The following is a 72,089-nucleotide window of genomic DNA, read 5'->3' as shown; positions in this document are numbered from 1 at the left end:
GGGTTGTGTGCAGGGAGGGTTGGGAGGGGTTGAAGTTAATGTTATGTGCTGGTTCGTGCTGTGTGCTGCTGTTTCGTTTTGTTCTATTCTCCACAGGAAGTATATCCATTCAGGACCTTGCTTACAGGAGGTTCCCCCAGACGTACTACACTCATATTCTATATGCGTAAATGTAGGGTAAGATAAAATTGTTATCATGGAATGTATGTGGTATGAATTCAAAGGTGAAAAGGTGAAAAGGTCTCTCATATTTGATTTTATAAAGAGATATAAACCGCATATTATACTATTGCAAGAAATGCATCTGCAGGGATCCAAAGTTATGGCATTAAAAAAAGCTAACGTTATGAGAGTACTGAATGCTGAATACTCTACTTATTCAAGGGGGTAGCCATCTTGCTCACTAAAAAGGCTGCGGCGAACATTTTACAGGTCAAACTAGACCCAAATGGCAGATATGCTATACTGGTGTGCCAAATGTTCAATGTATCTTTAACGTTGGTTTGTGTTTATGTTCCACCCCTGTTCTCCTTTCAAATACTGGATAACATTTTCAAGGAAGTGGTATTAATCGCTCAGGGCCCATTGCTGCTCCTGGGGGATTTTAATGCTGTGTCGGATGGTGCTCTAGATAGACATGGTAATATATCTGACTCCCGCCATACTCTGTGCCCCTGGTTGGAGAGCTATGCTCTCACAGATGTATGGAGACAGAGAAATCCTGGAGTCAGAGAATACTCATGTCACTCTGAGACCCACAAAACGCTCTCTAGAATAGATTTAGTTTTATCATCAGTAGATGGTCTCTCATATATATCAGATGTCAGATATCTCCCTGGAGCTATCTCAGATCACTCTCCGCTGGAGGTTATCTTAGATCTAAATGCTCCACGGGGAAGGAGACATTGGCGGATGAATACAAACTGGCTTCAGGAAGAATTCATTACTATAGCATGTAAAACAAGCATTGACCAGTATTGGAGGGAGAATGGGTTGTAAACACCGATCGCTAATCAATGGGACGCCTTCAAGGCGACTGTGAGAGGGGTTTTTGCCACAGAGACGAGAAATTTCTCCAGAGCTCTTAACTCAGACATGAAATATGCTGAAAACAAGGCCATTGATGCGGAAAGAGCACATGTACATGATCCGTCCTCTGGTAAATACCAATCTTGGCAAGACCATACACGTCAATACAAATTGCTTTTAACTGAATATACTGGTAAAAAACAATTACGCCAAAACAGATCTTTCTTTGAATTTGGTGACAAGAGTGGCCGCCTTCTCTCCTTTCTAGCGAAACCCCTTAATGCCCCGATTTCGGTAATGCAACTCAGAAACCTAACTGGTGGTAAAGGAACCTAGTCAGATTCTAAACAACTTTCTGCATTTTTATGAAACCCTGTACCAGACACAAACTCAACATAATACTCAGGAATTAGAAACTTATATAGACAACTTAAATCTTCCCTCACTAGAACCAGAAGATAGCGATATTCTACAGCAACCAATAACACTAGAGGAGATTAGTGGCGCAATCTCATCCTTTAAACCCGGTAAATCACCAGGCCTTGATGGGTTCCAGGCTGATTGGTACCAGTTGCATAAGGAGAGACTAGCGCCTTCTCTCCAAAAAGTCTTTATAGCAGCAGAAAAAGAAGGCATATTACCAGAATCTATGCGGGAGGCTTTAATTGTAGTCATCCCCAAACCTGGGAAGGACCTGCAAGAGTGCGAGTCCTACAGGCGGATCCCTCTGATTAACTCTGACGTCGAAATACTGGCCAAAGTGTTGGCCGGTAGATTGAAGTCAGTGATACTTAAACTAATAAATTCTGATCAGACAGGATTCATGTCCGGCCGTTCTACTCAAATGAACTTACGCAGATTGTATGTCAATCTACAGATCCAACATATAAATAAGGGCAAAAGGGTGATAGTGTCTTTAGACACCAAAAAGGCATTTGATTCTGTAGAATGGAACTATTTATTTTAACTATTAGGCAAATTAGGCTTTAGACCACAATTTATATCATGGGTCAAACTTCTATATACGGAACCTCAAGCGAGCGTTAGAGTAAATGGGCTCATATCTGACTCCTTCAAGATCCATGGGGGAACGAGACAGGGATGCCCCCTGTCCCCTCTTCTATTTGCTCTTGCCATTGAGCCATTGGCCGCCAAGCTCAGGACTCGTGACACTCTGCAAGGCTTGTTAGTGGAAGATCTGGAGGAATGCGTGTCATTATATGCAGACGACATGCTTTTATACCTCAGAGATCCTAATGCATCTTTAGAAGCGGCAGTCTCCTTGATCCGGGAGTTTGGGGATTTCGCTGGATTCCGGATCAATTGGACTAAATCATTTCTTTTCCCACTGGATCCACAGCCAGACTTGATTCTCCCACCTCTGTGTCCTCTAGCTATCATAAATAAATTTAAATACTTGGGGATAATGATTGAACTACCGGTAGATTCGTTCATTGCGGTCAATTTGGGGCCTATAATTAGAGACTTCAGTACGAGGATACAGAAGTGGAAGGATCGCCCACTCACACTCTATGGTAGAGACAATTTATTTAAAATTATTTTTCTTCCAAAATTCCTATATGTGCTCTCAAATGCCCCAACTTACATTCCAAAAAAAATTTTTTAATCACATTAACTCCTTACTGACGACTGTACTCTGGGGCAGTAAAGCAGGTAGAGTCTCTTTAGAAATCTTACAACTGCCAGTACAGAGATGGGGATTAGCGATTCCCGACCTACGCCTATACTATCTAGCATCCCAACTAGTATTTACCCACTGGCGAATGTTTCCACAGATAAACAATGCCACAGTTGCAGTTGAAGCAGCAGCAGTAACCTCCTATGAAACCTTACTAAACTTTTATTTTAGAGGAGAAGTACCCACTGAGGGGGATAGAAAGATGCTTAAATCTGCCAAAAAGATTGTGGGGATCTGTATAAAACGTATAAAGGATAACCCGCTTTACCTCTCCCCTAATGCTCCATTGTGGTTTAATCCATCCTTAAATGATTTTTTTCATTTGGAGGATGGATTCAAATGGGCCAAATTTGGTCTCATATACCTACATCAATTATATGATAATGGCGACCTAAAGACCTTTGTACAATTGTAAAGAGAACTAAATATTCCAGAAACATGGGAATACCAGTTTACTAGACTACAACATGCTGCCTATGCTCAATTTGGAATGGGTAAAGTGTCCCTTGAGAACTCTAAACTAGAAAAATTACTTGCTGATCCGGATCACACTAAAAGGATATCTACTTACTATACTGTATTAGCTGAAAGAGTAAACCCTAAGGAACAGAAGCATAAGGAAAAATGGTTGGAGATCATACCAGATATTACAGAGGAACAATGGGAGGGAGTCCTAATTTCATATCTACCTACGGTTATCTCTGCTAGAGACAAACTGATACAACTCAGATATCTACACCAAATGTATTATACCCTTCTAAGGTTATATAAAATGGGAAGGAAAGATGACCCCACCTGTTATAAATGTCTGATAGCAGAGGGTTAATTTATACATATGGTATGGGAATGCAATAGGGTAAGGCCGCTATGGTTGCAGGTAACCCAATTTATTGCTGACACGCTTGATATACCAAACATATGTAGCCCACTTCTAGGACTGTTAGGAGTTATAGAGGATGATGTTATGAATAATAATATGAGAACTCTATTGAGGATCCTGTTCTATTATGTAAGAAAACTCATCGTACTTAACTGGATCAGGAGAGATCATCTTACTTTAAACGCTTGGAAAAAGTTAGTTAACGCTAATGTTACCATGTATAAAATGACATATGAGTCTAGGGGTTCAACAAAAAAATTCAATAAAGTATGGGGAAAATGGGTAACTCTGAAAACACTATACAATCAGACGTGTAACTGTAACAAACAAATAAATGTATATCTGGAATGGAGACTCGAGGGTTTAAGATGGAGATAAACAGCAGCACACAGCACAAATGGTTAAGGGGAATTTTTCCCTCAGGATTTAATTGTTTTTGTTTGTTTGGAGTACACTGAAAGCAATCTATAAACTACATATGGAAATCCTGAAACTTTTATTGCTTTAGGCATTTAATGTGCTTCAAGTGTTCATAATCTAGGTTGATTCAAAAAACAAAAGGTAGCCGAATACATAAATGACAAGTTATTGAACTGTATAACAATCTTTATTAATATCACAAGTGATTGATAGTGGATGTGTCTTTGACTGTATCTTAATTGTATATCATACTTTGTCAATTAACATGTATGAATATTTGGCAAATAAAAACCTTTAAAAAAAAAAAATAAGGGCATTAGCCAATGCATCCCATTGGGTAATAAATTTAAAAGAGCAAACAAAAGTCCTGGATGGCTTAACTCCAATGTAAAAATGCATATAAAAGCAAAGGAGAAGGCCTTCAAAAAATACAAGGTTTAGGGATCATCATCAGCATTAAGACCTTATAAAGAATGCAACAAGAAATGTAAGGGTGCAATAAGGACGGCTAAGATAGAACAGGAAAGACACATAGCGGAGCAGAGAAAAACAAATCCCAAGAAATTCTTTAAGTATGTAAACAGTAAAAAAGGGAGGACAGACCATATTGGCCCCATAAAGAATGAGGAAGGACATCTGGTTACAAGTGATGGGGAGATGGCGAAGTCATTGAATTTATTCTTCTCCTCAGTCTTCACGAGGGAATCGCGGGGCTTCAGTAACCACAACCACAGTGTTTATCCTCATGACACATCACAGGAAGCACTTCCATGGTTAACAGAGGACAGAATTAAAAATAGACTTGGGAAATTTAACATTAATAAATCACCGGGACCAGATGATGGCTTGCACCCGAGGGTACTTAGGGAACTCAGTCATGTAATTACCAGACCATTGTTCCTAATTTTTACTGACAGCCTACTGACAGGAATGGTACCAGTTGATTGGAGAAAAGCCAGTGTAGCACCAATATTTAAAAAGGGCCCAAAATACATCCCTGGGAATTACAGACCAGTTAGCCTAACATCAATAGCATGTAAATTCTTGTAGGGGATGATAAGGGACTATATACAAGATTTTAGTAATGAGAACGGATCATTAGCAGTAATCAGCATGAATTCATGAAGAATCGTTCTTACCAAACCTTCTATGAGGAGGTGAGTTGTCATCTAGATAAAGGAAGGCCCGTAAACGTGGTGTATCTGGATTTTGCAAAAGCATTTGACACAGTTCCCCATAAACGTTTACTGTACAAAATAAGGTCCGTTGGCATGGACCATAGGGTGAGTACATGGATTGAAAACTGGCTACAAGGGCAAGTTCTGAGGGTGGTGATAAATGGTGGGTAGTGGGGTCCCCCAGGGTTCTGTGCTGGGACCAATCCTGTTTAATTTGTTCATAAACTACGCAAATCTGCCATACTATGCTACCCGGAGGACCTACAAGCCTTCTGCAACACAGTGGGAATATCCGTCCCCCGTCTCCCAGATTGGGACCTGGTCACCAATCCGCCTACACCACCCGCAACCTGGCAGAAGGTTTCCTCATCCAACAGATCCCGAAACAAAGATGCTTCACGCAAGAGTACCAAGCACGGAAATGGCTGACTTCGGATGGCGTAACAACACTTTAAAGATACTTACTGATGGCCTATTTGACCACCAGATACCACTGGTGAACTAGCCCTGGACACTATAGTTTACTTAGTCCCCCCCTCCTTGCGCCCCAAGTTTACATTCCAGTTAACAATATGGGCATGTCTTCGAGGACATCTGAGAGAGTAGGAGATATCACTTCTACCCACCCCCCTCCTGGTTAAATGATAGCAGTTGTAGCTATTTTACAGTTCATGTTTTGTATGACCAAATTAGGGCTCCCTTGCATCCACCCGACTGGTCCTTCTGGACCCCAGTTGGGAGGATCCCTGGAATCCCGTACCGACCTAGGCCTTTTTGCCTCTCAAGGTCGTTTGATAACAGTTGTTCGAATTTATACTTGTTTGATTTATACTAATCACCTGTTTCTCTCGCTCTTTCTTTCTCCCCTTTCCCCCTCCTTTTTACTCGTCTTCCCCCCCCTCGTCTACCCACCATCATGTGACCCAACGGGTAACCCGTGGAATCTACCTGGCTCCCCTCTCGAGGTATGTGCACAGCCAACCCACCGCCTTCCGAACATCCTCTCCACATCAGGTAAGACATCTATCCCATCCAAATTGACACCATGGCTAAGATCTTATCTTTAAACGTCCACGGCCTAAATTCCAATAAAAAGAGACATCTGGCGCTGAGGGAATTTAGACAATCTGGAGCAGATATTATTTTTGTCCAAGAGACACACTTTGATAAGGGGGGCTCATTTGCATTTGCTTCCAAACATTTCTCCCAAATATACCACTCTTCAGGTCCACATAAACGGGCAGGGGTCGCCATTCTCATTAAAAATGGATCTCCCTTTAAATGTACAGCACAATATAGCGACCCATATGGCCACTTTGTCATTCTTCAAGGACAATGGCAAAAACAGGCACTCACCCTTTGCACCCTCTATGCTCCCAACATTAAACAATATAACTTTCTGACTAGAGTATTTACTCGACTCTTTAAATCTGAACATGAGATATTAGTGGTGGGAGGCGATTTTAACCTAACTCATTCAACAACTGCGGATCGTCAGGTGGTGAGCCCCAGGGCAATACCGGCTCGTGCCCTGAGGGACTCGAAGCTTTTTCGCAGACTCTCTAGACGTTATGCTCTCTTCGATGCCTGGAGAGCTCTCCACCCTGGCGATCGGCAATACACGTTCTACTCAGCCCCCCACCAAATACACTCACGCATTGATTATTTCTTTGTAAATAATTTCACGCTTAGACATACAAGAAAGGCACGGATATTACCAATCTCATGGTCTGACCATGCACCTATTTCACTTAAATTGGAACTAGGTTCCGCCACACGTAGGCCATACAATTGGAAATTAAACACATTCCTCCTTCAGCACCTCCCATCGAAAACGGAATTAATATCCACTTTAACTCACTACTTTGCAGAAAACAATACCCCTGACATATCTCCATCCACATTATGGGAAGCCCACAAGGCCGTGATCCGAGGCAGATGCATGGCACTGTCATCTGCCATGAAAAAAGATGCCCTGGCCACAAAACTTCAAACCGAAAAAGAACTTAGAGCTTTAGAAATCCAATTACAACGGTCCCCTACCCTAACCCTCCTTAAAAAAGTCATACACCTGCGAACAACCCTGAGCGACTTAGCTATGGGGCCGGTAGAAAAAGCCATCCTCAGACTAAGACAACTGTACTATGATAAAGGCAACAAAGCACACTCCTTACTAGCGAAAAAACTACATGATAACTCCCACATATCCACACCACATCAAATTAAGAATAAACTAGGCTCCTTGCTATCCCACCCCAAGGACATTGCCGATACCTTTGCAGACTACTATCAGGACCTCTACAATAATCCTAATATCCCTAGTAATCCCGCCCCCCCAGACCTTCTCCACCGAATGCAATATTACCTTGCGGAGAGCGGAGTTCCGCAGCTCCAAACCTCTGATCTGGCAACTTTAAACATGCCGATTACCGAGGAGGAAATAGAACAGACTATAAAGACTCTCCCGTCTCACAAGGCCCCCGGTCCAGACGGATTACCCTACGAATATTACAAGGCCGTCCTCCCCATCCTCTTACCACATATGTGTAAACTATTTAATGCCTTTTACCGAGACTCCCCCATCCCGTCAGACATGCACCGCTCATTTATCACTCTGATTCCTAAACCAGATAAAGACCCTACCCTATGTGCTAACTATAGACCCATTGCCTTGCTGAACTCGGACCTAAAAATTTTTACTAAACTACTATCAATACGATTGAATATGATCCTCCCATCCCTTATTCACAAAGACCAGGTGGGCTTTGTCCCCCTTAGGCAGGCAGGTGATAATACCAGAAAGGTGATTGATCTGGTGGATGTGGCGAACAGGGAGAAAACGGTGTCTTTGCTACTTAGTCTGGATGCCGAAAAGGCCTTTGACCGACTTGGGTGGCCCTTCCTGTTCGCCACACTACAACACGCGGGATTTCGGGGACCATTCCTGAGAGCTATAAAGCACCTCTATACCAATCCCTCTTCACAGGTCAGGACTCCCTTTGCCATTTCCCCCACTTTCTCGATAACAAACGGCACCTGCCAGGGATGTCCACTGTCACCCCTATTATTCGCATTATGTGTCGAACCCTTGGCGGCCTCTATTCGAGGTAACCGGGACATTCGGTGAATCTCTGTCAGGGGTCGGGAGTTCAAGATCTCATTATTCGCGGATGACGTGATCCTCACCCTGACCCAACCCAGAATCTCCCTGCCAAATTTACATGCAGAACTGGACAAATATGGAGCCCTATCGGGCTATAAAATTAATACCTCTAAATCAGAGGCCCTCCCAATTAACATTTCGGATACGGAAACGACACACCTGAAGGCAAATTTCACATATCACTGGAAAACCACTTCCTTGAAATATCTAGGGGTACATATCACCACAAAATTCAACACTTTATACCAGGAAAATTTTCCTCCCATATACCGCTCTATCAGAGCCTTGCTTACATCTTGAAAAAAACACCACATCTCCCTGTTGGGTCGGATCGCGTCGATTAAGATGACAATCCTTCCGAAATTACTTTACCTTTTCCAAACACTACCCATCCCTGTCCCCCGCAATCACCTGAGTAAACTGCAATCTGACCTTTTTAAATTCACTTGGAACTACAAAAGACATAGAATTCCTCAATCGGTAATGATGGCGGCGCGCCTGGATGGAGGTCTCGCATTCCCCAACCTCATTAAATATTACCAAGCTACCCAACTACGTGCCATAGCCTCATGGTTCACTCAAAGGTCCTATAATAGGTGGACAGAGATTGAAAAACTATGGTTAGCCCCAACACACCCAAATAGCCTATTATGGAACGCGAGGGCGGAGGTCCCCCCTGAGCGTTTACTGGGAACCATGTCCCATCTTCGTCAATTGTGGAACAAACTATCCCACATACATGAGTTGTCCTCAGAAAATCGGTCCTAACGTCCTTTATCTGCAACCCCAAAATCCCAGACAGTCTCACTCACCAGATGTCCCATTCATGGTCGTCACGGAACCTTTTCCACTACGGACACATAGTAGACCCTAGAACCCGCAGGCTACTGCCCTACTCTGATCTTCAGACCAAATATGACCTTCCGCATCAAGCCTTCTACAGTTACCTGCAAATACGCCACTATGCCCTGTCCATATCGTCTGATCTACAGTTCTCCCTTCCAACGCCTTTTGAAAACCTAATCCTGGGGGGCACGGCCCAGAAGGGCCTAATTTCTGACATTTACAAAATAATAAATGCCCACCCAATAGAAACTAAAGGTAAACATGCTTACATGATCAAATGGGAAAAAGCCCTCGGTGAGGAACTTCCCATGGAGCAATGGCAGACGATATGGACCCAGGCGGCAAAATGCTCCCTTTGTACCCTATATAAGGAAAACACTTATAAAATCCTCCTGTACTGGTATATGACCCCGGATACCCTCCACGCCATATACCCCTCCAGCTCCGATCGCTGCTGGCGCTGTCAAAAAGAAAGAGGAACACTCCTCCATATATATTGGAGCTGCCCATTGATAACTCCTTACTGGGCTGCGGTCCACCAGTTGTTGACCGGTCTTTTAGAAGTACAGATCCCCATGATCCCCAAGTCCTTTCTTCTAGAAGTCTTACAACTAAAGATCCCTACACCATACAAAAAATTAATGCGCCACATTCTCACGGCGGCACGCTCTCTAATTGCCCTACAATGGAAAAAAACTTCTCCCCCCACTCCTGAAGCCCTATATGCCAGGATTAAAGATGTGGAGTTGATGGAGAAGATGACGGCCAGAATACAGGATAGGCTGGAAGCGCATAATAAAGTTTGGGAGCTGTGGCATCTTCGAGAGGATCCACCATGAACAAGTAAACAAGTTACTATAACAACCGCCCCCCCCCCCCCCCTCCTTCTCTTCCTTCATTCTTTTCTCCCTCTTCTTTCTTTCTCTATGCCTTGAATGTATTAACGACCTGTACAGTTTTGAACAGTGTTATGGGGAAAGATGTAGGGAACTGTTATACACATGTCTCTTATTACGTGCTCCCCTTCTTTCCTTTTTCCTTCCCTTTTTATTTTGTCGTTCTCTACATATTATGTACTCCTGTAATACAAATATTACAATAAAATGTTATTTGGAAAAAAAAAATTAGAAGAAAAGAGGTTTAAACTTAAGCTACGTAGAGGGTTCTTTACTGTAAGAGCGGCAAGGATGTGGAATTCCCTTCCACAGGCGGTGGTCTCAGCGGGGGGGGGGGGGGGCATCGATAGTTTCAAGAAACTATTAGATAAGCACCTGAACTACTGCAACATACAGGGATATACAATGTAATACTGACATATAATCACACAGATAGGTTGGACTTGAGTCTTTTTTCGACCTCACCAACTATGTAACTATTAATGAGCCAGTCCAAAAATTTAATGGATAACCCAACTAAAAAATATATATATATACACAGTGGGGACGGAACGTATTCAGACCCTCTTAAATTTTTCACTCTTTGTTATATTGCAGCCATTTGCGAAAATCATTTAAGTTAATTTTTTTTCCTCATTAATGTACACGCAGCACCCCATATTGACAGAAAAACACAGAATTGTTGACATTTTTGCAGATTTATTAAAAAAGAAAAACTGAAATATCACATGGTCCTAAGTATTCAGACCCTTTGCTCAGTATTTAGTAGAAGCACCCTTTTCTAATTTCTAATACAGCCATGAGTCTTTTTGGGAAAGATGCAACAAGTTTTTCACACCTGGATTTGGGGATCCTCTGCCATTCCTCCTTGCAGATCCTCTCCAGTTCTGTCAGGTTGGATGGTAAACGTTGGTGGACAGCCATTTTTAGGTCTCTCCAGAGATGCTCAATTGGGTTTAAGCCAGGGCTCTGGCTGGGCCATTCAAGAACAGTCACGGAGTTGTTGTGAAGCCACTCCTTCGTTATTTTAGCTGTGTGCTTAGGGTCATTGTCTTGTTGGAAGGTAAACCTTCAGACCAGTCTGAGGTCCTGAGCACTCTGAAGAAGGTTTTCATCCAGGATATCCCTGTACTTGGCCGCATTCATCATTCCCTCAATTGCAACCAGTCGTCCTTTCCCTGCAGCTGAAAAACACCCCCACAGCATGATGCTGCCACCACAATGCTTCACTGTTGGGACTGTATTGGACAGGTGATGAGCAGTGCCTGGTTTTCTCCACAAATACCGCTTAGAAATAAGGCCAAAAGGTTCTATCTTGGTCTCATCAGACCAAAGAATCTTATTTCTCATCATCTTGGAGTCCTTCAGGTGTTTTTTACCAAACTCCACGCGGGCTTTCATGTGTCTTGCACTGAGGAGAGGCTTCCGTCGGGCCACTGTGCCATAAAGCCCCGACTGGTGGAGGGCTGCAGTGATGGTTGACTTTCTACAACTTTCTCCCATCTCCGACTGCATCTCTGGAGCTCAGCCACAGTGATCTTTGGGTTCTTCTTTACCTCTCTCACCAAGGTTCTTCTCCCCCGATAGCTCAGTTTGGTCGGACAGCCAGCTCTAGGAAGGGTTCTGGTCATCCCAAACATCTTCCATTTAAGGATTATGGAGGCCACTGTGCTCTTAGGAACCTTAAGTGCAGCAGAAATGTTTTTGTAACCTTGGCCAGATCTGTGCCTTGCCACAATTCTGTCTCTGAGCTCTTCAGGCAGTTCCTTTGACCTCACGATTCTCATTTGCTCTGACATGCACTGTGAGCTGTAAGGTCTTATATAGACAGGTGCGTGACTTTCCTAATCAAGTCCAGTCAGTATAATCAAACACAGCTGGACTCAAATGAAGGTGTAGAACCATCTCAAGGATGATCAGAAGAAATGGACAGCACCTGAGTTAAAGAGGAGCTGCACCTTTAAAAAAAATATTAAAAGCCAGCAGCTACAAATACTGCAGCTGCTGACTTTTAATAAATGGACACTTACCTGTCCCAGGGTCCAGCGATGTCGGCAGCCGAAGCCGATCAATCGCTCGGCTCTGGGCTGCCCCCGCCGCCATCCTCAGTCAGGGAATCGGGAAGTGAAGCGCTGCGGCTTCACTGCCCGGTTCCCTACTGCGCATGCGTGAGTCGCGCTGCGCCTCTGCACTGGTCCCCGTTGTGTGCTGGGAACTGTGTGTTTCCCAGCACACAACAGGGGGGGGGGCTTCTGCGGATATTCTGCGGCTGTCTAAGCCCGGAAGTGGCTGCAGATACCTGTATTAGACAGGTATCTGCACCCCCTCCCCCCTGAAAGGTGCCAATTGTGGCACCGGAGGGGGGGAGGAATCCGATGAGCGGAAGTTCCACTTTAGGGTGGAACTCCGCTTTAAATATATGAGTGTCACAGCAAAGGGTCTAAATACTTAGGACCATGTGATATTTCAGTTTTTCTTTTTTAATAAATCTGTAAAAATGTCAACTATTCTGTTTTTCTGTCAATATGGGGTGCTGTGTGTACATTAATGAGGAAAAAAAATTAACTTAAATGATTTTAGCAAATGGCTGCAATATAACAAAGAGTGAAAAATTTAAGGGGATCTGAATACTTTCCGTCCCTACTGTGTGTATATATATATATATATATATATATCAATTTTTATGCAATTCTATGCACGTTTATGTTTTGTTGGCTATAACCTTTTTTGAATCTATTTAGTTTATTTAAAGTGAGCTGTGCACTGATTGATATTGATATCTAATTAGAGCGCATCAATAATTTATATTTTTTTATACATAATAAATAGCCTCGGGGGCATCTAATTATGAAAAATTGTATAATTCGTAAAATCAGTTTTAAAAAGACAATCAATCCACAATTAGTTAGAGTGGAGAATTAGTTGATTAATTGAAGTTCATATTAAAAATAATAATAATGAATGAAAAAATTAATTATTTAAAAATGATATTAAAATCTTAAAAATCATCAACAGCAACACTTATGGTCTATTATTTACTTTTGTTTCAGATACCACTTCCCTTGCCTTCCTGGATCTAGAGTTGGGCCACGATAGCGATACCATCTGTGCTAAAAATTATGTCAAACCCACTGCTGGCAACTCCTATTTACATTTATAGGAGTTGCTACTACCCAAAATAGATTCAGAACATACCAAAAGGGCATTTTTTTCAATGACAAAAATTGAACAAAAGAAAGTGATTATATGGAATTAAGCATGAATCTGAAAGACATTTCTAGACAAAGATTATTCTGAAGCTCTTGTGAATCAAGCCTATGAGACCTACTTGGAAGGTAAACACTCTAAATCCACCCCCCAAATCTGGTGACCATTCCACCAGATTTATCACAACATTCCATTCTCAACATAAAAAAATGGAGACACATATTATCTAATCATTAGAACATTCTGTTACAAGACCCGCACTTGAAAACTATCCTCCCTGTACACCCTAGGGTCACATATCAAAAAGCGCCAAATCTGAAAAATAAACTAGCCCCCAGTAAATTCAAATCTAACCCTACTTCACTATCTATGCCGGTACATATTCCATTTGTGGGCATGTAGTAATGTCGTAAGGCACTGTGCAAAACATGGAAATTTGTACAACATGGCCAGAAGTCCTTTTGTACTAAAGGTAAAACACATCATCTGAAAGACTTCCACAATTGTTCATCCGACTTTGTGGTTTATGGTCTCACCTGCCCCTGTGGCTTGATCTATGTGGGCCGAACCATCAGACCTGTGAGGCAGAGATTCGGTGAGCATAGGTGATTCATTGAGGTGGGTGAGGACCCACACAGTGTCCCACATCATTTTGTCAATGTCCATCATATGTCCACTAAGGGACTTCAAGTATGGGTCATTGAGCAGATCCCCAAATCCCTCCCTGCGGGGGAACGGTTCAAGAAATTATGTGCGAGAGAAACATTGCTGGATATATTGTCTGGATGTTCTCTCGCCAGGAGGTGTAAATGAAGGCATCGAGATTGCCACTGTTCTCTAACTTGGGAAATACCTAACATTTTCCCTAGAGGTATGCGTATGGACTTATGTCCATATGGGCCCATGCGTATTCTTGTATGTATCTGTATGTATGTATACGTGTATATTAGGTTTATATATATATATATATATATATATATACAGGTTGTGAACAAGCAAGCTATTGCTTGTGAAATGTCTACCATTGCCTGTATCTGTCTGACCCTTTTTTGACAATAAAGATGACATCGAGATAATTTGGAGTTCCGGTGTGCGACCAATTCCTTGTCTTGTTCATTCACTACCTTACATTGTAGCAAAGTGTCATTTCTTTAATGTTGTCACATGAAAAGATACAGTATAATAAAATATTTACAAAAATGTGAGTGGTGTATTCACTATTGTGAGATACTGTATATATATATATATATATATATATATATATATATATATATATATATATTCTTTTCCCCTATCCTGTGCCAAGGTATCTTTACCCCTCTCCATCCTCATCTACCTCATATACTCATCTGCTGAAGTAATGATAATGATAATATTACGTTTTTGTTTTTATGTTTATACTCTATGTTTGTGATTTTTTAAATGTGTATAAATCATGTTGTTTATCTGGAATGATAATGTAGTTAAACCTACTATTGCCTATCACCTATATATACAAGCCAGAGACCTTTGGCCATTTCTAAGTGCTTATAATACATAATTGGACTGGCCCCTCCCCCACGCACATTATATAAGGCTGCCCCTTGTAGTTCCATCATCCAGCTTGATAAAGGATCGAGGCTGTCATCCGCAGTGCGCATGCTAAGGAAACGTGTCACATGCCAATTACGGCATCCATCCTCGCCTCTACACCTCGAGCGTTCCAAGCCTCGTTTTGAACCCTTCTCCACCGCGGCCAGCTGTTTACATCAGCGGTGCAGAAGATAACGGCGAACTAGGAAACACAGCGCCCCCCATGCAGGATCGGACCGTCCATTGATGTTCTGATGGAACCCTCCCCCTCACTCTACTGAGACTTACCAGATGCCTTTTTTAAAACCGCTTAAATGTGAGCTGACTACTGTTTGTGCTCAATAAATTTGTTATTCTTCTACACCCAGAGGCACCTCTCCCTTTTTGTCTATTGCAGTGCACTGGAACACAGTTTCTGCTCCCCTATGATGGCAGCCCTGAGTTGTGGATCCTCCCAATGACAACCTACCTTATGGTCTGTGGATTTTTTCCTTTATATTATATTGGACAATTATATATATATATATATATATATATATATATATATATATATATATATATATATATATTGTTGTATATCTCTTGTACCTGCCCCTTCCCATGTCCCGTAATTGCCCCTGTTTTTATATACATTAGGACCTGAAGGAAATTTGGTCTCAGTCATTTGCGCCTGAACTTGTCTATACTGTTCTAAATAGAACCTGTCCTGTTAAACCGCTGTATGGTCTTGGCCACCATGCTGAAGCTTAGTTTCAGGGTCTTGGCAATCTTCTTATAGCCTAGGCCATCTTTATGTAGAACAACAATTCTTTTTTTCAGATCCTCAGAGAGTTCTTTGCTATGAGGTGCCATGTTGAACTTCCAGTGACCAGTATGAGAGAGTGAGAGTGATAACACCAAATTTAACACACCTGCTCCCCATTCACACATGAGACCTTGTAACACTAACGAGTCACATGGCACCGGGGAGGGAAAATGGATAATTGGGCCCAATTTGGACATTTTCACTTGGTGTACTCACTTTTGTCGCCAGCAGTTTAGACATTTAGACTGTGTGTTGAGTTATTTTGAGGGTACAGCAAACTTACACTGTTATAAAAGCTGTACACTCACTACTATACCTTGTAGCAAAGTGTCATTTCTTCAGTGTTGTCACATGAAAAGATAGACTAAAATATTTACAAAAATGTGAGGGGTGTACTTACTTTTGTAAGATATTGTATGTCCTTATAACTATCAATAACATTGTATGAACTTTAAATTTATAGATAGCTTCAGAGTCTAAGAAACTATTGTGACATACAGTACACTGTTATATCCTAATACTTGTGAATGTCAGTGCTTGATATTAGGACTGAACACCTAGTGACAGCTCAAGTTTCTAAATCTGTGATTCATCTCTTATGGTAATGACTAGGGACATTACTGCTAAATTCATCATCAAAGTATCTTTTTCCAACTCCATGTTTCACATATAAAATATTTTGGCTCTTCTCAGAGTCACAAATAAGATATTCCATAGAAGTGAGGGTTGCCAACCCATACTTTTAACAAGAGATGTTTATGGGATACACAGTGTCTACTGTATTCTCTGTTTTTGCACCCCTGGAGACTGAAAGTAACTGCTTGTTAAAATTCTGACAACCTTTTTCAATTACAACTTTATATGGCGTACGTAGAAGGGGTGGAATTAGGCTGCTGTGTTAATACCACCTCTATTTAATTTTTTTTCAAATTTACTATTTTACAAGTCCCAGGCCAAGTATTTTTCTTTCTGGTTCATTTTCAGACATATTGCATATTGCCATTAGTATACCTAGAGTAGAGCAAGGGTGTGGCCAACACGTGGCACAGCCAGCTAAAGAGTGCTCTGGAATTACAGGCACAGGGTTTTTTAGATAGTTGACAAGGTAGGGGAGGCACTTAGCAGTAGCATGAACACAACTGGAAGAAAGGTAACCAGATGTGGCTGTTATAAGGAGACTCTGAAAGTTAATATGAGGTGGCAGTGTGGTTGACATGTATGGTTGGTGTGTGTGCTTGATGTGTATGGCTGGTGTGTTTCTCTCACTTCTTACTTTTTGTCATCTGTGTCCCATTTGAGAGATTTCCCTTCACTTCCTGTCCTTAACCAAAACAGGACGTAAAAGGAAATCCCTCCAAAAATGAGGGAATCCCTGGTTGTCTCTAAGGTCACCAGAACTAGTTTCTCCATTGAAAGATTTCACCCTTATTGCTGTTCTGCTTCCATCAATTCACTGTCCAATCCTGGGGGGGAGAGAAGCATGCAGGTTCCATATCCTAAAAGGCCACTATCCAGGGCTACAAGCCACCCCAACTCAAAGTCTTTGGTCCCCAAAGAAACAGTGATGGTAATTGCAAACTAACTAGACTTAAAGTATAAATAAAGGCGAAACTTTTTGTTCCTCCCGAAGCCCTGCTCGTCACTTTGAATGTGGAAGCTTTATATTCTAGCATCCCACATGAGCAGGGCGTCGGGACGATTCAGACCTTCCTCTGTGAGGAGGATCATCACTGATGGAAATTCAATAAATTCATTCTGAATCTTCTCCGTTTCATACTGACCCACAATTGGTTCAGTTTCAAAGACTCCCACTACCTCCAGATACAGGGTTTGGCTATGGGCACGTGCTGTGCACCTGCCTATGCCAACCTGTATCTGGAGGGGTGGGAGCGTGATCTGTTTGCCTATGAACACCTGTCCAATTTTACAAATCATATTTTGTGCTGGATGCGCTACATTGATGATGTATTTATCATTTGGACAGACACTAAAGCCTCATTGGATGCTTTCATTGAGTCATTGAACCAAAATCGGTATAATTTAAAATTTACTTACAATTGTGACAGGCAAAAAACTACTTTTCTTGATTTGAATATCTTTAAAGATGAGGACAATTATCTAGCAACCGATTTATTCCATAAAACAACAGCTGGAAATACGCTGCTACACGCGGCAAGCGCACATCCACCAGCTTTAATATGCAGTATACCTTATGCTCAGTACATTAGGTTGCAGCGTAACTGCACACACTTAGATTTTCAAAACCAGGCAAAGTATTAAGAGGATATAGCAAGTCCTTCCTACGGAAAGCCTATAACATAGCAGCACGACAAACACAAAATGAACTTCTATTCAAATCAAAAATTCCCACTACAAAATCTACAGTTAAATACACTACGAGATTTTCCTCCCACCATTATGGCCACCCATTGGCATCTTCTACAGGAGGATCCGATCTTAAACAAATATATTGGCCAACATCCAGAGATAGTTTTTAGGGAGCCAAATCGTTTTACGATGAACTTTTCTCTAGCCATTACACTGGGGGTACTCACCCTTCCAAATTATCTAAAGGTGTTTCGAGATGTGGGAGGTGTACGTTCTGCCCCTGGGTTCACCCGGGCAAAAGGTTCACACTCCCCAATGGTGACATTTTTTATCCCAAATTCTCTGCTAATTGTGAAACACAGGGCCTAGTATATCTTATGGTCTGTAAATGTGGGGCCTTCTATGTGGGAAGACAGCCAGACAACTGAGACAGAGGATAAATGATCATGTTTACTATTCGGGTAACGATAAAATGCTCACCCCTGTTAGCCAACACTTAGACCTATACCATAGGTTTGATACTTCCTCTGTCTCTTTCTTTGTTCTGGCTGTCGTCCCCAAGAATCCAAGAGGGGGAGAATGGGATAAACTCATTCTCCAACAAAAAACCCTGTGGATCGAACGCCTTGTCACCATTTATTCTCCAGGATTGAATGAGACTCAATCCTATAAACCTTTTCTATAAGATGTTGTCATGATATTTTTTTTGGTTCAGCCAATTGTTGGGTCCTTTTCTTTCCCAACACCTAAACCCCTCCCCCTTCTTTCCCCTTCCCCTGTTTTTCCTATGTTTGCCCGTTTGTTTATGTTCAACCATGCTATGCCCTCTGCTGTGACTTCTGGGGACAGTTGAGGCTCCATCACCTAACTTTGTGCCATGCACTCTGTCCACTTTCTCTGTGTTCAGGTGCGTGGCGATTGGTGAACCCGATGGGCGGCTCCACTTCTCATTGTGGTCCGGCTTCTGTCGCATTGGCCAACTGGCGTTGCGTCAGATTTCAGTGCATACGCAGTAGCCTGTGGCCGGTCCGGACAACGTCATTTTCGGTTGGGATGACGTACGTCCAGTCGGGACATATATACAGAGATACCACCGCATCTAGCTAGTCAGACAACGTTATACTTTGGTGACCACACATGTCCCTTCTATTCTACAAAAGGTAAGACTAGTCTGCTACCCTTAGCATGTCTTATTACATTAAAGCTGAGTGGTGTCATTACCAATGCTATTATCTCCTTCTCTCTAGCGTCTAGGTTATTGGCTATTAGAGTGAATACTCTCCTTCCTTTTGGCTAGTGGACATCCATGTTTACCCTATCAAAATCTAAGTGACATTTGTTTACTGGTATCGCCGTCGTATATGCACTTGCCATCTCTGTGTGTGTCCACCACCATTTTAGTGTTGAAATTCATGCATATTAGCCTATCACTTTTGTGATTGCGCTTTTATGCCAGACTCATGGTAAGCTATTTTTGGCACTATTTGAACAACTTAATAGCCTTAATAATATATAGACAGATGGATGACATTTCTGTAAATATATTGGCTACACACTAGATACACATACTACACATATATATATTCTTATTATGTCTTTTTTCCCCATAGACTTACAATCTTTTATGATCAAGGTATTGAGACAACTATCTGACTCACTCCTGAAGAAGGGGAACAGAGGACACCACAACCTTAGGATGTGGAGGAAGGAGAGGTGGTTGAGATTGTCACCAAAACAGGTGAGTGTCTGACACCACAGATTCAGGTAATAGATGTATGCCTGCATATTTATAATACATGGTGTGTATTTCTTCTTTTAGGTTATGTGCATGTTGTGGAAGAACAATCTACTCATTTCACGACTGACAGTCATATCCGATATTGTGATATCAATCTTAACACCCTGTTGCTCTAAATTCTTCCTTGCTCTGTAAGTATCTGTCTTTTTAATGTATGTTGGCCATATATATATATATATATATATTTTTTTTTTTTCTTTTTTACTATATCATAATGATATATATGTCCCCACAGTTAGGTTTGCTTCTTTGCCCTTTGATTGTCACTTGTTCTGGGTTATTTGCATTGATGGACTTCAACAAATTGGATAGTTTATTGTTTACATGCATGTTTATATTTGTGTCTGGATGATGTAATTAGTTTCTGTGTTTTTATATATGTATATATATACTAGATATTCAAGCTCCTGAAGAAGCGCATCAACTCGCATAACATGTAGAGCGATCCTCATGAGCAAGCTTTCATCACGCCTCCACTACCCAATGTATCAAATAATCTTGGATATATATTAAAATTTAATTTTCTAACGATTGTACATTTATATACTCGACCAATTTTCTGTACTATAGGTGGTATGAGAGTCTATGAGGTCAATCGTTTTTGTTTTTTAATATGTGTCTATATACATTGTTTTTAATTTTATCCAATTAAAAATATAAACTTTTATACATAAATCTATGCGTGTGCCTACAAAGTCCAAATCTTTATCCAACCAATCTTTTCCTTAAAACTTTTTGTTTAGTTTTGGATAGAGTGGGGAGCGATAAGAACACCTGTCAGTTTTTATTGCTGTCTGTGCCCCCATTAAGGAGATTCACCCTCACTATTTGTCTTGTTTACGTTATCATTGAAAGTGAAGTAAAAGAAAATCCCAAGTTTTGGGTTGTCTCCAGAAAAGAAATAGTAATAATCTTCCAATGGTAATACTAGTTCTGGTAACCTGGGAGTGCCCAAGGAATTCCCTTAATTTGCAGGTATTTGCTCTCACTTCCTGTTTGGTTATGGGACAGGAAGTGACGGGAAAGCTCCGCAATGGGACACAGATGGCGTAAAAAATCCGATGGGTTAAAACTCTCGCTCTATCCAAAATAAAAAAAAAATGTGCCTGTAGCTCTACTTTAATTAAGGCTACATTCACACCAGCAATTACGGCTGGTGCAAATTACAGCAGCATTTCCTTCTGCAGCTGTCTGTGGCTTTCAGCAAATAGGTGCGGTTACTGGCCCCATTTACTACAATGACAGGTCGCCGGTGGCCACAGCTATTTGCAGCTCCCTGCACAGCCAGCGATTACCTGCGGAGATTGTCGCTGGAGACACTTTGTGAAGTGAGAAGTGACCACCGCAGGTAATTGCTGGCTGGGCAGAGAGTGGAATAGCTGCAGCCGCCGGCGACCTAGTGAAGGGGGCTGGTGGCTGCACCTACCTGCTGAGAGCCGCTGACAGCTGCAGAAGGAACTGACGCTATAATTCGCACTGGCCCTAATCGTGGTGTGAATGTAGTCTAACATTGATGTGGAACCAGATAGCAATTAGTGAAATTTGTTGTGGGAAAATAAACTTCCCACCATTGTGTGTCTGAAGAAGAGCCAATGGATATCAACCCCTAGTACATTGACTGGGTGTACTTGTGCATCAGGGAATCTGGGTATGGTGGTGATTACTTCTTCGGAGCTGTTGAATTTAGAATAGTCAATACACATTCTGATAGAATGGTTCTTTTTTCCAAACCATATTAAGAGATGCATAAAGGCTCCAGGACTCTCGAATGACTACAGTTGCTTTAAATTCTGCAAGTCGCTCTCCTAAATCTTGCAGATTCCCAACTGGGATTTGGCGAAATCTTTGCCTGTCATTTTGCTGTCAGACTGTTCTAAACACGGGAAACATGCGCCCCTTTACAGGCATACTATAGACACTCCCCAGGTATAAAAATTTAAAGGAATATTACACTTTTATTGTTTCACTTTAAGCATTATTAAAATCACTGCTCCCGAAAAAACGGCCGTTTTAAAAACTTTTTTTTGCATTGATACATGTCCCCTGGGGCAGGACCCAGGTCCCCAAACACTTTTTTATGACAATACCATGCATATAAGCCTTTAAAATTAGCACTTTTGATTTCTCCCATAGACTTTTAAAGGGTGTTCTGTGGCTTTCGAATTTGCCGCGAACACCCCAAATTGTTTGCTATTCGTTGAACAGGTGCACACCCAATGTTCGAATCGAACTTACGTTCGACTCGAACATCGGGCTCATCCTTACTGATTGCACTGAACAGAACCCTGTTCTATCTCTCTCCACGCCAAAATCACACTGAAAATGGCTGCCATTGAAAGAATACTTTTATACTGTGGGGCAGGAATGAGCCATGATTGGATAAAGTCATGATGACAGTGTCCAATCATGACTCTGATGGTGCTCTGTGCCCTGATTGTCTAATGCTTTCACGGCTTCACCAATTAGGGCTTGCAATACACTGTTCAGCACCGCAATGCATTGTGGTCGGTTCGGGGGGGGGCGAACAAACGGTCTAACTACCCGTTTGTTTGGCTGTTCGTCGAAGTTCGACTTTTTATTATTATTATTTATTATTATTAATTTGTTCCCTTCGTTTAGATGCGACATTCGTTATTTCAGATAATTCTTAACTTTGGATAAATTTGTATTCTTTATGTTCACTAACAGCCAAATTTGAAAGAAAATTCCAATACCTATAATTTAATAAATTATTATTAAATTTAAAAAATTTTTTTTTTTTTAAATGGCGTAGGGGTCCCCCTCAAAATCCATACCAGACCCTTCAGGTCTGGTATGGATTTTAATGGGGTATAACCCCCAAAGGGTGATAGATAAGTGACTACTAATATTGTGCTAGTGAAAAAGTGATAAAGATTGGGCTACGTATAACCTCTAGTGGTGAATTTCAAATAAGTGGATCAATCCTAGTGAGTGTGACCTCGAAACTGAATGAGAATAGCAAATTACAAGTAAACCTGAAAACATCAAATGATGTGAGAATAGGAAAACACTATATAAGTAAACTGATATGAATGTGATTAGAATGAACTCAGCAATATTGCATGACTGTCCGACCCATCTATTAGGATATAAAATACATGACATATAAATGTGGCATGTTGAGTTTTAATGTCCGTCTGTAGGCTATAGGCTCATTAAGATGCCAATATAACACTGTGGGTGCTCCAAATCTTCATATGTATTTCTACAGGACTATTAGGGACATCTCAGCATGCAGGGTGATATCTTCTCCAGACATGACCATATAATCTCAGGCAGATAGAAATATAGTGCCCTTACCAGAAAAGGTGGACTCACAGGCCATTGGCGGTGAGTCCATAAAGCTTATACCATCAAATGGTGGGATGGATCTGGTTCCGGTCACACAGATAGGCTTGGCTTGGAAGAGCAGAAAGCCTCAAAGGCTGATGTATCCCTGAAGGAGCTGAGTTGGACCCAGATGTCCTGTTGGACCAACTTCGATCGTCACCCAGGTTCCACTCAATCATCGACAATTCTCATGGTATAGGCAAGGAAACAAGAAAAAAAAAAGACTTCCTCATAGTGTAAATCCGTTTAAAAAATAAGAAATTTATTGGTATAGAAATTGTAAAAAGTTATAACCAACAAATGATAATAACTGGGCAGTAAAAATTGGGTTCAATTGAACTAGGCAGCGCAGTAAGTGGTGGTTATGGTAAAAAAAACTAACCCGACGCGTTTCGTCCTCTAAGACTTCTGCTGGGGTGTAAATTTACCTGCCATCTACTGCGCTTTATATAGAAATGAATAAACATCATAAAAAACAGCTGATCAAAATAGTGTACAGCGTGACTTCCGGGTTCGTCAGCGTCATTGGCAATCTATGGACATGTGATGGGTAAGAAGCCAATCCTGTCTAAGCACGGTTGGTCAAGAGCCAAGCCTCTCTATCGCCCTCCAATCAACACTCACGAGTATTCCTCTAAGGGGATGGTCACATGATCCCCACGTGACCTGACGTGGACGGAATGACGTATGGACCACTCGGAGCCTGCGTATCATAGGAGGCAGGAAGAGGAGACTGCCAACCACGAGGTTTAGAATGCAAACATGTTCCAAACACTCATGTGATAGGAAATAATTTTGTAGTGGGTGGATCTAAACCCCGGGCTGAATGTCAATAGGCATAACAGCAATACTAGGAATACCCAAAATAACCGGAAGTCAAGTCACGCACCAATCTACGACAAATAACAGCCTCACAAGCAAGTGACACGCATACATAGGCAAAATAGGAATCACATGTATATCAGCACATATATATACCTTGTATGCACACATCCGGTGTACAAACGTGTCATAAAATATAAAATAATTGTATAAAGTCCGGAAAGAAGAACATAAGTATGTAAATGAGATACAACAATTAAAAACAAATGAGGTAACATTTACATAATAAGGCAGTATCGATAGCACACTGGAACTCTATGGTGATATCGACAATGAGTGAGCATAAATGCATATGTCAAATCACCATAAGAGTTAGATATAACAAAATGAATCATGAAAATATAAATTGTATAAATAAGAATTATATAAATAAGAAAAGAAGAAAACCAAAACAGAAAAGAAAAAATAATATTCTCAAATGTAAGCAACGGCCCAAATGCCTTCATGATGCTCACGATGGCAGCCTAATATCCAATCCCAATATAATGTAACGGGTAAAGGGGATGTGGTAACTACATAGAAGAGTTGTCTTCTAGTGTATATTAAGCAGCATGTGGACAGAGAAACCTTGTATTAGTCTAACGGGGGGTAAACAGGGGAACTACAAGAAAGTGTAAATAATGAATCCAAAGATATAAGTATGTCAGTGTCTCAAGTAATGAACACTCTTGAAGTGGAAAGAGTACCAGTGCCTAGGACTGATTAATAAAGGCATTGATATCCCAATCAGTATTGAGTCCATGTGGTGTATAGCATTTATTCTGGTGTATCCAAAAAGTTTCTAACTTGGAGACCCCCCTTACACTGGACTCCCCTCTCCAGTGGGGCACGAATTTGTCGATGACTTGAAATCTCGTCCGGGATGGATTTTGGTTATGACAATGTAGGTAGTGTTTGGGTACACTGTGATTCGTGCGTCCTTTCTTTATGGCTGTGATGTGTTCATTGACTTGTGTAGCAAAATTACATATTGTACGGCCTATATACTGTTTTCCACAGGGGCAGGTGATAAGGTACACAATATACTTGATCGTACATGTGGTGAATTGTTTCATCTTATATTCTCTTCCAGTAGTGGATGATGTAAAGGTTTAAATTTTCCGCGCTTTACATACTTTATGTTTACACACTGTACACTTCCGACAAGGAAAAAAACCTTTCATATTGTGAAAAAAAGATGGAATCGCTGGGGGGTCTGTTACATTTGGTGCGATTTGACTCTTCACTGATAATGCACCCTTGTAAATCACTCCAGCTCGTTCAGGGAGTAAAGGGCCAAGTATAAAGTCATTCTTTAGCACTTTCCAGTGTCTAGAAATGATATCCTTGATCTGTTTGTGTTGGATAGAATAGTTGGTAAGGAAGGACCATTTATGTCTATTCTCTGAAGGTCTTTTCAGTTGTTCATCCAACAGAGATGAGTGATCGATTAAGGTGACCCTCTGGATTTCTTCATCAATCTGGCGTCTGTCATATCCCTTGTCATAGAACCTTGACTTGAGGGTCTTGGCTTGTGAGTAGTAGTCTGAAAGAAGGGAACAGTTACATCTGATCCTAATCAACTGGCTTTGAGGTACTGATTTAAGCCATGCTGTATGGTGGCAGCTGTCAATCGGAATATATCCGTTACGATCAGTAGCCTTGAAGGTTTTGGTTTCTAGATGACCATTAACAGCGGTAATCTCCAGATCTAGGAAATTAATCGTGGAAGTGCTGGCTTCATAAGATAAATGGATACCAACCTCATTGTCATTTAAATGTAGCATGAATCTATCTAAAGATTCCATGCTACCCTTCCACAGGAGGAGGATGTCGTCAATGTACCTGGCCCACAGAGCCAGCTGCGGTGGATCCAGGGCATGGACGACATCCTCCTCCCATTTAGCCATAAAAATGTTAGCCAAACTGGGGGGCAAACTTTGCCCCCATGGCTACACCCTTAGTTTGTAAATAATATTGGTTGTTGTACCAAAAATAATTGGACTTGGTAGCAAACCGTAACAGATCCATGATAAATCTCTTCTGGGTACTGGGAATAGTCTTATCCCTCGACAGAAATAACTCTACTGCTCCCAGGCCCAATTCGTGAGGTATACAAGTGTATAGAGATGTGACGTCAGCCGTGACTAGTATAAGGTCTTCACTGTATGTGACCTGTTGTAGTTTGGCAATAGTGTCCCTAGTGTTTTTCAAAAAGGATGGTATAGTTTTGACTATAGGTTGGAAGTAATGGTCAATATATTTCCCTATGCGTGAGGTCACAGAATTAAACCCGCTAATAATCGGGCGACTGGGAGGTTGAATCACACTCTTATGTACCTTAGGTAGGTAATAGATTATAGGGATTTGTGGGAAAACTGGTACCAGATAACTCTTTTCTTTTTGTCTAGGATACCTAACTGTGAACCAGTATCAACTAAGTCCGCCAGTGTTTTTTTGTAATCCGAAGTGCGATAGAGAGGCTTGGCTCTTGACCAACCGTGCTTAGACAGGATTGGCTTCTTACCCATCACATGTCCATAGATTGCCGTGCACCATTTCGATCAGCTGTTTTTTATAATGTTTATTCATTTCTATATAAAGCGCAGTAGATGGCAGGTAAATTTACACCCCAGCAGAAGTCTTAGAGGACAAAACGCGTCGGGTTAGTTTTTTTTACCATAACCACCACTTACTGCGCTGCCTAGTTCAATTGAACCCAATTTTTACTGCCCAGTTTTTATCATTTGTTGGTTATAACTTTTTACAATTTTTATACCAATAAATTTCTTATTTTTTCAACAGATTTACACTATGAGGACGTTTGTTTGTTTTTGTTTTTTTTTTCTTGTTTCCTTGCCTATACCATGAGGATTGTCGATGATTTAGTGGAACCTGGGTGACGATCGAAGTTGGTTCAACAGGACATCTGGGTCCAACTCAGCTCCTTCAGTGATACATCAGCCTTTGAGGCTTTCTGCTCTTCCAAGCCAAGCCTATCTGTGTGACTGGAACCAGATCCATCCCACCGTTTGACGGTATAAGCTTTTTTGACTCACCGCCGACGGCCTGTGAGTCCACCTTTTCTGGTAAGGGCATTATACTTCTATCTGCCTGAGATTATATGGTCATGTCTGGAGAAGATATCACCCTGCATGCTGAGATGTCCCTAATAGTCCTGTAGAAATACATATGAAGATGGACATTAAAACTCAACATGCCACATTTATATGTCATGTATTTTATATCCTAATAGATGGGTCGGACAGACACGCAATATTGCTGAGTTCATTCTAATCACATTCATATCAGTTTACTTATATAGTGTTTTCCTATTCTCACATAATTTGATGTTTTCAGGTTTACTTATAATTTGCTATTCTCATTCACTCACACTCACTAGGATTGATCAACTTATTTGAAATTCACCACTAGAGGTTATACGTAGCCCAGTCTTTATCACTTTTTCACTAGCACAATATTACTAGTTACTTATCTATCACCCTTTGGGGGTTATACCCCCTTCCCCTCATTTTTTTGGTCCACTTTATGTGTTACCATCACTTACTGTGACTCTATAGTTATTACTATAGATTTCCAGCACATTCTATGAGCGCTTTGCTGTTTCACATATATTTACAATTAGTCTGATTGTTGTGTTGGCTGCTTTTTCCCCCTTTTTTTGGAGTTGGCGCAGCAGTTCTCACATTTACTCCTACCATGGATTTTAAGGGGAACCCCGTGCCAAAATTTTAAAAAATAGCGTGGGGGTTCCCCAAAAAATCTATACCAGACCCTTATCCGAGCACACAACCTGGCAGGCTGCAGGAAAAGAGGGGGAGATGAGAGAGTGCCCCCTGAACCGTACCAGGCCACATGCCCTCAACAAGGGGAGGGTGCTTTGGGGTAGCCCCCAAAGCACCTCGTCCCCATGTTGATGGGGACAAGGGCCTCATTCCCACAACCCTTGCCCGGTGGTTGTGGGGGTCTGCAGGTGGGGGGCTTATCGGAATCTGGAAGCCCCCTTTAACAAGGGGACCCCCAGATCCCGGCCCCCCCTGTTTGAAATGGTAATGGGTACAAAATGTTAAAAAACCACAAGACACATCTTGGGAAAAGTCCTTTATTAAAAAATAAAAATGTCCCACGAAGTCCATTTATCTTCTTCTCTTGCTCCACCGACGGACCAAAAAAAAAAAAAAATGATCCGTCTCCATGGGAGGCACCCGCCTTATGACACTTCAGCACGATTACAATTCTTTTATAACTGAGGGCGGGGCCACCCAGTTACATAAACGAGTGGCCCTGCTCCCTCTGACACCACCGGGAAGCCATTGGGAAGTCCCCGTGCATCGGAGGGGGGCGGGGTCACCTGGGTTTGCCACCGTGTGGCCCCACCCTCAGTTATATAAGAACTGTCACCTGCAAGGACGTGTCAGACAGTGGGAGCCTCCCATGGAGGCTGATCTGTGGCAGCCTGCGGGGGGGGTTTTCGGTCCATCGGCGGAGCGAGAGAAGAAGATGAATGGACTTCGTGGGACATTTTTATTTTTTTTATTTTTTAATAAAGGACTTGTCCCAAAGTGTGTCTTGTGGTTTTTTTTAACATTTTGACACTTTTTTTGTGTCCTGTGTACCTGTTACCATTTCAAACAGGGGGGGCAGGATCTGGGGGTCCCCTTGTTAAATGGTGCTTCCAGATTCCAATAAGCCCCCCATCCGCAGACCCCCACAACCCTCAGGCAAGGGCTCAGGCAAGGCCTGAAGGGCCTGGTATGGAATTTGGGGGGACCCCCATGCAATTTTTTTAAAAATGTTGGTTTCAGGTTCCCCTAAATATTCATACCAGATCTAAAGGGCCTGGTATGGATGTTTGGGGGGGCCCCATACCGTTTTTTTAAATTACTTTTATCTGTATTGCCGAGACCCGACAATTCATTATAGCCGCTAGTAGTTTTAAATTACTTTTTTCCTTTAGAAATGTCATTTTGTACAGGGACTGTTCTAAACACGGGAAAAATGTGACATTTTACAGGCATACTATAGACACTCCCCAGGTACGAAATTTAAAGGAATTTTTCACTTTTATTGTTTATTGTTAACGGACGTTTTTAAAACTTTTTAAAACTTTTTTTTGCATTGATACATGTCCCCTGGGGCATGACCCGGGTCCCCAAACACTTTTTATGAAAATAACTTGCATATTAACCCTTAAAATTAGCACTTTTGATTTTTCATGTTTGTGTCCATAGACTTTAATGGTGTTCGCGTGCTCAAATTAATTTTTTGCCTGTTCGCATGTTCTGCTGCGAACCGAACCGGGGGGGTGTTCAGCTCATCCCTAGCTATCAGTTAGTTAATGTGCTATACTGTGCTATTTTGCTTCAATTGTCAGTGTAGAATATTAGTTTAGTGTCAGTCTAGGGATAGTGTGAGTGTAGTGAGGAGGACCATCATTCAGCTTTGCATAGTGTGCAGCTAGAGTAGGGACAGCTCGGATAGTTTCACTGTAGTGTAGTGAGACCGTGTCATTCATACATACATGGCTGTATTAGATCAAAAGGGTGCTTCTACTAAATACTGAGCAAAGGGTCTGAATACTTAAGACAAAAATGCAAAAATGTCAACAATTCTGTGTTTTACTGTCAATATGGGGCGCTGTGTGTACATTAATGAGAAAAAAAAATGAACTGAAATTATTTTAGCAAATGGCTGCAATATAACAAAGAGTGAAAAATTTAAGGGGGTGTGAATACTTTCCGTCCCCACTGTACATTAGTGTGGAGTAGGGACAGCCCATATAGTTTCAGTGTAGTGTAGTGAGACCATGTCAGTAATATTGACATTAGTGTATAGCTAGAGTAGGGACATTTAGATAGCGTCAGTGTAGTTGAACACATCTATTTGATTGCGTTACTGCCAGTTTTACACCATTTACTTTTGTGTGTGTTAATGCCAGTTTAACGCCATTTACTTCTGTGTGTGTTACTGCTAGTTTAACGCCATATCGTTTTGTGTGCATTACTGCCAGTTTAACGCCATATCGTTTTGTGTGCGTTACTGCCAGTTTAACGCCATAAAGGTTCTGTGTGCGTTACTGCCAGTTTAACACCATATAGTTCTGTGTGCATTACTGCCAGTTTAACACCATATAGTTTTGTGCATTACTGCCAGTTTAACGCCATATCGTTTTGCGTGCGTTACTGCCAGTTTAAGGCCATATAGTTTTTTGTGCGTTATTGCCAGTTTAATGCCATATAGTTCTGTGTGCGTCACTGCCAGTTTGCCGCCATATAGTTTTGTGCGTTACTGCCAGTTTAACGCCATATAGTTCTGTGTGCGTTACTGCCAGTTTAACGCCATATAGTTTTGTGTGCGTTACTGCCAGCTTAATGCCATATAGTTTTGTGTGCGTTACTGCCAGTTTAACGCCATATAGTTCTGTGTGCGTTACTGCCAGTTTGCCGCCATATAGTTTTGTGCGTTACTGCCAGTTTAACGCCATATAGTTCTGTGTGTGTTACTGCCAGTTTAACGCCATATAGTTTTGTGTGCGTTACTGCCAGTTTAACGCCATATAGTTTTGTGTGCGTTACTGCCAGTTTGCCGCCATATAGTTTTGTGCGTTACTGCCAGTTTAACGCCATATAGTTCTGTGTGCGTTACTGCCAGTTTAACGCCATATAGTTTTGTGTGCGTTACTGCCAGCTTAACGCCATATAGTTTTGTGTGCGTTACAGCCAGTTTAACGCCATATAGTTCTGTGTGCGTTACTGCCAGTTTGCCGCCATATAGTTTTGTGCGTTACTGCCAGTTTAACGCCATATACTTCTGTGTGTGTTACTGCCAGTTTAACGCCATATAGTTTTGTGTGCGTTAATGCCAGTTTAACGCCATATAGTTTTGTGTGCGTTACTGCCAGTTTAACGCCATATAGTTCTGTGTGCGTTACTGCCAGTTTAACGCCATATAGTTTTGTGTGCGTTACTGCCAGTTTAACGCCATATAGTTTTGTGTGCGTTACTGCCAGTTTAACGCCATATAGTTCTGTGTGCGTTACTGCCAGTTTAACGCCATATAGTTTTGTGCGTTACTGCCAGTTTAACGCCATTTACTTCTGTGTGCATTACTGCCAGTTTAATGCCAAATAGTTTTGCCTGCGTTACTGACAGTTTAATGCCATATCATTTTGTGTGTGTTACTGCCAGTTTAACGCCATATAATTTTGTGCATTACTGCCAGTTTAACGCCATTTACTTCTGTGTGCATTACTGCCAGTTTAACGCCATATAGTTTTGCGTGCTTTACTGCCAGTTTAACGCCATATCGTTTTGTGTGCGTTACTGCCAGTTTAACACCATATCGTTTTGCGTGCATTACTGCCAGTTTAAGGCCATATAGTTCTGTGCGTCACTGTACGTTTGGCGCATTATATTGCAGTATATTATAGTGTATCCATGGAGTGTGTCTGTGTAGCTTGAGTATTCAAATTAAAATGCACCAAACACCTCTTTACATTGATTAAAGTGCATCTACGTACAGATTTCAACTTCTTCTTTACATTTGCTTATAAGCACCGCCCCCTACATCTCAATAATGTCTGGGAGGACAACAAGGAGAGGCAGATGTTCCCTTGGCACTGTAAGGGGGCCAGCAACAAATGTGTCCACAGGCAAAGGTGGACATGGTGGTCACTCCTCAAGCAGGACATCATTTCCTTTGTTTAGTGAGTTTGCCCATGCTATCCAGCCACAGCATGCAGAGGAGGTGGTGGACTGGCTTACTAAACCTTCCTCATCCTCCTCATCCTCTCTCAGGCAAGCAGAGACAAGTGTGCAGTCCCCTGCAGTTGCCAGAGTGGATAAACCTGCCTCCTTGTCCACATCTATTATTGCCATAGCCCCAACATCAGCCATTGAGGAGTCAGCTGAGTTATTTGACCACAGCGTCAGCCACTTGCTCCTTGATGATGTCCAGCCATTACTGGATTCAGATATTGGTTCTGAGGTTGAGGATGACAGGAACATGAGCCTAGAGACAGGGAGGAACACAGGTAGACAAATTGGCATTCATGTTCCCCAAGCCGCAGCGTATTGCCAAGTTGTCTCCAGTGGTAATGAGGAAGATGGAGGAGATGGACATAATGATGATGATGATGAGGTCACTGATGCAACTTGGGTGCCAGATTGAGCAGAGGAGGAAACTGAAGGTGAGGCGGCACAACCCCAAGGAGGCCGACATCAAGAAAGAGTAGAGAGCAGCCACCCGATTCCATCACATTCTGCAGCTGTTATCTCCCGGCCCACTCCCCACAGCTCAGCTGTCTGGGCCTTTTTCAGCACATCTGCAGCAGATCACACTGTTGCTATCTGCAAACTGTGTCTCAGGCACATCAAACGTGCCAAAAACACCAACCATTTGGGTACCACATGCCTAACAAGGCATTTAACGTCCAACCACTCAGCCCATTGGCAAGAGCATCTAAAAGCCACACAAAAAGGGCACAAACCTGTCCCTCCTCCTCCTCCCTACCCACTTCAGTCTGATCCTGTTATACTGAGTCATTACCTCTCAGCAGCCTCCATTGACAAGGATGATGGTATAGCACAGGGTGTCCCAGGTCCTAGCAGCACATCTGCCAGCAGCACACCACCAGCTGTACACTGTAGTTGGTAAATTTCTCTGCCTCATCTGCTGCAGCAGAAACAAAAATACAGTCGCTGCCACCCACATGCCCAGTGTCTAAATGCAAGCTTGTCAAAACTGTTGGCTCTCCAACTTCTGCCTTTCAGCCTGGTGGATTCTGCCCCCTTCCGTGAATTCAATGGCAGGTTCCTAGTCGCTACTACTTTTCACATAAGGCCATTCCATCTCGCTACCATCACATGGAAGGGAATGTTCTGGCATCGTTGGGCAAGGCAGTCAGCCGTAAAATCCACCTTACTGCTGACATGTGGTCCAGCAAGCATGGGCAGGGACGATATATTTCGTTCACAGCACACTGGGTAACGCTGCTTGCAGCTCGAAAGAATGCAGGACAGGGCTTGGTGCTGCAGCTTGTGCCCCCACGTCTCCATACAGCTGATGGTGATGATGCCAGACCTGTGAGCTCTATCCCCTCCTCCCCCTGCTTCACCACCTCCATGCCCTCCTCTGCAGAATTGTCCTATGAACATCAGGTACCCCATAAGCATTCAAAAGGCTATTCCATGAGTCAGGCTAAAAGGTGCCATGCAGTGCTTCAGCTGGTGTGTTTAGGGGACAGGAACCACACAGGAGCAGATTCTTGCAGCTCTGCAGGAACAGGCCCAGAGGTGGTACACACCACACCAGCTGGAGCCAGAAATGGTGGTGTCTGATAATGGCTCAAACCTCCTGTCAGCCCTTAGACAGTGAAAGTTAACACATGTGCCTTGCCTGGCACATGTCCTCAATTTGGTGGTGTAGCATTTCCTAAGTACGTACCCAGGGTTGCAAGATGTACTAAAACAGGCCAGGAGAGTCTGTAGCCATTTCAGGCGGTCATACACAGCCAGTGCTTGGTTAGCTGAAATTCAGCGGGAATTCCACCTGCCTGTAAACCGCCTGATTTGTGACATGCCCACTAGGTGGAACTCGACTTTGGCAATGCTGCAGCGACTATACATGCAGCAGAGGGTCATCAACGAGTACCCGTGCCAGTAAGGCATGACGGCGGGCTCAGGCCACCTCTGCTTTTTTTCCCCATGCCAATGGCTGATCATTAAGGATGCATGCACTGTATTGTCACCATTTGAGGAGGCCACAAGGAGGGTGAGCAGTGACAGTGCATGCATCAGTGACACAATCCCTGTTGTGTTCCTGCTGGAGCAGACTCTGCGTGGCATTATGGACAGGGCACTGGAGGCAGAGCAGCAGGAGGAAGAGGAGGATGTCCTTTCCTCTCAAGGCCCACTTTATCCAGACACCATCATTTCTATGTCACAGAACACACAGGAGGAGAGAGGGGAGGAGGATGAGGAGGAGGATTTTGGCACTTTCATAGGCTTCGAAGAAGAGGAAGACATGCGTCAATCTATAAGTGATGGCTTTCCAATCCCAGGACACTTGGGAGTAGTACGTGGCTGGGAAGAGGAAGTTCCAGATGCTGTCATCCTGAGTGACCCCGAGGAGTCTGCTTCTCAAGCCTCTGCAAATTTGATGCGCATGGGCAACCTCATGCTTCAAAGCCTGCAAAAGGACCCAAGAATACATGGCATAAAGGAGAAGGATGATTACTGGTTGGCAACCCTCCTTGACCACCGTTATAAGGGGAATGTCTCAGAACTCATCCCATTCCCACAGAGTGCAGAAGATAAAATCTCTTGAGGACAAATTAAAGAGGATTTTATTGAACATTTTTCCTGACTCCAGTAGGTTACAGTGTGGTGGAAAACGTTTTGAGTCTTCTGTTGGTCAAGAGAGGAGTGTTGGAGAAGGCGTACGCCTAAGTTAGGCATTTCAGAATTTTTTTAGTCCTCGCCGCCCAGGGCTGTCAGCTTCCACATCCCATTGGCAGTGTCTGCATTGCATGATGGAAGATTACCTCGGTGCCAAAACAGAAATGGAGAGCTTTCCAGCTGACGATCCACTGACTTACTGGGTCATGAGAATAGACCACTGGCCAGAACTTGCCCAGTATGCTATTGAGTTGTTGGGCTGCCCTGCATCCAGCGTGCTTTCAGAACTGGCATTTAGTGCTGCAGGAGGTTTTGTTACTGATCATAAAACGCGTCTGTCCACAGACTCCGGGGACCGTTTGACTTTTATAAAAATGAATCAGTTCTGGATTACCAGCTATGAAGCCCCTGATGCCGATGTCACTGATTAAGTCTTTTTGGGATGTGGAATCTCAGCAGGACTTTGAGGCTGCCTAGCTTTGAGGATGTTCAATCATTTCATCTGGAAGAATGTTTTTGGTATAGGTTTCATGGGCACAATTAACACCTAAAGACCAATTTTTCTGCACGTTTGACAGGTGCGTATCATTGTAATTTTTTACAGCAAGGCCAATTCTTGCTTTCATCAAGAGTACCTCTATAGGGTTACGGTGGGAAGGCACCACCAACACCCAAAGACCAATTTTTCTGCACCCGTTACTTCTCTCCAAAGTCAAAGTGACACCAGAACGTATCCAAAAAATCTCTAATCTTGTTCCCAGTGCACTAAATTGTGGCCTCATCATTCACACTGGCTCCCCAGCTGTTGCTGAGCAAAATAAAAGGCAGGTTGCAGGGAAAATGTCTTTTTTTTGGCTTTATAAAAACAATTATTGTGGCAGCAGATTCTAGACATGGTACAGATCTGCTACTTTACAGGTAGACTAAGGGGATCCCCCAGGCACTATATTAGAAGGATTTTTTATTTTTATACTTTCACTTTAAAAATCAAAAAATCACTGCTCATTTAAAAATGACATTTTTTACAAACTTTTTTTTATTGATACATGTCCCCCAGGGCAGGACTCGGACCTCTATAACCATTGTATGCCCAATTACTTGCATACAGTGGGGACGGAAAGTATTCAGACCCCCTTAAATTTTTCACTCTTTGTTATATTGCAGCCATTTGCTAAAATCATTTAAGTTCATTTTTTTCCTCATTAATGTACACACAGCACCCCATATTGACAGAAAAACACAGAATCGTTGACATTTTTGCAGATTTATTAAAAAAGAAAAACTGAAATATCACATGGCCCTAAGTATTCAGACCCTTTGCTGTGACACTCATATATTTAACTCAAGTGCTGTCCATTTCTTCTGATCATCCTTGAGATGGTTCTACACCTTCATTTGAGTCCAGCTGTTTTATACTGATTGGACTTGATTAGGAAAGGCACACACCTGTCTATATAAGACTAGGTGGCCCAGGCATACCCAAACAAGGTAGTAGTCCAATAATGGTATCCTCCAAGACTTGGTAGTTCTCTGGTCTCTCAGTGACATAAGGGAAAAATGAGCGCACAGGCTCATGGTGCAATACCGTTTGTTTAATTGAATTGAAGTAAAAAAATCAGTGCACTTACAAACATAAGATGAACACATGCGTCAAATTCCTGCAGTGGGGAACAAACTCCTCAAGCAGCTGCCAACAGGCTGCACGCAAACTGCCCACTGTCCCTGAAGGCCAGCCGGACAGAGCTGGAACCGTCTTCACCACCATGTTACCTGAGGAAGGAGGCCACACCCTCTGAAACATGTTGTCCTGGCAACCACACAGCGTTCTCTGTCAGCCTTATTCATTTGATCTTTCCCTGCTACGTGGTGGTGGAGGCAGTTCCAGCTCTGTCTTGGCCGGCTGACCCTTGGAGACAGTGGACGGGCTTTTTTTACTTCAATTCAATTAAACAAAATGGTATTGCACCATAAGCCCGTGCGCTCGTTTTTCCCCTTATGTCTCTACAGCTATCAGTTCCCCACTGATTACGGAGCTGCAAGATGGTGTGTGCATATAGGCTTTTCATTAACTCTTTCCCTTGAGGACTATTATTCTCAGTCAATGTGTTACTGTTGTGGACCCATTGGCCTATAGCACAAGGACTATTGTTTGTCTATACTCCGGTCTCTCAGTGTCTTCCAACAGACTGCTGGGCACAGCTGTCCCACTCAATGCTCCAGGACAGCTACAGCATCTTGAGGGACAGGAATGAGAAAGCCCAAGAGAGAGTAAGCCCTCAAACCTGGTTTTTCCCCTAATTTATATTACAGGATGGATTGGAAGGGTTCAAAAAGCCATGGAACAGCAGTGCAAAATATTAACCCTTCCCCAGCCTAGGCCAAACAACTTCATTACTAACATAATGCAACCTGACTACAACTGCATATTGTGTAATGGAAAAAAACTAAACAACCCTATTATTAATTAAATAAGGATTGTATCAATACCAACTGAATACAAAGGGATTGCTTTATTCTGAATATGTAATTTATTTGTATATAGTGTCAATATATTCAACAGAGCTTTATAAAGAACATTGTGCTATTCACACTGGCCTCTGCCTCTAAAGGAGCTTATAATTTAATGAGACTACCAGAGTCACGTAGAAAACTGTCTCGCCCATGGTAGAACCATGCTAGTTTGGGATAGAACCCAAAAAAATCCTACACAAACATAAGGCAGTGTAGAAACTCCACGCTGGTTGGAATTGAACCAAGGACTTCAGCACTGCAATGTCAGTGCACTAACCTAGTCGTTCATATTCATCTACTCAGAAAAATTAAATAAAAATGGTGTGCATTTCTACATGTTTTTAGTTTTTAGTTTATGCCTTTTTCACTAGTCAGTAGTGTTTAACTTGAATGCATGAGGTCTTGCCTGCAGTAGCAGTGTCATGTTCTATTTTAGACCCTGCAGTCACTCTGAACTCTGCACTGTCCATTCCGGGAGCTGCGGCAAGCACAGCCAAAATAACCAGCCTAAATTCATCTGTGTAAAGATAGGAGGGTAACGAGGAAGAGCATTTGTCCAGGTGTCTAACACTGCACCCTAGGAAAGGTCGCCAAGCTTTTGTAATCAAAGCCTTGAGTTTCATCAGCTAGGTTGTTTTAATACTACAAAGGATATGTGGTCACCTAAATCCCCATACCCACTATTAGATTTTCTGCAGATTTTTGTCTTTAGATTTACCAAAACCATATAATATGAGGTCAAACCTTAATGCCGCGTACACACGGTCGGACTTTCCGGCATACTTGGTCCGGCGGACCAGAGTGTGCCGGACAATCCGCCCGTGTGTAGGCACCGGCGGACTTTTCCGGCGGACTTTTTCCCAAAAGCCCGCCGGACCTAGATTTGAAGAAAGTTCTAAATCTTTCCGCCGGACTCAGTTTCGGGCGGAAAGTCCGCTCGTGTGTGTGCTGGTCCGACGGAAAGCCCGCTCGTGTGTAGGCTGGTCCGACGGACCAGATACAACACGAGGGCAGGGTATTGCATCTCACGCTCGCTGCAATAGGAAAAACGCATTTTCCTATTGCGGCGAGCGCGGGGCATACCAGGCCCTTAGGTCTGGTATGGATTATAAAGGGGAACCCCGCTACGCCGAAAAAACGGCGTGGGGTCCCCCTAAAATCCATACCAGACCCCGATCCGAGCACGCAGCCTGGCCGGTCAGGAAAGGGGGTGGGGACGAGCGAGCGCCCCCCCCCCTCCTGAACCGTACCAGGCCGCATGCCCTCAACATGGGGGTGGGTGCTTTGGGGGAGGGGGGCGCCCTGCGCGCCCCCCCCCCCAAAGCACCTTGTCCCCATGTTGATGAGGACAAGGGCCTCTTCCCGACAACCCTGGCCGTTGGTTGTCGGGGTCTGCGGGCGGGGGCTTATCGGAATCTGGGAGCCCCCTTTAATAAGGGGGCCCCCAGATCCCGGCCCCCCACCCTATGTAAATGAGTATGGGGTACATGGTACCCCTACCCATTTACCTAGGAAAAAAGTGTAAGTAATAAAACACACTACACAGGTTTTTAAAATATTTTATTAAACAGCTCGGGGGGGGGGGGATCTTCCTCCGGCTTCGGGGGTCTTCTTCCGGCTTCGGGGGTCCCTCCGCTTCATCTTCTCCCGGCGTCCGGTTGGTTCTTCTCCGCTCTCTTCTCCCGGTGTTCCTGTTCTTCGGCCGGCTCCTCTGCTGTCTTCAAGTAGCTCTCTTGCCAGCAGAGGTCCGGACTTCTGGGCTTCTGGGCTTCTCGGCTTCTGGGCTTCTCTTCCCCAGATGTTGACACGACGCTCTCTCCTGCTGGACTGCTCTCCGAGGGCTGCGTTGTGACTTATATAGGTGGAGACCCCGCCCCCTTTTGATGTCACAGTCCCTGGGCATGCTGGGACTGTGACGTTTTAGGGGGCGTGGTCAACATCACCCAGTGACCACGCCCCCTAAAACGTCACAGTCCCAGCATGCCCAGGGACTGTGACATCAAAAGGGGGCGGGGTCTCCACCTATATAAGTCACAACGCAGCCCTCGGAGAGCAGTCCAGCAGGAGAGAGCGTCGTGTCAACATCTGGGGAAGAGAAGCCCAGAAGCCGAGAAGCCCAGAAGCCCAGAAGTCCGGACCTCTGCTGGCAAGAGAGCTACTTGAAGACAGCAGAGGAGCCGGCCGAAGAACAGGAACACCGGGAGAAGAGAGCGGAGAAGAACCAACCGGACGCCGGGAGAAGATGAAGCGGAGGGACCCCCGAAGCCGGAAGAAGACCCCCGAAGCCGGAGGAAGATCCCCCCCCCCCCCCCGGAGCTGTTTAATAAAATATTTTAAAAACCTGTGTAGTGTGTTTTATTACTTACACTTTTTTCCTAGGTAAATGGGTAGGGGTACCATGTACCCCATACTCATTTACATAGGGTGGGGGGCCGGGATCTGGGGGCCCCCTTATTAAAGGGGGCTCCCAGATTCCGATAAGCCCCCGCCCGCAGACCCCGACAACCAACGGCCAGGGTTGTCGGGAAGAGGCCCTTGTCCTCATCAACATGGGGACAAGGTGCTTTGGGGGGGGGGCGCGCAGGGCGCCCCCCTCCCCCAAAGCACCCACCCCCATGTTGAGGGCATGCGGCCTGGTACGGTTCAGGAGGGGGGGGGGCGCTCGCTCGTCCCCACCCCCTTTCCTGACCGGCCAGGCTGCGTGCTCGGATCGGGGTCTGGTATGGATTTTAGGGGGACCCCACGCCGTTTTTTCGGCGTAGCGGGGTTCCCCTTTATAATCCATACCAGACCTAAGGGCCTGGTATGCCCCGCGACGGGGCTAGTAAGGTGTCAATCTCGCCGATAAAAGCGGCAAGATTGACATCCTTTTCTAGTCCCGTCGCACCTGAGTCACGTTCAAAATGAACGGACTTGTCCGTGTGTGGGCAAGTCCGTTCATTCTGAAAGTCCGCCGGAACTCCGGCGAAAGTCCGTCGGAAAGACGGGCGGACTTAGCCCGCCGGAAAGTCCCGGCGTGTGTGGGCAAGTCCGTCCGTTTTAAAGTCCGGCGCACCTGGCGGACAAAGTCCGTCGGAAAGTGTGCCGGACCAAGTAGGATAGAAAGTCCGCTCGTGTGTACGCGGCATAAGTGTTTCAATTTGTATGCAATCAGGCAGGACCTTACACTACATGGTTTTGGTAAATCTGAAGACAAAAATCTGCTGAAAATCCAATAGTGTGTATGGGGCTTAAGAGTTTGAACATTTACAAAAAAAAAAGATAATTTTGCTCTACCATGTAATGTTTTCGACAGGTGTACTGCAATCACGTATCCATCTAATTTAAAGTGGTGACTTATGCCTCCTCTATGACTATTCTTTTAGCATTTCCGTCAAATGATCTTGTTCTTCAAACACCAGCTTCTAAGGTCAACCTTTTAAAAGAAAAAAAAAAATCCTGAACCTCCATCTCTTTTATATTGAGCCCTCCCTCAAAGACCTTCTCTACTCCCTCTCTTGACAGTTTGTTTATCTCCTCTTGTTCCTGCAGCCTGACACCAAATAACACGTGTCCCTGAAGCAATAAGCCTCTGTATCCCACCCTTGTCCTTGGACCTATGCTTTTCTGGGAAGTTCTGTAACTGTCACTTACTCAACTATACACCATATGACCCCTTTCTGTTACAAGATGTATCTGCAGCTGGGGGGAGATGAACACATGTGGTAAAGAGGAGAGAGTTGTCCTTGTAAACAGATTTCATAGGATCTAAGTCAGGGGTGTCCAAACTTTTTTCAAAGAGGGCCAGATTTCATGTAGTGAACATGCGTGAGGGCCGACTATTTTGCCTGACATTTTTTGAACCATTAAAATGAAATGCAAATGAACTAATACACTGCCCAACAAGAATTCCCTTGCCGTTGTGGCTGTGTGTGGTGAAGAGTCTAAGGATAAGCTTTGGCATGTGATTTGGGTATACCGTATTTATCAGGGTATAACACGCACCTTTATTTTAAGAAGGAAGTTTCAGGAAAGAACTTAAATTCTAAATAGAGAACTGTGAAGCAAAATAAGGGTCAGTGCCCATCAAGCCTAATCAGTGCCCATCTGCAGCCTCACCATTGCAATGAATGCAGCCTCACCATTGCAATGAATGCAGCCTCACCATTGCCATGAATGCAGCCTCATTATTTCCATGAATGCAGAGTCTGAATGCAGCCTCACCATTGCCATTAATGCAGCCTCACCATTGACATGAATGCAGCCTCTGAATGCAGCCTCACCATTGCCATCAGTGCAGCCTGATCGATGCCCATCTGCAGCCTCGGAAGGGACAGGGAGGGGGGCAGGACGAGCGCCAACAGATTACATACAGAAGAATCTCCTGTTTACTCAGCAGCCTCTTTAATATAAAGTCCCACCTCCTATAATACACAGAAGAGTCATCCAATGCCAGCCCAGGAGACGGGACTTCCTATTACAGAGGCCACCGAATAAACAGGAGATTCTCCTGTGTGTAATCTGACGGCACTCGTCCCGCCCCCCTCCCTGTCCCCTGCAAGGCTGCCAGAACGATAAATACAAAATATATCTTTTGTGGCCACCCAATGATTCGTTGGGGGCCATAAAAGATATATATATACAAATTACCAGTGAGGCCGCATTAAACTGTAATGTTGAGCAGATAAGCAAGTCTTTATAGTCAATTATAAATCTTAATTTGCACTGTCCCACAGTTATTATATATTGAAATACATACCCGTGATCTGCATATGCTTTTTTTAGGTTATTTGGGAGAAGTGGTAGGAAAACAAATGCATTTCTAAAAATTGGAAAAGTGAAGTGCAAAATTTGCACTGGGCAAGGCATCATACTCATCACATTTTGGTTAACTCATAAGTCAACTCAATTCTGCCAAGCTTGATTTTCATCATATGCATGATCCTGCATACAGCCACACATAGACATAAATGGGTCAAGGTGGCAGTATGCAGTTATGAGCCACTACTTTTATAAAGCGGCGTATGCGTACAAACATGTCCCAAATAAAGGTAGTGTGCACTTGGGACATTCGGCATAGCTGTGTGCAGCCGCTATCATCCATTCATGTCTATATGTTGCTCTACATGGCACTAGGGGCTCTGGGGCACTAAAATACACCCGTCTGTTTACGCTGTACAAATGAATCCACCCATGGGCATGAGCCTTCTTTTTTAACTGGTGTTACTTTGTACAGGGACAAGATGATTATGTGTAGTTCAGTGGCGGCTGGTGCTCAAAATTGTTGGGGAGGCCCAAACAAACTGAAAAATTCTGAAAATCAATTGCAGCCACTGGGCCATCAAACGCAGCCACTGTGCCCATCAATTTCAGCCACTGTGCCCATCAATTGCAGCTACTGTGCCCATCAAATGCCGCCACTGTGCCCATCAAACGCAGCCACTGTGCCCATCAAATGTTGCCACTGTGTCCATTAAATGCTGCCACTGTGCCCATCAAAAGCAGCCACTGCGCCATCAAATTTAGCCACTGTGCCCATCAAATGTTGCTACTGTGCCATCACATGCTGCCACTGTGACATCAAATGCAGCCACTGTGCCCATCAAATGTTGCCACTGTGCCATCAAATGCTGCCAATGTGCCCATCGAATGCTGCCACTGTGCCCATCAAGTGCTGCTACTGTGCCATCAAATGCCACCACTGTGCCATTGAATGCCACTACTGTGACCCCCCCGCCCAATCACCGTCTGCCTGGCACTTACCCTGTCTCGGTGGGGCAGTGGGTGACGGCAGCGAGCGGTGTCCTCCATGTGTCTCCTCCCATCCTTTCCTCCCATCAGGTGTCCAATCACAGCACCTGTCGTTTCAGCCAATCAGGTGATGGGTAACAGACCTGAGCACCTGACTGGCGGAGAGGAGGTTCAGTGTTAGGAATCTATCCATCGGTAATAGAAGGGGCGGCACCCGTGCGCTCTTTTGGACGCACCGCCACTGATGTAGTCTATATATCTTTTAAACAAGAATTTATTATGCTAGTTTTAGAAACTGCAGCTTGGAATTGAATGCTATTGTTAAATATATGATCTACCAGAACCCTCCGCTAGTGCTCGACCACTGACTCCCCCAGCTATTCTTATTCCTAGAATAAATGATGCATGCATGTTTTTAGCCCCAAGTGTATAACTTTGCATTTATCGACATTAAAGCTCATTTGCTACATAATTTCCCAAACAAACAGTGCATTCGGTTTTGCTTGTAAATTAGAGGCATCTTGTAAGGACTTCCACTACATAGCTCAGTGTCATCTCTATCTATCATTGATGATAAAGGATGATGTTAAAGATTAACATATGGAGGTGAAATGAAAAAAGAAGAATAACAAAATAAAATAAGAAAAGAATCCAACTCCTAAAATATCTTTTTAAAACTGAGCTCCAGCCATGATATATTTGCATACTTACATTGAACCAGCCTGGCACACTGTAAGTTTGCATATACTTGACTGGCCTCCATGGAAGCATTGTAGTAGCTAAAGGTACTAGTGATGGCAGTGGCTTTCTGGGTGCTGTGCTAAGCGAATGACCCATGGCAGCCGATCTGGGCTTGTGTTAAAATTCCGCTGCATAGCTTCTGTTTTATGTGCCTTGTTTTGCCTTGACCCTGATTATTCCTGTTACTCACCTCAGCCTAGCACTGGAATACTGTCTATCTGCTCAAAACACAATACACTATAGTGCTATCTCTGTGCCAATCCTGTGGTCAAGAATGTAATTAGGCTACTGATTAAAAAAATTGATTCAAATAAACAGCCAAAAAAGTCTTATTCCCGGAGGTATAGGAATAAATGTCAATAATAAAAAGATTGTCTGACACCAAAAATGCTTGCAAGGCTGCCTTTAAAAGTGGCCTGGGAATACACAATCTGAACTGCAAGTGGGAGGGGAAAAAAGTGCCAAGCCGGCATCGTGTAGCACAATTTATTAAAAGATAAAAATCAATAATTACAGCAATGCCACTCACAAGCGGGTGTGGTGGAAGATGACAGATCCACTGCGAACTGTCATCCCCCACCACACCCGCTTGTGAGTGCCATTTATGTTGATTTTTATCTTTTAATAAATTGTGCTACAAAATGCCTGTGTAGCACCCTGATGTTTAGGCACGGTTTCTATTAAATTTTTTTGCCAAAAGATAGTTGCCTTGGCCAATTGATAGGAGGTCAATTGATTCACCCTAATTCTGTAATTGCTGCACTTCTCTCTTCTGTCATTAGATGGCCGGGTATCTGGTGGCACTAGATAAGACAAGGGCATTGCAAGGACAGATTAGGAATGAATGGGGTGTCTCAGCCAATGGGCAGGTATTTTCTTGGGTCCCTTGGCCTGCTGGGAGAGTCTATTCATTTGGGTGGAGTCAGAAGATTGGCATTCTGTTCCACCTGGATGGCTGTCTGGGTGGACGTTTGTCTCATTGCCCCGGACTGCTAGGCCAGAAACCTAAAGCCCTCCCCGGGGACATCTGGCTGCTAGGCTATCTGAGAGCCTATCCAGAAGTAGTCCAGGGTTGGGACTGCAGGCTTGTAGTCCAACCAGACGTAACTGTTTCGCCAGCCTAGGGAACCTGTCATGGTCGGAGGTAGAGGGGAAGCTGTCGCCACAAATGGACCATCCACCTTGCTACCGGAGACCATTGTGAGTAAGCTGAGGCCAGTTCCAGAGCAGACTTCTTGCCAACCGGGGACGGTGAAGAAGTGGGAAAGCATCAGCAAGTGCCAAGTCAGGGACCCAGCAGAGGTGACGCTTGTGGAGTGCCAAGCCAGGGACCTAACGTGTCAGCAGGGGTGAAGCTTTAGGAGCATCTGTCAGTGCCAAGCCAGGGACCCAGCAATGAAGCAGGGGTGACGCTTGAGGAAGATACTGAGTGCTACAGTGAAAGAGCTCAGGGGATCCAGTGGCTAGTGCATCTGAAGTCCAGTGAGAGAGACTGGGATCTCGTTGAGTGAAGCCCCACAGTGAGTGAGTGTGGGGTAAGGAGAACTGTTTGTGTTGCAGATAGTTGAATACTTTACTGTTAGTAACAGCTACAAGATTGTTCCCATAGGAGACAGCGGTCCTACCTATACAGAAGTGGTGTCCGGCTGGAGGCCTTCACCTGTATAGCTGTCTACCTATAGAAGTCTCGGAGTCTGCCAATTAACATTGAACCTACCTAAGGGTGTCCTGGCCCTAACCCTCTCTCCCATGGTTCTGTTTAAGAGACAGTGAATCTCTTTGAATTCAAAAAGTGTCTGATGCCCACCTGTTCATCTTGCATTACGCCCACCATGCCTCGTAACCCACTCTACAACGAAGGATGTCAGCTGTCCTTAACTCTGGAGGTCACCATTGGGCTTCAGGGGCCCCGGGACTTTGTTACACCTGCATGGCTCTTCTTTTCCCCTCCCTCTTACTGTCTATCTGCTGCTTACCCTGATCTCAGCTTGTCCCTGAAATTTTCTGTCTGTTGCCAGCCCTGACCTCAGCCAATCCCTGGAAAACTCTCTGTCTGCCACCCGCCCTGATCTCAGCCTGTCCGTGGAATTTTTGTATGCTTGCTGCTAGCCCTGACATTAGCTTATCTTTAGAATACTCTCTGCCTGCCACTAGCCTTGACCTCAGGTTGTCCCTGGAATACTGCCTGCCCTGACTTCAGCTTGTCCCTGGACTAGGTACCAATAGGCCTGCTTGCCTTAGGGAGCATGGCTTGCTATAGGCAAAGCTACAATAGCTAGCTATGGTCTCTAATCTCTGATACCGGGGTGAGTATAACCTCCGGTACTGGAGTGATGGAAGATGTGTGACAGCAGCAATGTTGATAGGCAAAAGAAGCAGGTGGAATAGAGTTTCTAGAAGTGCTGTCAGGGAAAGAAGCAGTGGTCAAAGGTCCAGTGTTTTGGGGATCACTGGAGGGAGAGTTTTTATCAGTGGGGGCTGGTGCTTAATCGGTCGGGGGGTGGCAGGCGGACTTAAAAATAGACCCCCGTCTCTCCAGCTTGCACCGCGCACCATACCCACACACCCCAGATGCCAGCTCACTCACCCTGTGCTGACAGGTGGCTTCCCCCCTCAGTCTCCTCCGTGTCCCAGCTCCGTCGGTCGGGCTTGCCATGCGCCTCCTCGGCCATACGTCTCCTGCCTCCTCCTTCCTCCTCATTGGCCAATAGCGTAATGAAAAGTCCCACACTTCGCTTGAGTGCTTTCGTCATATACCGCTTCCTCCCAGTCTGAATATAGATATCAGATATTCCAATCCCTTGACAACCAATAACTAGACAGTACTCGTTTTGGTTGCTAAACATGAAAAGGCGGGATAAACACGTTTCGTGCACTTCGTCAGGACAATGAAGTGCACTGACAGGCACGAAACGCGTCGACGTACTCGATGCAGAGCACGACACCGAGCTCAAACATGTCTCCTTATCCAGAAATGTAAGGGTTTTTCCGTTACAATCTTCAGCATCTAAAGAGTGGCGCATGAAATAGCCTACCTTGCAACAACTAAAGCTGTGTTCCAGACATCATCTGACAAGTCATGTGACTGAATATCCCCAAGCAGCATCTCTGGATTATACACCTGGGACTTGAACAGCCGGCGGCCATTACCAACGTGCAATTCAGAGCTATCACAGTTCATTCCAAACGGCCTCCATGTGGAGAGACCATAGAAACAGAAACTTACTTTGGCTGAGGTGGTGATCGATATGAGCGGTAAGAGCCCTGATGGGTAGCTTCATCTAAACTCCTCCTGTCCTTATTCATCTGTTCCTTTTGTGGACTGTGGAGGTCTATGTGATTTGTGAGGCATATATAAAACTCTTTATGCATGCTGTTGGCACTGATTACTGCCTAGTTATACTCAGAAACTGAGATCCCTGGCTAAAATACTGGATTCATTATGTGAAATATATGCTTAATCAAAGGGGACTGTAATAATCTGAGCCTTCTGAACTTACAGCACTATTTGTCTTTAATGACTGACATTTCAAAAAGGGGCTGGTGTTTCTATTTGCTCCCACGTTCAAGAAAATAAGCTATGTTATTTCCTCCTTATTGTATCAACTTATTTCCCATTGTGGAGAGAACTATGCTAATATTTCTATATGGCTACATAATACTTCAACAATAAAGCAATTTGGAGGTTCCAATACCAAGAAGACATCTTTATTGAGAGTTATATGCGCTACATTCATCTGGAGAAGGGAGACCGGTGGTTTGGGGTGGAGGTATTTACAGTGCTCTGTGTCTGTTTTTTATAATAATGTCATTGCTAACTGCAGTATGTTTTTATCATTGTGATTGGGTATAGTGAGAGGTGCAGTTCTATATAGATCCAGGGCTTTTTTTCTGCCGGAAAATGGCGGAACGGCGCTCCGCCACCTCTGGCAGCCCTGTTCTCTCCCCAGTCACTGAACACAGAAGGCGGTAGAGGAGGTAGGCACTACTTTCTTCCCCCACCGGCTTCTGTGTCCTATTGTCGGGACATGTGTAAGTCAGTCAGTCCCCACACTGCGACCGCTGCAACTTTTTGTGGAGCTTCGTGAGTTGCGGCTTCCGTCCCGTCCTGCTCCGCGGCTCCCGTCCGTCCCGCCCTGCCCCGTGCCTCCCGTCCATCCCACCCTGCCACGTGGCTCTCGTCCTGCTCTGCCGTGTCTCCCTGTAGCTGAGAGCCGAGTGAAGTGTTCGGCCGGAAAAAAGCCTGCATGCTCAAAATGGATCAATGATAGCTGCACTGCAAGCTATGGAGAAGAGGTGTGCACTAAAAACTAAGGAGGGAAGGGGGGCGAGTGGCATCTGCAGGGGAGATGACAGCTGTGGACTGCAGTGGGGGTGAATCTGTGAAGGGGGGGTGAAGTTGTTAAAGCTGGAAAGAGGGAGAAGTTGTGCAAAGTGAGAGCTGAGTAGTGAGGAGGGGGGGCAGGTGATACAGTGGCAAGAACTTTTTAGGGGGGGCTGGCAGGTTGTTTGAAGGTGTAGTTGTGGACTGGGAGTGTAAGCTGTAGATGTGGGAGCTGCAGAGTTAAGTTGTTGACAGGGGGTACAAAGGTGAGTTGTGGGGGTGCTAAGAAGACATGTGGACAGGGGTGCAGAATTGAGGAGGGACAGGGAAAAGAAGGAGGGAGTAGCGAATCGGGGGAAGAGGTGGTGAGTAGCGAGTGGGGGAGAGAAGTGGTGAGCTATGGGAGGAAGAAGAGGTGAGCTGTGGACTGAGGGAAGAAGAGGTGAGCTGTGGACAGGAGAGAAGAAGAGGAGAGCCATGGACAGGAGAGAAGAAGAGTTGAGCCATGGACAGGAGGCTGGAAGAGATGAGCCGTGGACAGGAGGTTGGAAGAGATGAGCCATGGACAGGAGGGAAGAAGAGGTGAGCCGTGGACAGGAGGGAGTAGAAATGAGCCATGGACAGGAGGTTGGAAGAGATGAGACGTGGACAGGAGGTTGGAAGAGATGAGCCGTGGACAGGAGGTTGGAAGAGATGAGCCGTGGACAGGAGGTTGGAAGGGATGGGCCGTGGACAGGAGGTTGGAAGAGATGAGCCGTGGACAGGAGGGAAGAAGAGGTGAGCCGTGGACAGGAGGTTGGAAGAGATGAGCTGTGGACAGGAGGTTGGAAGAGATGAGCTGTGGACAGGAGGTTGGAAGAGATGAGCCGTGGGCAGGAGGTTGGAAGAGATGAGCCGTGGACAGGAGGGAAGAAGAGGTGAGCCATGGACAAGAGGGAGGAAGAAATGAGCCGTGGACAGGAGGTTGGAAGAGATGAGCTGTGAACAGGAGGTTGGAAGAGATGAGCCGTGGACAGGAGGTTGGAAGAGATGAGCCGTGGACAGGAGGTTGGAAGAGATGAGCCATGGACAGGAGGTTGGAAGAGATGAGCCGTGGACAGGAGGGAAGAAGAGGTGAGCCGTGGACAAGAGGGAAGAAGAGATAAGCCGTGGACAGGAGGGAAGAATAGGTGAGCAGTGGACAAGAGGGAAGAAGAGATGAGCCGTGGACAGGAGGAAAGCAGAGGTGAGCCGTGGACAGGAGGTTGGAAGAGATGAGCCGTGGACAGGAGGTTGGAAGAGATGAGCCATGGACAGGAGGGAAGAAGAGATGAGCCGTGGACAGGAGGTAAGAAGAAGTGAGCCATGGACAGGAGGGAAGTATAGGGGAGCTGCGGACAGGGGAAAGAAGAAGTGAGCTGCAGACGGGGGGAAGAAGAGGTGAGCTGCAGACGGGGGGAAGAAGAGGTGAGCTGTGGACAGGGTAAAAAAGAGGTGAGCTGTGGAAAGGGGAAAGAGGTGAGCTGTGGAAAGGGGAAAGAGGTGAGCTGTGGATGGGAGGAATAAGAAGTGAGCTGTGCATGGGGGGGAATAAGAAGTGAGCTGCAGACGGGGGAAGAAGAAGTGAGCTGCACATGGGGGGTAGAAGATGTGAGCTGTGGAAGGGGGACATAGGTCATCTGTGGACAAGATTTGCAGAGGTGAGGTTTGAATGGGGGCACAGAGGTGAGCAATAGATGGTTACATGGGGGAGATATGCAAGTACTGTCCGCTGATTTTTTTTTTCTGTGCCACGTGTGATACACACACCTAATCACTGCAGAGTACACTTTTTTGAGCCCTGTGTGTTATGCGCTCCTTAGTGCTGCACTCTGTGCCTTTTGGGCCTACGTGGATTTGGCGCTGTGTACTTCTCTCCCCATGGAACGACAGGATTGGGGGTGGAGAGTTGGCTGGGGAGGGTGAGTTCCTGTACCTTTTTTCTGAGAAAAAAAGCCCTGTATAGAACAAAAGCCTTTTATATGTTCCTATTATTGGGTGTGCATCTTTTTCATCGATAAAGTCTTATTCATTTCATCATAAAGCTGTGGTTAACCCTTCCCTTATCTGGCGTTCCCAGGACAATTTCTCTTTTTTTGTCCCATTCAGTTTTATTTTCACATATAGTCCTTTGCTTTAATAGGGCAGGTATCCCGTCCTAAGGATGAAACAGCTGGTGGTCAATTTAGTAAATTTTTCAGGCTGGAGGATTCATTGATTTTTAATTTATTTTTTTTTAACTCAAATGGTACCCTGGTTAAGAAACACTGATGCAAGCATTTACAGATATCTAAAAACTGGGCAACACAAGGTGTAAACAAGTCACTGTACAGTTTTCATTTATTTTACGTATTCACAATCCAGAATATCTACTGTAGCAAGGTCCCAGGCCACCTTCCTTCTAATGAGAACCTCCAGGGACAGAGATAGCTGACATCCTTCTGTATATGGTGGGCTGCATGGCATAGTGGGTGTAATGCAAGGTAGACTGATTGGGCACCAGACACTTCTTAAATGCAAAAGAGATTTTATTTCTCTTAGCAGAACTTTGGGAGAGAGGGTTAGGGCCAGGACACCCTTGGGTAGTTGCAAGATTAATTGGCAGACTTCGAGACTTCAACAAGAGGACAGCCATGCAGGGAAAGGCATCCAGCAAGACGCCACATCTGCATGTGTAGGAATGCTGTCTCCTATGGCAGCAGTCTTTAACAGTTCCTAACACAAAGTGTAACAGTTGCTTCACTTCCACTACAATCACTTCTTATAGTTCTTCAGCTCACTGAGCTCCCAGTCTCTCTCACTAGATTAGTTGATTCACTGCCACTGAATCCCTTGAGCTCCTCCAATCTTCACGGCAGTATCTTCCTCAAGCGTCAGCCCCGCCTCGCTGCTGGGTCCCTAGCTTGGCACTCAAGATACTTCTCAAGCTTCACTCCACTTGCCTGCTTGGTCCCTGGCTTGACACAAAAGGCTGCTCTGCAAGCGTCACCTCCACTGGCTGGGTCCCTGGCTTGATATCCACTGAAGTTTCCCGATTCTTCACCATCCCCGGTTGGTGAGAATACTGCTCCGGTACTTGCTTCAGCTACTCACTGTGGTCCCTGGTAATAAGGTGGATGGTCCCTTGGTGGTGACAGCTTCCCCTCTACCTCAGGCCATGGCAGGTTCTCCGGCAGAACTGTCACTTCTGGTTGGGCTGCAAGCCGCAATCCCAACCCTGCGCTGCTCTCTTGCTTCTGGATAAGCATACAGACAGCCCAGCAGCCAGATGTGCCCGGGATAGGCCCAAACTCTGGCCTAGCAGCCCGGGCAATACAACACATGTCCACCCAGACAGACGCCCAGGTGGCACAGAACCCCAATCACTTAACTCCACCCAAATATAAAAGGTTCTCCCAGCAGGCCAAGGGATTCAAGAAAAACCCTTCCCATTGGCTGAGATGCCCCATATACCCATAATTTGACCTTGCATTGCCCTTCTCGTATCTAATGCCACTAAGTACCCGGCCACCTAGCGGCAGAAGAGAAAAGTGCAGCAATTACAGACTTAGAGTGAAATCAGTTGATCCTCAACAATTAGCCAAGGCAGCTATACCTGGCAGGTAAATTGAGGAGCAACCCTGCCTAACACCAGGGTGCTACACTACCTACAGCAAATACAACCAAAAAATTACCATTGTCTACAATTTTTTTTGGTTCTTTGATATATAGGCTACAACAACATACATCATATAGGAGCACTATTCAAAATCTTCAACAACTGTGCTCTATTGGTTTGTTGAGTCACCTCTGTCAAGCTTTATGACCTCTGTAAAATATAAGTATGCCTGCCTATGTGTTTATATTCAGAAACCTTATTAGGTTCAGATCCTAAAAGCCATTTGCAATCTAATGTGAAGAGCAACATTTAGATGTCCTAGGTTGGAACATACAGAAATATTACATTGGGGCACTTGAGTTTAGGTGTCTTATGTCTAGGACTTTCTGGAAAATGTGGTTGTTTGTTTTCATGCCTGGCCTGGAAAACATAAATCCACATCTTACAAAAGCGATTCTGTTTACAGAATGAGCTCCCGCAGATTACTCATTTATCCATGTGACAGCTCTGCAAACTTTCAGGGACCACAGGAAACTTGACCCTTCAGAACAAAAGGAATGTGTGACATGTCCGTCCCCACCATATGCATGTGACCGGCACACAAGTTATATATAGGATGTATCTGAGCAGCAGTGGAGAAAACACCAGCTAATCTTGGTGTGAGAGAATTATACAAGGCCATTCAAGAGCAACTCACAAAAAGGACTTCAGCGAAGAATACTGTATACAGAACAAGTTGAGAGAGACAAGTGCATACAGGAGTAGAGCTAAGAAGACTCACACATAGCTGGGAAAAGAGCAACATATTTGGAAGGGACTATAAAGCAAAATGGATTACAATTCAGATATTATCCGGGACAATAGTCCCATGGACAGCTTGGAGAAACAGCTAATTTGTCCTATTTGTCTTGAAATGTTCCAGAAACCTGTTGTGATCTTACCATGCCAGCACAACCTGTGTCGGAAATGTGCCAACGATGTGTTCCAGGTAAGGGGACATTTGCTCTGCTCATATCTCATATACATTTTTAAAACTTTAAGTTGCAAAATCATGACAGCAGTAGTATATTTATACCTTTGTCCTTTACATTTATGAAGAAGTAAAGAACACACTCTTACAAATCTTTAAACATGAGCTAATCTGTTTAAAATGGAACATTTGTAACATTTAAAAAAGTATTCACATACATTCACCCATTTTTTATTCCATATTCTGTTTTACAATTCTATCATTTGTATTGTAGGACCAATACTCATCTTGTTGTTTAGTTGTTTTATGTAACAGTGTATTGTTCCTCTGACATTTAAGATCTATTATTGGCAAGCTACTAACAGTTTTGTCACTGTAGGCTGGCAACCCATATTGGCCAACACGAACTACTGTGTCTGGGGGAAAATTTCGATGCCCAACATGCCGTCATGAGGTTATTTTAGACCGCCATGGAGTTTATGGGCTGCAAAGAAACCTACTTGTAGAAAATATAATAGATATCTACAAACAGGACCACAGGTGAGCAGCGATGAGAAAATTAATTACGCCAGTGAATGTAAATAAAATAAATTTCAATGAAGTGTGTGGATTTTTTAGACTTCTTCAAGGTGACACAGATGTCCACTGGGCACACTTTGCAAACACTTATAAGCCAGAAAATTACTGTAAATGTTTGATTACTTTGTTGGTGTCATCATGCATATGCTTCTAAACTTCACGCTTTTTATTTTTTTGTTTATATGGGACTAGTCGACCTGAGAAGAAAAAGGAGAACCATCCAATGTGTGAAAAGCATGAAGATGAAAGAATAAACATTTACTGTATCACATGCCAAGTACCTACATGTTCCATGTGTAAAGTGTTTGGTGCTCATAAAGACTGTGAAGTGTCTCCCCTACAGAATATTTTCCAGACTCAAAAGGTGAGAGGCCGAGGGCTATAAATACACCAAAAGATTACTGTAAAACATATGGCCATGGCACTTTGGAAGCACTTCCCAATCTAGCTAAAGCAGTGACCAATGACAACCCTTTGCATAGTCTTTGCGGTACATTAAATTACACCTTTCAGAATAAAGACTTTTCCTGATCATGTGATACAGTATGCATAGGTGTTAATGGGCTTATATACAAGGTTTCTGTATGTTCTACCTATGGCCATATGGTCTTCAACTGAATACTTTGGTTTGCTCACATGACATTGAAAAACTATTGGACTGAACACCTTGTCATAGTGTGCTCACATTTGTCCACTTTTGTCTGTTTTTGAGATAGTTTAACTAGCTGTCAGCTAAAAATGGGGCACTGATTGGCTAAATGCATGAGTATATAATACATTGCACCTAAAAAGGTATCTTTACCCTAGAAATAAAATAAATAAAAAGTCAGCAGCTATAAATACTGTAGGTGATGACTTTTAATAATAGGATCCTGCTCTGTCCTCACCTGGGCAGGTTCTTCACTGGTCTTTGGTCCCCGACACCGGCATGTTTAGTGTGGGAAGTCAGCTGTGACTCCTTCCGACTTGACAGCCAACCTCCCACTGCGCACGTGCATGTCGCACTGCACTTTTTGAATGGTCCTGCAGACTTCTGGGAACTGTGACATGTTCCAGAAGGTTGCAGGCAAAGAGAGGGTGGGTTGAACCTTCACTCATTCATTGCCTAGGCGATCCGGTTGAAAGCCGGAGTAGGTATCTGTCAAAACTAGGTACCTGCTCTCCCCCTAAAAAATAAAGTGTCAAAAGTTGAAGAACAAGTGGGGGGGAGGGGGGGGCAGAGGAAAAGCAAAACTTTCCCTTTTGGGTGAAATTTCACTTTATGTATACAGCATTTGCAGTATGTTTTCACACTGTACATACAGACTGATAGATACTTGTCATATAGCATGCAATGCATTTCAAACAGGAATTCTAAATCTTTATATCTTGCATACATTGATTACGATTTAACATTACTCATTTTATAAGGTGCTTTTTTTTTTGTTTTTTGGCTAATGGCATCCTGCCATTATGTATATGCCATTTATAGCTAGCCTCTTGGGGTTCTTCTTTGCTGTCTGTGCTGCAGCACTTCTTCTCTACATCAATAATGGATTTTTATTTATAAGTAAAGCCTGGCCAGGTCACCTGTTATATTTAGAAAGTGTTGAGGCTGCAGCCAAGTCTCATAGGGCCACAGCTGTGTGGGGGTGTGAGGGCACACAACAGGTTGGAGAGGGATATTTGAGATGAACGCTATTATAGGTTGTGCAACATTTATTTTCAACAACTTAAAACATCTTATTTTGCCTTTGCTTTTCGAACTGTTCCTTTAATCTTCACATTCAATGCCCATTAGTGTCTTTTATAACACTGTAAATGGTCAAATATCACTAAACTATACCGTTACATTAAGCAATAATACATCTATGCATTCTATTGTCCAAACAGAATGATATTTGATAATCAATTTACATAAGCTACAAAGTTTGTTAGGATTATTGCTCTATTGTGCCATCCGAAATAAATAAATACAATCCATATGATGGTATTGCTAACGTATATTTAAATGCTTCAGTAGTGTCATTTTAATGCTTGTTTTAGTACCTACTCAATTACTGACCAGAAACACTGGCTGCATGCTTGTTCCAGGCTCACTACATCCAGAATAATGATGAAAGCTCCTAAAAATTTCAAATATTTTTATATTTATTGTTATTTAAGCACATAGCAAGCAACTAGAATGTATCTATAGCTGGACTAATGCCTGTAAAGTTTATTCAGATTGGCTGCTGTTTGGTACTATATGTCATTTTGACTATTGCACTACCTGCTTTGCCTTTTATTATTATTTATTGCAGAAAGCAATGTAGTTATCTGCTGATTATATTTCCCTCACAGACAGAGCTTAGCAACTGTATATCAATGCTTGTTGCTGGTAACGACAGAATTCAGGCAATCCTTGGCCAGTTGGAAGAGTTATGTAAATCTATAAAGGTACAGTATAAGGAGATTATTTATGTGTTACACTGCATTCAGACACACAGATGTATATTCTTTAGACTCTTTTTTCAAAAGTCAGTATATATGGCAAAAGTAGGCAGTTCAGTGCAGTGGATCCCCTCACTTGCATTCATATGAAAGATCATTTTATAAACAGTAGTAATAATATTTAAAAAATATGTTGCAAAGTACACATAAAATGTTGCCATGTATCAGTGAAATGATGTTTCCAGATATAGAAGTGTACATACATATTTTGTGCAATCAGTCAATTATCTTAAAGTGAACGTGTGCTTTACAAACTCGGGGCAGAGGAATAGGTCCACATAATTGCTGCCCTCCACAGCTTCACATACCTTTTTTCATTGTCTAGTACAGGGGTCTACAAACTTTTAAAACAAAGGGCCAGTTTATTGCCCTTCAAACTTTAGGGGAGCCAAACTGTAGCCAATGAGAGGAGAATATGCTCTGGCATTGGTGGGAGTAAACAATTCCATAGGTGGGTCAGTGGAAGTTAAAAAAAAATTACACTATTGGTGTCAGTGGGAGTAATAGTGCCCCATAATTGGTGTCAGTGGAAGGAATAGCGCTCGATCATTGTGTCAATCGGACAAATAGTGTTCCATCATTGGTGTCAGTGGAAGGAATAGTGTCCCACTATTGGGGTCAGTGGAAGGAATAGTGTCTCATCATTGGTATCAGTGGAAGGAATAGTGTCCCATCATTGGTGTCAGTGGGACAAAGATTGTGTTGTATCAGTGGAAGGAATATTGCCCTAAGGGCAAGATAAAGGCAAGCAAAGGGCCATATCTGGCCCCATGGGCTGCAGTTCAGAATTCAAAGGCCGTGTGAGTACTTCAGAATTCAAAGGCCATGTGACTTGCTCCCCCCTCTTCTCACATGAGAGCACTGATACTTGGTGATAGGCTGCTCAGGCACCCAATGCACGGGGCCAGGAAAAGTGCCTTCAACTTTGTGAATGTTACAAGTCACAACCTACAGCTTACATGGGGCATTCTGTCTTTGCCTTTATCTCTAAAACTAATACATAGACCTTTGAAAAAGTTATTAAGCCAGTAGAAAAAGGGAAAAAAAATCCAGTTTTACAGACCGATTATTATGGAGACCTTCATGTGTAAAAGGCCTTTGTATGATCTTTTTTAGTTTTTTAGATGAAGAAATGTTTGAGTTCTAGACACCTTTTTCTTCAGAACCCTTTCTTATATCTACGGATAGTCTAAAAAAACATACAGTGCCTTGAGAAAGTATTCATACCCCTTGACATTTTCCACATTTTGTCATGTTACAATCAAAAAAATGTAAATGTATTTTATTGGGATTTTATGTGATAGACCAACACAAAGTGGCACATAATTGCAAAGTGGAAGGAAAATGATAAATTGTTTTCATTTTTTTTTACAAATAAATATCTAAAAAGTGTGGCGTGCATTTGTATTCAGCCCCCTCGAGTCAATACTTTGTAGAACCACCTTTCGCTGCAATTACAGCTGCAAGTCTTTTTGGGTGTGTCTCTACCAGCTTTGCACATCTAGAGAATGAAATTTTTGCCCATTCTTCTTTTCAGAATAGCTCAAGCTATGTCAGATTGCATGGAGAGTGTCTGTGAACAGCAACTTTCAAGTCTTGCCACAGATTCTCAATTGGATTTAGGTCTGGACTTTGACTGGGCCATTCTAACACATGAATATGCTTTGATCTAAACCATTCCATTGTAGCTCTGGCTGTATGTTTAGGGTAGTTGTCCTGCTGGAATGTGAACCTTCGTCCTGATCTCAAATCTTTTGCAGACTCCAACAAGTTTTCTTCTAAGATTGCCCTGTATTTGGCTCCATCCATCTTCCCATCAACTCTGATCAGCTTCCCTGTCCCTGCTGAAGAAAGGCATCCCCGCAACATGATGCTGCCACCACCATGTTTCATGGTGGGGATAGTGTGTTCAGGGTGATGTACAGTGTTAGTTTTCTGCCAAACATAGCATTTTGATTTTAGGCCAAAAAGGTCAATTTTGGTCTCATCTGACCAGAGCACCTTCTTCCACATGTTTGCTGTGTCCCCCACATGGCTTCTCGTAGACTGCAAACGGGACTTCTTATGGTTTTCTTTCAACAACAGCTTTCTTCTTACCACTCTTCCATAAAGGCCAGATTTGTGGAGCGCATGACTAATAGTTGTCCTGTGGACAGATTCTCCCACCTTAGCTGTGGATCTCGGCAGCTCCTCCAGAGTTACCATGGGCCTCTTGGCTGCTTCTCTGATTAATACTCTCCTTGCCCAAGTCAGTTTAGGTGGTCGGCCATGTCTTGGTAGGTTTGCAGTTGTGCCATACTCTTTCCATGTTCTGATGACGGATTGAACAGTGCTCCATGAGATGTTCAAAGCTTGGGATATTTTTTTTATAACCTAACCCTGCTTTAAACTTTTCCACAACTTCATCCCTGACCTGTCTGGTGTGTTCCTTGGACTTCATGATGCTGTTTGTTTACTATGGTTCTCTAATAAACCTCTGAGGGCTTTGCAGAACAGCTGTATTTATACTAAGATTAAATTGCACACAATACAAATGCATGCCACACTTTTCAGATTTTTATTGATAAAAAAAAATGTGAAAACCATTTATCATTTTCCTTTCACTTCACTTTGTGTTGGTCTTTCACATAAAATCCCAATAAAATACATTTACATTTTTGGTTGTAACATGACAAAATGTGGAAAATTTAAAAGGGGTAGGAATACTTTTTCAAGGCACTGTACATTGCATGGTCACCATGTGGCGCTAATTATGACCATTATGTTGAGCTTAGAACCAAGTTCTCAGATCTTAAAAAAACATTTTTTTCATGACAATATAGGAGAACAGTCAAAAGAAGAAGGAATCTTTGAATGGAGTATTTGAAGAACTGAGCAGAGTCCTTGAAGAAAAGAAGGCTGTTCTTGTACAAAGGATAGCACAAGCTGAGGAGGAGAAAACTGATTTTGTACGCACCCTCATTGCCAGCTATCAAGAGCAAATCCAGTCCTCTTCCAACTTGTTGCAAAATGCACTTCAGGCTTCTGAACAGGCTGGCCATGCTACCTTCCTATTGGTGAGTCTTCATCATGCCAGTGTCAAACATATAAATAAAAGGACCCTTCTAAAAGGACAATAAAATGACAGCTTCTATTATAATGCCATCACATGATAGAATATATCATATCTTAATATTAGAACCAGTTAAACATTACAATTTTCACACTTGTGCGTCTTGTCCTGCGACTTGGGACTGCAAAGTTGCATGACACATCGTACCCCATGATATCCAATGAGTACTGTTCATATCTGTGCGCCTTCAAGTCGCAGCAACTTCAAAGTAGTCCCTGCGCTAATTTGGTCTGACTTTGATGCGACTTGAGGTCCATAGACATCAAGATTACACAGGCATTGCTTCACGTCTCGTCAAAGTCAACTTAAAGTTGCGTCAAAGTCACGCGACTTTCAGGTCGTACAGTGTGAAAGGGGCCTTAGTCAGTATCTATCTATTTTCACACTGAGGGGCTTCTCCTCTTACAACCCGTTGAATCTGTGGGACAGGAAGGGAAATCTTTCCTACAGGCCTGTTGGAAAAAGAAACCTCACCAGGGGATATAACCATTCCCTACTTTTTCCAAAACAAAGAAAATGTTGGGTTATATGTGTACTTTTGTTTGTCACATACATCATATGCTGCCATATTTTATTAATTAAATTGTTAAATATTTCTTCTTTTCTTTTTTTTCCAGGAATCCAAACAGCTTATTAAAAGGTAAGCAGAGTTTTAGACATGTTAATGCAATACTAAAGTACATTAAATGCATGATTTAGAGTAAAACTCCATCAATTTTTATTTTTTTTTCTAGATGTAGTGCAAATGATTTTAAAACTTTATCAGGTTTTTATTGCTATCTTTATCCTCATTATTGATCTTTCCCCTCAATTCGCAGAAGGTGAAAAAACCTATTCCTAAAATTAAGAGACCCTTCATTACCCTCTCCAAAACTTGGAGAGCTAGAACATTTTTGGCTGCAGTAGATTTGATTGTCCAGAAAATATAAGAACACTGCTAAGCTTTTTTTTACATCTCCAGATATAATTGCCAGATAAGCCATATCGCATTATTTTTATGTGCCCATCCATCTCAGTCTTCAAAAGTCAATGAGTTTGAATGGATGCCAATGGCATACTCAACATCATTTTTGTCTTTGTAGGATTATGGATGCTTCTAAGGGTAGTCAGTTGGAGAAAACAGAATCTGGTTTTGAGTACATGGACCAATTTACTTTGGACACTGAACATGTTCTTGAATGCCTAAGAAACCTTGATTTTAATACAGGTAAGTGTGTTGCTATGATGTGAGTTGTATATACAGTATTAATATCTTTAGAGCTGAGCTTCAACCAGTTATAAAGGACACAAATGTATCCAGCTCATCATTGAATATTTCATTCTTAAATATTTTTTCGAAATGTAAGCAGTGTAAGTACCTGAATTTTGCTAGGTATCAGCCTCCTGCAGTCCCTGTGCTGCAGAAGTCAGACTCAAGGAGAAGCAGCAGAAGAGGCTATTTGGTTGTGCTGCAGTGCAAGGTTTAGCGCTGGTTCACACCGGTACAGCTTTGAAATTGTGCTATTTCAGGGTGATTTCAGAGCCCCACATGAGTGCGATTTGCACTGCCAATTTCATTGCGGCTTGTGACTTCATTTAAAAGAAGTCTATGCAAGTCGCAATGAAATTGGTAAAAAGTAGTGCAGGAACCTTTTTTATAATCGTTATAATTGACATGAGTCACGGCGATATGAGCGGCTCCACTGCCGGCAATGGGGTGCGACTTGTCATGCAATTTGGAACTGTCAAATCGCATGACAAGTCGCACTGGTGTGAACGGGAGCTTATGCTGATAGTTGGAGAAAGCAGATTGACAAGAAAGTTGAGTTGCTGCTTCTCTTTGCACTGTCCAATCATAGGGTGGGAGTGGAGAGAAGACCTGTAAATGTTACTGCAATGTGGGAGAGGAATTCAGGTCTCTGTCCCTGTAAATTTTAGAACCAGATAGATAGAAATACAAATCCTTATGCAGGTAACACAGCTCCCTTATATGTATTTCAACTGTGTATTTAGCTGTTTACATGGAGTTTGGTTTAATAAATGAAAAAACAGACTTTGGGATGATTACTGTTGCTAGATATCATTAAAGACACTGTGTATATCCTGTTGTGTGTAGTTCATGAAATGAATTTATTATGCCTTGTTGTAGGTTGTGACGATGAAGAAGAGGAAGAAGATGAAACTGAGGAATATGAGGAGCCAGAAGAAGAACAGCCTGTTGGTAAGAAACTATTTCTAGAATATAAAAAAAAAAACATCATAATAAGATCGTCCAAAATATTATGTGTATAAATCACGCATAAGACTATTCATCCCTATAAAAAAAGACACTCTTGCTTTTGCTTTTCTAAATCAACCCATACCCAGGCTAATCATGGGCTAAATCCTGTTCTTATTGGCAACTTTTAGAAATGAAGGGATTAGGTATAGGAGGGAAAAAACTTTCCTGTCCAATATTTACCTGCTCACATACTGCACAGTGTGTAAAATCTATGACTGTTTGGTGAAGGATCTAGATCTGTCTGGGGTTGCTAAAAACTTGAATGGTCCACCATTAGGCTACTTTCTCCTGAACTTGAGTTGGGTCAGTTGCATAGCCAACCTGAATCACTGCCCCTAGCATGTTTGTGATTAGAGATTCTTTAGGCCAGCCTAATGAGAACCAGTCACCAATTACCTGAATCTCTAGTTGTGCAGCCTTACCTCTCAGGGAATAGTTGATATGTTGATGAATTACTTGTATGCTCTTTTTTTCAGAATACTAGTGTCAGGCTGAGTGTCAGGCTGTAGGCTCCTGGCTCATCTCAGTGATAAAAGACAATTAAAACCTGAATGAAAGCCAAAAAACTGCTAATTGGTGGTATACCCTTTTCTAGAATCCTAAACAAAGTAACCGTTATAAATCCTGAGCTGAGGCGGGAGACAGGCTATCCTCATGGTGGCCTTACAGCCTGATATAATGCTGATGTTTCTGCTCTAACAGGGAGGCACTGTACATATAAAACAGCACACCCACCTATCCCTGATAGGAAGACTACTTTGTTACAACTTTAGAATATACCTGTATATTTATATGCTTAGACATGATCACTCCTCACTGGTTCGCCCTAAAGAGACTCTGGGGTCTATTCACAAAAGGATGAGATATTTGGGTCACATGACACATTTAACCCAAATATCTCATGTGATATAAAAAAGGTCAATTCACTACAGGTTTATGTGGTATTTACCGCAAAAACTAAGAAACGTTCCATAAATACCGCATAAGCCTGTCTAAAAGTCAGTTTACAAAAAAAAAGCAAAAGAAAACATTTGTTAAATAAGGTGCAGTTTTGCCACACGTTATTTAACGAACTAGTTGGTTGTTAGGGAGTCGGCACCCACCGGCATTATTACTTATCTGCATTTCTTTTATTTTTGCCGTGAGCTTCCCCCAAAAATCCATACCAGACATGAAGAGCCTGGGGGGGTGGGATTGTACGCCATTTTTGTTTGTTTGGATTCTGCTGTCAGCGGGTAATCCCCACTGACAGCAGATGAGTCATGGTTGTTAGGATACTGGAGGGTTCCGGCTCCTTAACCAGCAACTCTGAACTGAAATGTAACTTTTAGCCGTGGTAGGAATACCACTGCTAAATGTTTGACTTACCGCTGCAGACTGTTTATGGTGCAATAACGTGCAAAAACACACATTAAATACCACAAAATGTAAAAATTAACTTATGTGGTATTTAACATACTTTTTTTTTTTTTTGGTGAATTGCATGTTCATGAGTTAAATACTGCATGCATTATTTTAACTCTGTCATCAGACCATTAATTTCTAGAACAATTTTTCTGTAAGATTTTATGTGAATTTAAAATATTTTCGCCATTTTATTTACCTGTAAAAGCCTCTTGTGTAGACATCAAAAAGCCCTGAGACTGCTTCTAGGCATCACCATCTTGGGTGTGATGTCACCAGCCCCAACGGACTCAGAGCTGTCACTTAAGCCTGTGACCCTCTATAGTATTCCCCTTCACTCCTTTGTTGTGAAAAGAGGTAGGGGGCTGTGCTAGGGACTTTTTTTAAAAAGTAGGTACATTTGCTAGCAAGTTCAGAAAGAAAACAAATGAAGTAGGCATTTAAAAAGAATTTCTGTGGTTTTGTCTGAAATTTTTTTGCTCTTCAAATTGGATTACAAGCTCTCTTTAGGCGATCACCATTCTATTTAAAGCAGTAGAAAATGTGGGCAAATTAAAAACAACAAAAAAACACTCCCTACAAAGGTAAAGGCATAATGTGCTAGTATGCATTGCATACTAGCACATTATGAAAGACTTACCTTGAAACTAAGCACACCAGCGGCACACTGTCACCCCTGGAGACGCTTCCATCTTCACTCGGTCTTCCTTCCAGGCACGCTTGAATGGCCAAACCAGGATAACGTCACTCCCATGTATGCGGGAGTAACGGCCACGGCACGGAGCTCTGAAAAAATGGCATGCATCTGTGACGTCACCAGCTGCTGCTCACTAGAGCAGATATATTCATTTTACCTACAGGTAAGCTTTATTGAAAGCTTGACTGTAGGTAAAAATAAACCTAGAGTAGTTTAAAACCACTTTAAAGCAGAGTTCTGCCCCCCCCCCCCAATACAGGGATTAAAAGCCAGCAGCTACACATACTGCAGCTGCTGACTTTTAATATTAGGATACTTACCTGTCCTGGAATCCAGCAATGTTGGCACCATAGCTGATGTTTTCATCAGCTGTCGGGTGTGGCCGCCGACATTGCTAGTAAGGGAACCCGGCAGTAAAGCCTTGCAGCTTTCACAGCCAATTCTCGAAACGTGCTGCTCTCTCTTACCCAGCAGCAGGTGAGGGGGGGGGGCGAACTTTTGACTTACCTCGCGAGGCGAGGTCCGACGGAAGTGGGGACAGGGTACCTGTCAAAAACAGGTACCCGCTCCCCCCGCCCCCCCCAAATGAGCCAAATATAGCAACGGAGGGGGCAATCAGATAAGCGGAAGTTACACGTTTGGGTGAAACTCCGCTTTAAGATGTAGTGGTAACTTTCTGTTAGCCAGCAACACTAAGTCTCACTAGTTGCAAAACCTGTATTATAAATGTTCCTGAGCAGCAACTTCTCCTCTACATGCTTTATATCATGGCCCCAAGTTCTCACCCCACCTTATTTGTATTAGCAGATCTCTGAGCTTACTGTCTCTATCAGTCAATGGACTGTCTTAGAAAGGGTGGGGTAAAAATTGTGTGACACTAATTATGTGCCTGAAGTATGTAATTTCTTAAAATTTTGTGACGTGTTTATCAAGTAGACACTGTAATAATACATTTAAAAACCTGTCAACAACTTGTTTCTTTGATTTATGCTTCGGGCTAGTCTTTGGGATACACAAAGATAGTTTTAAATGACAATTAAATAAAAGTCTACCTTGTAGCTACAAGAGAGCTCAGAGGTCCAATATGGAATAGATGGCATCATCTGTAAAGGACTTTCCCCCATAGGCAGCTGCACCCAGAAAAGGTCCTTCATGTAGAGGTACCAAAATCTATAAATAGAAGATAGGGAGCACCTCCAAGAGTAGCTGTCAGTTACTTTTTCATTAGGAGTCAAAAGAAATCCTGGGAGTGCACACATGCTATGGGAGAGGGGGGTCCCATTCTATCTGCTAGATTTGTAAATTTATTTTACATAAAGGAGGATGCAACAGGGAAACTTGAACACTCAAGGTGGGTGGGAATACCGAACTCTCACAGATAGACAGGAGCAGAGTTGGGAATTATAGTGGAGAGAGGTTGCTGCTAACGTTTAGGCTTTGCCTGTAAAAACATTACTGCAGTGGTCAGAGACCAGCTCTTCATGCTCGTCTCTGACCGATCTTGTTAGCACCCTTCTTGCTGATGTTATCATGATTGCACTGTAACACTGGGCCAGCAGTCATCATAAGACAGGTATTACTGTATTTTGGCTGCTTTTTCTGCAAGCACATTAGCAATAGGTTGTTTATGAGTGGGGAGGCTCGGGGAAGAGCGGCTGGAGTCAGGATTTAAAAAAGGCCTCTTGGCAAAGTTTAAGACCCCATTTAAACAAGTTATGAATTCAAATATTTATTACAGGCATTTCTATAGTGCCAAAAATTCACAAAGTGTTTTTTGTACATTTGTATCAGTCCCTGCCTTAAGATCCCAGATCCCATCTCACATCTCACATCCTTCTCACATTCTATATCCAATTTAGACAGGAGCCAGTTAACCAAACAGCATGTGTTCAACGCGTCAAAGGAAATTACGCAAGCACAGTGAGAATATGCAAACTCCATGCAGGTAATGTCATGGTTGGGATTGGAACAGAGAACTCTAGTGCTGCAAGGCAGAAGAGCTAACAACTAAGCTACTGTGAATTAAATGAAGGGATTAAATTAAAAGAGAAGTATGTTTTTTTTTTCCTTCTAGATTCATACTTACCCAGGTGGATGCAGCATCGGTCCGATGCTGCACCTGTCCCCCGCTGCCTCTGCACTGAGAACCGAGCGATCCAACACCGCCGATGGCTTGGTTCTCACAGCTCTCCGAGCAGAGAACTGCTGACTGTCAATCAGCAGCTCTCCGCTCTGCCACCCCCCCCCCCCCCACGCACGCTCACTGGATCGCTGAGCTGTGGAGGGACGGAGAATGGCCATCTCAGCCTCTCAGCGGCTTGCTGAGAGGCTGAGATGGGTAATTCCAGTGATGTCAGCAGAGAGTGGACTTCAGTTCCCTCTTTGCTGAAAATGGGTCACAGGAGTGCAAAACAAATTGCACTCCTGTGATCCATAGGAGAATCCCAGCCAAATGAGCTCAGGCTGGACTTCTTCTTTAAAGCTGGCCATAGACAGTTCGAATCTCCTGCTGAACAGGCCGAGATTCGAACCATGTATGGGCAAGTTGAATGTATCCAAGTTGACCGATCAGCTTGGGAACAACCAGGCTGCTCTTTTTACAGGTTGTACATGTGATCACTAGTGATCCCCCCCCCCCCCCCCCCCCCCGCCAGAAGAACACAATGTGGTAATGGTAGGAAAGAAATTCCCTCAGTCGAATGGCCGACCTCCGTCGTATGGTTGTCCTTATGTAACTAGGTGAAATCCCTTTTCATGCATCCTCTCACAGTCCTTAGCAGAAATGAGACTCAACTTGGGATGTTATGCACTCTGAGATATTTAGGCTGTATTGCACCGCTACCAGTTTAATATGTTTTCAGGCATTAATCAGCAGCGGGAATTGTTTGGGCAGCTTATATAAAAGAAAGAAACAGGGAGGACCTTGGGATGATGATAAATGTTAATTGTCCTGCTTGATCCAAAATGTAATGATCAGGTATCTCTCATTAGTGATGCTCCAAAGACTCTGAGTACCTCTGTATTCAGAGAGAAGAACCATGATGAATCAGGATGAAGGGACCACAAAGCCCTCCATTATATGTAAATGACAGTAATAGCCTTCAATTGCCATAATCTGTGATCTTCTTGGTCTGAGTGACTCTGTGATCAGAGATGTGTATATGGCACTGAGAGCCTGTAAAATTAGCTATAGACATCAGAGGACAGTCAGATGTACAGGCATGGCTTAACTGTTGAGACCCAGTTTTGCCTGTCTATAGCTACAGAATGTCACAGGCAGAAGGGGGTTTTGCAGTTACTGTGACTACTAGAGCACTGAAACCCCATTAGTCCAGGATTTGTGCAGACATGACAGTGGAGGACAACTACAGTATGTTACTAGTGATAGGCATGAGCTCATGATAAATCACAGAGTTTAACAAAAAAAAAAAGTTTGTAAGGGAATTGAATGTGAGGGACTGCCAACATCCTTGATTAGAGACAGAGAGAATATGCAACTGGTGCAATAGGAGCCGCCCCCTTGGACTTTAAAGGCAGAAAGGAGTAGAGCAGTATATAAAAGGCAACCAAGTGCCACTTTTATTAAGATACAAAAAGGAACGTTTTACCATCAAAAAACAGTCATTTGTTAAAAAAATATGCAAAGTACACCAATCAAATTAATTATACATAGATAGATATATATATAAAACCCAAAGGCTAATAATCTAGGCACTGCCAGAGTCAAGCTGAGGTCAGTCCATGAAGATTTGTAACATACATCCCAACATGTTTCGGAAATTTTTATTGGTACATGTTTTCCTTCATCAGGGGAGATTTACTTTGGGTGACTACCTTTATCTGCAACATAAATATACTACATAATATATGTGCAGTAATATATAGTAGCAAGTAGTATTATATGGTAAATTTATACAATATTTTGAGTCAGAAGGTACTTACATACAGACTTCATTAGAGTAGGATTTGGTAGGATTTGGCAACTGCCAGATTGAGCCTGACTTAATAGCTATATTTCATGGCTTCATCAACCACCATTCCCCTGTCCAGTTAGGGTGCCTTAACTGGCCACTGCAGCAGTCTCATTAGAGCCCCTTTCACACAGAGCCCCTCCACTCCATTCGGCAGAGGATACGTGAGCAGATCCCCTTCTGAATTGGAGCTGAACAGGTCAGTGTTTTGACATCTGTGCCCATTCAGTGTGTGCACAGAGGACACGTGAGGGCTCTACAGGTGCTCAGATGTAAATAGACTTGTGTCTGTTTACATCAGACTACACCTGATCTGTCATGTTTAGGTCCAGAAAAATGGAAAAGGACACAGTCGTTTTCTGGGGGTTTTTTTTGTGGACCTTAACCACTTGTTAACCACATAATGCCATTATACGGCAGCAAAGTGGCTCTCCTTTGCCGGATCACGTACCTAGTACGTGATCTGGCACTTCCAGGTAGGGGACGCACTTAGTCACAGCAGAAGCTGAGCAGGTGCTGGATCGGCTGATTGGCGAGGAGACAGACAGGACAGAGCTCTACCTATGTAAACAACGCAGAGCTCCATCCTGTCAGCAGGGATGTGCTGGATTTTGTTTGCCTGCAAGGCAGGAAATAAAATCCAGCACATCCCTTAGTGAAAGCAGCACACACTTAACACTTAACAAAATCACTGGTTAGGCACACATTTAACCCTTTGATTGCCCTAGATGTTAACCCCCTCTCAGCCATTGTCATTAGTACAGTACATTTTTTTTATTGGATATGTTTTATAGCAGAAAGTAAAAAATATTTTTTGTTTTTCAAAATTTTCAGTCTTTTTTCATTTATAGCAAAAAAAAAATAAAAACCCAGTGGTGTTCAGATACCTCCAAAAGAAAGCTCAATTTGTGGAAAAAAATTATATAAATTTGGTTTGTGTACAGTGTTGCATGACTGCACAATTGTCAGTTAGTAACGCAGTGCCATAAATGCAAAAAAATGGCCTGGTCTTGAAGGGGGGTAAATCTTCCAAAGGTCAAGTGGTTAATGAACTTGGAGATAGACGTGTGTAAATGGACACAAGTCCTTTTACAGCCACTTCCCCATAAACCCACATAGGGCCTCCAATCAGGTCTGTTTGTAAAATGAGTACAATGGCAGTTGGAAGTCAGGGATTAATCAGGAAATCAGGCTCCAGTAACAAGGCGAGACTGCATCGGCTATTGGCACATAAGAGGCTTTTCTAAACTAAGAAGGTCATAGAAGGCAACATAGGTGTCTTCACTAAAAAGGTTCCTCTTTAAGGCTTGGAACTTATATTTGCATTGTGTTACCACACGAACATTAATGTAGAACTATAGGCAAAACTTTTTTTTCATTTTGGATAGAGCAAGGAAGGGTTATAATTCCTGTCTGATTTTTTTTTTCGCCATCCCATTGCAGATATTTCCCTTCACTTCCCATTGCAGAGATTTCCCTTTTCTTCCTGTCCCAGAGCAAAACAGGAAGTGAAAGGAAATCCCTGCAAATTAAGGGAATTTCTTGGGGACCCCCAGCTCACCAGAACTAGTATCCCCATTGAAAGATTTCCCCTCTATTACTTTTCTGGGGACAACCCAAAATGTGGGATTTTCTTTACTTCAACTTTCAATGATAATGGTAAACAGAACAAATAGGGAGGTTATATCTCCTTAACGGGGCACAGACAGCAATAAATACTGACAGGTGTTCTAATCCCTCTGCACGCTATCCAAAACTAAAAAAAAAAGTTCTGCCTTTAGTTATACTTGAAGTTCTAAAGGAAAGTGCGTAACAGTTAGGTAGTTCATTCATTTTCCATTGACTGCCAACACACAACACATCTATTAATGCACTTGTACCTTTCTCCTGTGTACAACAATGCATAAATAATTCAAATGTGTGTTTTGTGGTGTGTGTTTTGCAGGTCCATTGTGATGTGCTTTGGATGTGTATTGGTTTCAAATCAAAAAAAATTTAGCTACAAAAGATGTAATTTTACGAATTTACCATGCAAAAGAGTAAACAGCTTGCGATATTATCACAGTATTCAATAGTAAACAGTAAAAAGTACACAATGGGCAGCATAATGGTTAGCACTATAGACTTGCAGCACTGTGGCCCTGGGATCAAACAAGCTAGTATGTTTTTTTCGATTCTAACCAAACTGGTTCTATAGGATGCATCTCTATGATTGTAATAAAGACTTTATATTGTCAGTTTCTTTAAGACAGAGACTATTGTGAATGGTTCTATACATTCTGTAAGACACTATGTCATCTATCTGCTCTATAGCAAAATATTAGAAATAAAAGATAAGTGTGTGTTATGTATGTAGCTTACACATACAGTAGATGGACCCTAATAAAATTATAATGTCCCTAAAGACTTTTATTTCTGCTCACAATAAACCAGAATCCCATGCACTGTAAAAAAAAAAAAAAATGGGGGTAAACTAACCCTTCTGCTAAATTTGATTGAGTGAAAAAAAATTCAGATGATTTAAAATTGTGATTCTGAAAAAAAAATGTGCTACAGAATAAACACAGTTTGCACAAAAAAAAAAAATTAAAAACTGGTTTATAGCTTGTATGAATTTTTATATACATCCTTCAAAGTGTATTGCACTACTAACTATACTAATACATCTGTATAAAAGTACAGAATACCAGACTGCATACAATTATACGGTAATCATAATGTATTTCTATGACCGAAATGTATAATCTGTGCATTTGGTAATTTCCTCTCGCTCTGCTATTTACAGGGCAGCAAGAACTCCAGTGTGTGTGAAGGATTCACGGGGAGGCAGGAGTGGAGCATGTGTCACTATCTTCAGGGAAAAAGGAATCACATGAGCCCGGAGAGCAAAAATCCACTGGGCTGTAACTCCGGACTGCTGCTAGTCATCAGAAGACCCCATTTGTTGGTCATCTGATTGGGATGTATATAATTGTTCTCTTGTTTTTTGTTTTTTTGTTTTTTTTATCTCTCTTGGGTGCTGTGACTCTGCATTTGGGTTGGTTTCCATGTTGTCAGACATCCTGTGACGGGGAACGTGGGCAAACATTTGGGTCACATCAAATAAACTTTGGATTAGTGTGCAATGTACTGACTACAAAACTTGAATAAAATGTTTCTGATCTTGTGATAGATTCTTGAGTCGTTATGATGTTATGGTACACAGTGTCCCGTAGACAAACATACCTACCCAATCTAGTATCCACAGTGGGTAGCATATTGTTAGCAATCATACTAATTATGTTCCTATTAAAGGGTATGTAAACCTTAACACTGAACCTACCTTTTTGGTATATCAGCTGAATTCCAGGAATGAGACAAAATGTACCCATACAGTAAACCCCTGCCTGCACTGTAAGGGTTAAATGTTTGTTTAGGGGTGCAGGAATAAGGTGTACTACTTTATACTTACCTTATTTCTGGCACTGCCAAAGTCCATCAATCTTTGCAACTGGTCCCCCACAGCATCCTCTCTAAGCAACTTCAGGCTGTGGTCACAGGCTCGCCTCCTCATGTACAATGCAGGGTTAATAGCCACTGACACTGAGGGATCACCCACAGCCTGGAGCTAGAGGAGAGTGCTAGAGACTGGAAGAAGGTAAGTAATGCACCTCATCTATGCACCCCAAAACTAAATGAGCATTAAAACCCATACAGTGCAATGGGCCCCACTGTAAGGGTACATTTTGTCTCATTTCTGGAGCTCAGCTCTAAAAATATCATGAAAAGTGTGTTGTTATAGCTGTTTAAGTGCAGAAAATAACTGTTGATCCTGCCAGAAATTTTGTGAGCTGATAACCTTCTGTGCTAGGATGCTGGCTGTTCTGGGTTCAGCAGGCACACCTCCCATTCCTGGTTGGCACACTTCCCGACGACACTCCTCCTTTCTTCAATGAAAGTCTATGCGTCCTAAGTATATGCGATGTAAATATCCTGGGAGGCACAGCGGGCAGTGTGCGTGTCATTCGCCTAAAGCCCCATACACACTATTAGATTTTAATATGAGGTCAAACCTTAAGAGTTTAAATTTAAATGCAATCAGGCAGGCCCTTGCGCTACATGGTTTTGGTAAATCTGAAGACAAAAAAACTGTGAAAATCTAATAGTATATGGGGCTTTAGGCAAGTGACGTGCAAGGGGAGGCAGGGAGGACTTTATATAAAAAAAAAAAAAAAAATAGAAAAAAAAGAAAACAAAAGAAAAAGCAAAGCCCTATTCCTGCAGAGGATGGGAGGAGGGGTGGAGAGGCGGGATTGTCCTCGGGAGGATGAAGGTCTGCTTTAAGGGGGAAAGAAAGCCTTTTTCTTGTATTTAAATACAGTGGAACCTTGGATTACGAGCATAATCCGTTCCAGGAGAATGCTTGTAATCTAAAGCACTCGCATATCAAAGCAAAGTTCCCATAGAAGTCAATGGAAACTAAGATAATTCGTTCCGCATTGACTTCTATTGCATGCAATACCACATGTGGCCAGAGGCGAGGGGCGCCAGAGAGCCTCGGAAATACTCAGGGACAGCTCAGTTGAACTCAGAAAGCCTCGGAAACTGAGTATTTCTGGGTTTTTTCAAGTATTTCCGAGTGTTTCCATGTATTTCCGAGTGATTCCGTTTATTTCCGAACCATTCCGAGTGTCCCCGCACCTCTGGCCAAATGCAGTACTGCACACCCCATTAGCTTGAATTCTGCTCGTTTTGCGAGACAACACTCACAAACCGAGTCAGAATTTTAAAAGAAAAGTTGCTCGTCTTTCAAAACGCTTGTTAACCGCGTTACTTGTTAACCAAGGTTCCACTGTACACTTAAAAATACTTAAAAATAGTTATAGTTGGTATGGGGTTAATACCTGCAATGACAGTATTCAGTACGTTAATTCCTTTTTTTTTTTTTTTTTTTATATTACACTTTTTTTTTTGTTCTCTATATTTACACTAAGTTGTCCAGAAAGAGTGACATTGATAAAGGCCGTGCTATGACACAACAGGGATCCCCTGAGCAGCTGCAGAAATAGTTTGTTTTTTTTGTTAAGATGAAGAAAACCATGTGAACAAAGAGTAACTTTGTTCTTGGCCCCTAACAAACACTGGATAGTTGCATTATAAAATCCTGACACAGTTCCAGATTTTGGGTAACTACAAATAAATTCACTGGTTTATTAACCATGTACATTACTAAAAGTAAGGTGTTACTAAGGTAAAATAATAAATACTGACA

General features: G+C 43.0%; 1 protein-coding gene and 1 long non-coding RNA gene across 3 annotated transcripts; both read left to right on the top strand.

Moving 5' to 3' along the window:
* Window positions 1–14,970: 14,970 nt before the first annotated feature.
* On the top strand, window positions 14,971–20,318 carry LOC141128694 (uncharacterized). The gene is made up of 6 exons (XR_012241721.1): window positions 14,971–15,365; window positions 18,931–19,183; window positions 19,271–19,486; window positions 19,634–19,761; window positions 19,843–19,952; window positions 20,217–20,318. It is a non-coding gene; the product is annotated as an uncharacterized lncRNA (long non-coding RNA).
* A 31,660-nt stretch (window positions 20,319–51,978) lies between these two features.
* TRIM63 (tripartite motif containing 63) lies at window positions 51,979–70,007 on the top strand. Of its 2 annotated transcripts, XM_073616127.1 has the most exons (10): window positions 51,979–52,361; window positions 52,723–52,883; window positions 53,115–53,286; window positions 55,245–55,340; window positions 58,217–58,450; window positions 59,124–59,146; window positions 59,589–59,713; window positions 60,635–60,706; window positions 64,727–64,812; window positions 69,624–70,007. In XM_073616127.1, exons 1-9 carry the CDS (start codon window positions 52,203–52,205, stop codon window positions 64,789–64,791), a joined length of 1,107 nt encoding a protein of 368 aa, XP_073472228.1. In that variant the 5' UTR covers window positions 51,979–52,202; the 3' UTR covers window positions 64,792–64,812; window positions 69,624–70,007. The 2 variants fall into 2 exon arrangements, with proteins under 2 accessions (XP_073472228.1, XP_073472229.1); XM_073616128.1 differs by lacking the exon at window positions 64,727–64,812.
* Window positions 70,008–72,089: the final 2,082 nt, after the last annotated feature.

Source organism: Aquarana catesbeiana, linkage group LG02 (assembly GCF_042186555.1).
Source record: "Aquarana catesbeiana isolate 2022-GZ linkage group LG02, ASM4218655v1, whole genome shotgun sequence".
Taxonomy (NCBI): Eukaryota; Metazoa; Chordata; class Amphibia; order Anura; family Ranidae; genus Aquarana; species Aquarana catesbeiana.
This window is presented reverse-complemented; position numbering and strand designations above follow the sequence as displayed.

Coding starts and splice junctions, on each gene's coding strand:
- TRIM63 (XM_073616127.1), top strand. CDS start 52,203: ATGGATTACAATTCAGATATTATCCGGGACAATAGTCCCATGGACAGC. Junction 52,884..53,114: donor ATCTACAAACAGGACCACAG/GTGAGCAGCGAT, acceptor ATATGGGACTAG/TCGACCTGAGAAGAAAAAGG. Junction 53,287..55,244: donor ATATTTTCCAGACTCAAAAG/GTGAGAGGCCGA, acceptor TTTCCCTCACAG/ACAGAGCTTAGCAACTGTAT.